Source organism: Peromyscus maniculatus, chromosome 1, assembly GCF_049852395.1.
Source record: "Peromyscus maniculatus bairdii isolate BWxNUB_F1_BW_parent chromosome 1, HU_Pman_BW_mat_3.1, whole genome shotgun sequence".
Classification (NCBI taxonomy): Eukaryota; Metazoa; Chordata; class Mammalia; order Rodentia; family Cricetidae; genus Peromyscus; species Peromyscus maniculatus.
In genome coordinates, this window is record NC_134852.1 from 34,460,803 (window position 1) to 34,531,623 (window position 70,821).

General features: G+C 43.1%; 3 protein-coding genes and 1 long non-coding RNA gene across 7 annotated transcripts in view; 3 read left to right on the top strand and 1 right to left on the bottom strand.

Moving 5' to 3' along the window:
- Positions 1-10,901: 10,901 nt before the first annotated feature.
- LOC143273894 (uncharacterized) lies at positions 10,902-20,038 on the bottom strand. Its single transcript, XR_013052162.1, has 3 exons — positions 19,904-20,038; positions 12,470-12,571; positions 10,902-11,649 (listed from the first exon to the last, which is right to left on the bottom strand). It is a non-coding gene; the product is annotated as an uncharacterized LOC143273894 (long non-coding RNA).
- Positions 20,039-20,084: 46 nt separating this feature from the next.
- On the top strand, positions 20,085-39,448 carry LOC102926033 (cytochrome P450 2B1-like). 4 transcript variants are annotated; one of them, XM_006988029.4, is made up of 9 exons: positions 20,085-20,331; positions 21,968-22,130; positions 22,246-22,395; positions 25,477-25,637; positions 28,217-28,393; positions 28,831-28,972; positions 31,205-31,392; positions 31,563-31,704; positions 34,575-35,115. In XM_006988029.4, the coding sequence occupies exons 1-9, from the start codon at positions 20,161-20,163 to the stop codon at positions 34,754-34,756; spliced, it is 1,476 nt and encodes a 491-aa protein (XP_006988091.3). In that variant the 5' UTR covers positions 20,085-20,160; the 3' UTR covers positions 34,757-35,115. The 4 variants fall into 4 exon arrangements, with proteins under 4 accessions (XP_006988091.3, XP_042128919.2, XP_042128923.2 ...); XM_042272985.2 differs by lacking the exon at positions 34,575-35,115 and adding an exon at positions 39,330-39,448 and having other exon boundaries at positions 20,133-20,331; XM_042272989.2 differs by having other exon boundaries at positions 20,134-20,331; positions 34,646-35,115.
- Positions 39,449-46,223: 6,775 nt separating this feature from the next.
- On the top strand, positions 46,224-50,351 carry LOC102920651 (cytochrome P450 2B1-like). Its single transcript, XM_076563187.1, has 6 exons — positions 46,224-46,247; positions 46,423-46,585; positions 46,735-46,884; positions 48,679-48,839; positions 49,535-49,711; positions 50,160-50,351. Exons 1-6 carry the CDS (start codon positions 46,224-46,226, stop codon positions 50,334-50,336), a joined length of 852 nt encoding a protein of 283 aa, XP_076419302.1. The 3' UTR covers positions 50,337-50,351.
- Positions 50,352-55,548: 5,197 nt separating this feature from the next.
- LOC102925715 (cytochrome P450 2B1-like) overlaps positions 55,549-70,821 on the top strand; it is an 18,046-nt gene continuing 2,773 nt past the window's right edge. Inside the window, exons 1-8 of the mRNA XM_042272963.2 lie at positions 55,549-55,754; positions 56,849-57,011; positions 57,133-57,282; positions 65,580-65,740; positions 66,813-66,989; positions 67,437-67,578; positions 69,603-69,790; positions 69,955-70,096. Of these exons, the coding sequence (XP_042128897.1) occupies positions 55,578-55,754; positions 56,849-57,011; positions 57,133-57,282; positions 65,580-65,740; positions 66,813-66,989; positions 67,437-67,578; positions 69,603-69,790; positions 69,955-70,096 (1,300 nt within the window). The 5' untranslated portion in view covers positions 55,549-55,577. The remainder of the gene's footprint in view (positions 55,755-56,848; positions 57,012-57,132; positions 57,283-65,579; positions 65,741-66,812; positions 66,990-67,436; positions 67,579-69,602; positions 69,791-69,954; positions 70,097-70,821) is intronic.

Consider the following 70,821-nt stretch of genomic DNA (forward strand, 5'->3'; position numbering starts at 1 on the left):
TGAAGTCACCAGGTCATTGGTATTAAAAAAAAGTTCCCATTTTATTGACAAGAGGTTAATTTTTATTTTATTTTTTCTTTTCCTTTTCTTTTAAAACATTTTCTACTCACTCTACATACCACCCACAGATCCCTCCTCTTCCCTCCTCCCAACCTCCAACCCTCCCTCCCAAGCCACCCCAAATCCCCACATCTCCCAAATCAATGTCTCCCATGGGGAGTCAGCAGAGTCAGGCACAATGAGCCTAGGCAGGTCCAAGTCCCTCCCCACTGCACCAAGGCTTCACAAGGCATCACACCACAGGCACTGGGCTCCCCAAAGCCTGCCCATGCACCAGGGATGGATCCTCATCCCCCTGCCTGGTTGCCCCCCAAACAGTTTGAGCCAAACAACCATCTTCCATATCCAGAGGGCCTAGTCTAGTCCGATGGGGGTTCCTCGGCCACTAGTCTACAGCTCAAGGGCTTCCACTAGTGTGGCCAGTCATCTTTGCCTGTCTACCCATCATGATCTCAATGTCCTCCACCTGCAGAATCCCTCCTCTCTCTCATTGATTGCATTCCTAGAGCTCAGCCTGGTGCCTCACCATGGATCTCTGTATCTGCCTTTATCAGTCACTGGACAAAGGCTCTATGATGATGGTAAGGTATTCACTAGACTGGTCACCAGAGTACACCAGTCCAAGGACCCTATAGACCACTGCCAGCACTTATGGTGATACTTTATTTGTACTAAAATGTGATTTTATTTGTATGTTAATAAATAAAGGTGCCTGGGGGTCAGAGCTAATAGCAAGCCATAGCAGAAGCTGGGCAGAGGTGGTGCACGCCTTTAATCCCAGCTCTTGGGAGGCAGAGCTAGGTGGATTTCTGTGTGTTCAAGGATACAGCCAGCATGGAGTCACATGCCTTTAATCTCAATACCAACCATAGAAGACCTGACAGTGATGAGGAGGTCATGTGGTTGGGTGTACAACCAATGAGAAGGCAGAACAGAAAGTCTATATAAAGACAAACACACAGGAAGTAGGTCTTTTGGCTGAAGAGCATAGATGCAGCAGTGAAAGGTAAGGCTCTTAGCTCTGACCTCTTGGGCTCTCATCTCTGCATTGGCTCTGTGTTTCTTATTTAATAAGATGGTTACTTCTACAGCATTCCAAGGTGGGGTCATCCTTGTGGATTCCTGAGAGTCTCCCTGGCACCCTGCCTCTTCCTAGTCCCATGATGTCCTCATCTATCATGGTATCTCCCTCACTGTAGTCCCACTTGGTCCCTGTTCCAACTCAACTCTCCCATTTCCCTATATTCTCATGCCCCACTCCATTCCCTCCACCATTCTCTCACTCCCAGTCCACTCATGTAGATCTCCTCCACTTCTCCTTTGCTGGGTCACCCATGTGTCCCTCCTAGAGTCTTTCCCTGCTAGCTAGCCTCTCTGGAGCTGTGGGTTGCAGTCTGGCCAACCCTTCCCTCACATTTAGTATCCACTTTTGAGTGAGTACATACTATGTTTGTCCTTCTGAATCTGGGTTACCTCCCTCAGGATGATATTTTATAGTTCCATCCATTTGCCTCTAAATTTTATGATGTCATTGTTTTTTGCTGCTGAGTACTACTCCATTGTGCATATGTACCACATTTTCTTTATCCATTCTTCAGTTCAGGGGCATCTAGGTTGTTTCAATGTTCTTGATATTAGAATAATGCTGATATGAACATAGTTGAGCATGTGTCCTTGTGGCAAGATTGAGAATTCATTGGATATATGCCCAAAATGGTATAGCTGGGTCTTGAGGAAGACTTATTCCCAATTTTCTGAGAAACCGCCATACTGATTTCCAGAGTGGCTGTACAAGTTTGCATTCCCACCAACAGTGGAGGAGCGTTCCCCTTACTCCACATCCTCTCCAACATAAGCTGTCTTCAGTGTTTTTGGTCTTAGCCATTCTGACAGGTGTAAGATGGTATCACAGAGTTGTTTTGATTTGCATTTCCCTGATGACTAAGGATGTTGAGCAGTTCCTTAAATGTCTTTCAGCCACTTCAGGTTCTTCTATTGAGAATTCTCTGTTAAGCTCTGTAGCCCATTTTTTAATTGGATTGTTCAGTATTTTGAAGTCTAGCTTTTTGAGTTCTTTTTATATTTTGGAGATCAACCCTTTGTCAGATGTAGGGTGGGTAAAGATTTTTTCTCATTCTGTAGACTGTCATTTTGTTGTATTGACTGTGTCCTTTGCTCTACAAAAGCTTCTCAGTTTCAGGAGGTCCCACTTATTAATTGTTGCTCTCAGTGTCTATGTTACTGGTATTATATTTATATATAGGAAGTGGTCTCCTGTGCCAATGTATTCCAGAATACTTCCTACTTTCTCTTCTGTCAAGTTCAGTGTAACTGGATTTATGTTGAGGTCTTTGATCTATTTGGACTTGAGTTTTGTGTATGGCAACAGATAAGGATCTATTTGCAATCTTCTGCATGTTGACATCCAGTTGTGCCAGCACCATTTGTTGAAGATGCTTTCTTTTTTCCATGGTACTGTTTTGGATTCTTTGTCAAAAATCCTATGTTCATAGGTATGTAGATTAATGTCAGGGTCTTCAATTCGATTCCATTAGTCCATGTGTCGGTTTTTATGCCAATACCAAGCTGTTTTTATTGCTATAGCTCTATTGTAGATCTTGAGGTTAGGTATCATGATGCCTTCAGAGGTTCCTTTATTATACAGCATTCTTTTAGCTCTCCTAGATTTTTTTATTTTTCCATATAAAGTTAAGTATTGTTCTTTCTAGGTCTGTGAATAATTGCATTGGGATTTTGATGGGGATTGCATTGAATCTGTAGATTGCTTTTGGTAAGATTGCCATTTTTACTATGTTAATCCTACCTATCCATGAGCATGGGAGATCTTTCCATTTTCTGATGTCTTCTTTGATTTCTTTCTTCAGAGACATAAAGTTCTTATTATACAGGTCTTTTACTTGCTTAGAGTTACCCCAAGGTATTTTATATTATTTATGGCTATTGTAAAGGGTGATGTTTCTCTGATTTCTTACTCAACCCATTTATCATTTGTATATAGGAGGGCTACTGATTTTTTTAGTCCATCTTGTATCCTGCCACATTACTGAACATGTTTATCAGTTGTAGAAGCTACCTCATGGAATTTTGGGGGGCACTTATGTATACTATCATATGATCTGCAAATAGTGCAAGTTTGACTTCTTCCTTTCCAATTTGTATCCCCTTGATCTCCTTTTGCTGTCTTATTGCTCTAGCTAGAACTTCAAGTACTATATTGAATAAATATGGGGAAAGTGGACAGCCTTGTCTTGTTTCTGATTTTAGTGGGATCATTTTGAGTTTCTCTTCATTTACTTTGATGTTGGCTGTTGGCTTGCTGTAAATTACCTTTATTATGTTTAGGTATGTTCCTTCTATTCCTGATCTCTCTAGAACCTTTATCATGAAGGGCTGTTGGATTTTGTCAAAGGCTTTTTCAGCATCTAATGAGGTGATCATGTGGTTTTTTCTTTCAGTTTGTTTATATGGTGCATTATTACATTGACAGATTTTCATATGTTGAACCATCCTTGCATCCCTGAAAGGAAGCCTGCTTGTTCATGGTAGATAATTTTTTTTTTGGTGTGTTCCTGGAGTCTGTTAGCCAGAATTTTACCGAGTATTTTTGTATCAATGTTCTGAGGCTGATTGTTCTGTAATTCTCTTTCTTTGTTGTATCTTTGTGTGGTTTAGGTATCAGGGTAACTGTCGCCTCATAAAAAGAGTTTGCTAATGTTCCTTCTGTTTCTATTGTGTGGAACAATTTGAAGAGTATTGGTATTAGCTCTTCTTTGAAAATCTGTTAGAATTCTGTGCTGAAACCATCTGGTTTGGGCTTTTTTTGGTTGGGAGATTTTTAATGACTGTTTCTATTTCCTTTGGGGTCTATTTAAATAGTTTATCTGGTCTTGATTTAACTTTGGTATGTGGTACCTATCCAGAAAATCATCCACTTCTTTTAGATTTTCTAATTTTGTGGAGTAGAGGTTTTTGAAGTATGACCTGATGATTCTCTGGATTTCCTCATTTTCTGTTGTTATCTCTCCCTTTTCATTTCTGATTTTGTTAATTTGGTTGCTCTTTCTCTGCTTTTTGGTTAATTTGGATAAAGGCTTAGAAAATCTTGTTGATTTTCTCAAAGAACCAATTCTTTGTTTCATTGAATCTTTGTATTGTTCTCTTTGTTTTTATTTTATTGATTTCAGCCCTCAATTTGATTATTCCCTGGCATCTATTCCTTCTGGGTAACTTTGCTTTTTCTTGTTCTAAAGCTTTCAGGTGTGCTGTTAAGTCACTAGTATGAGATTTCTCCAACTTCTTTATGTGGGCATTTTGTGCCATGAATTTTTCCTCTTAGCACTGCTTTCATAGTGTCCCATAAATTTAGGTATGTTGTACATTCATTTTCATTGAATTCTAGGAAATTTTTAATTTCTTTCTTTATTTTTTCCTTGACCCATTGGTGATTCAATTGGGTATTATTCAATTTCCATGAGATTGTAGGCTTTCTGTAACTTTTGTTGTTGTTGAAATCTAACTTTAAGCCGTGGTCATCCAAAAAGATACAGGAGGTTATTTCAATTTTTTTTGTATCTGTTGAGACTTTGTGACCAAGCATGTGGTCAATTTTGGAGAAGGTTCCATGGGGTGCTGAGAAGAAGGTATATTCTTTTATGTTAGGGTGGAATATTCTGTAGATATCTAATAAGATCTTTTGAGTCATAGTGTCTGTTAGTTCTCTTATTTCTCTGTTAAGTTCCTGTCTGGCAGACCTGTCCACTGGTGAGAGTGGGGTGTTGAAGTCTCCCACCTAGTAGTGTATGGAGTTTGATGTGTGATTTAATCTTTAGTAATGTTTTTTTTTACAAATGTAGGTGCCCTTGTATTTGGGGTATAAACATTCAGAATTGAGACTTCATCTTGTCAAATTTTTTATGTGCTAAGTATGTAATGTCCTTCCCAATCTCTTTCACTTGATTTTAGTTTAAAATCTATTTTATTAGGCATTAGTATTGTTACACCAGCTTGCTTCTTAAATCCATTTGATTTGGAAGTCTTTTCCCAGTCTTTTATTCTGAGGTAGTGTCTGTTTTTGAAGTTGAGGTGTGTTTCTTGTGTGCAGCAGAAGGATGGATCTTGTTTTTATATCCATTCTGTTAGCGTGTGTCTTTTTATAGGTGAATTGAGACCATTGATATTTGTGGATATTAATGACCAGTGATTGTTAATTCCTATTATTTTTTTGGTGGTAGTATTCTATGTTTCCCTTCTTTGGTATTTGTTGGTATGGAACTGTCTATTGCCTGTATTTTCATGGATGTATCTAACTTCCTTAGGTTGTATTTTTCCCTCTAGTGCTTTCTCTAGGGCTGGATTTGTGGAAAGATATTGTTTAAATCTGGTTTTATCATGGAATATTTTGCTTACTCTGTCTATGTTGATGGAGAGTTTTGCTGGGTATAATAGTCTGGCTTGGCATCCATGGTCTCTTAGTGTTTGCATAATGTCTGTCCAGGACCTTCTGGCTTTTAGATTCTCCATTGAGATATCAGGTGTCATTCTTATAGGTCTGCCTTTTCATGTTACTTGGCCTTTTTCCTTTGTAGCTCTTAATATTTTTTTTCCATATTTTGTAGTTTTAGTGGTTTGATTATTATGTGGTGAGGGGACTTTTTTTTGGATCCAGTCTACTTGGTGTTCTGGAATCTTCTTGTATCTTTATCGGCATTTCCTTCTTTTGGTTGGGAAAGTTTTCTTCTATAATTTTGTTGAATATATTTTCTGTGCCTTTCAGTTGGTATTCTTCTCATTCTTCTATCCCTATTATTCTTTGGTTTAGTCTTTTCATGGTGTCCCAAATTTCCTGGACACATTGGGTCATGACTTTGTTGACTTTAGTGTTTTCTTTAACTGATGATTCTATTTCCTCTTATCATATCTTCAACACCAGAGATTAGCTCTTCCATCTCTTGTATTCTGTTGGTTATGCTTGCATCTGTAGTTCCTGTTCGTTTACTTAGACTTTCCACTTCCTGTATTCCTTTCAGTTTGTGTCTTCTTTATTGTCTCGATTTAAATGTTCAAATGTTGAACTGTTTAACTCACCTGTTTAATTGCTTTCTCTTGGCTTTCTTTAAGGTATTTACTGGTTTCTTCCAATTTTTTTTTTTTTACTTTTTCTCGAATTAAGAAAATTTTTCATTTCCTCTTTAAAGATCTCTATCATCTTCTTAAGGTCATTTTTAAGGTTGACTTCTTCTTTTTCTTTTAGTTGGGATGTTCAGGTCTTGCTGATGTAGGTTCTGATGGAGCCATTTTGGTTTTTATGCTGTTGTCTCTATTTCTGCTCTGGCATCTACCCATCTCTTTCTCTACTTGGTGCAAGCGTTATCTGTGTCTGAGGGAGCCTCTCTTGGTCTGATAGATACTCTTGGTCCAGTGGGAGCTCTTGGTCTAATTGGTGCTGATGGCTCTTTGTCTTATGGAACAGCTCTTTGTCAAATCTGGCCCTGGCAGGCTCTGTCTTAGGGAACACTTGCAATCTCAGAGGGTGGGTGATATTTGGGGGAGATAGGGCTTGTGGGTTACAGGGTGTGATGGGGCATGGTGGTAGTCTGACACGCTTGCACGAGGCCTGCCGATTGACTTGAGACTGGGACAGCAATGGGTGGTGGTGTGGCGGCACAGGGTTGTGCCCCTGGGCCCCATCTAGACAAAGACTCACCTCTTAGTCCAATCAGGCACTGGCAGGCTCTGTCTCAGGGAGCAGTTACAGTCTCAGATGGTGGGTTGGATTTGGGGGAGGTGTGATTTGGTTACAGGGTCTGATGGGGGGTGGGGGTAGTCTGACCTGTGTGTAGGAGGTCTGCCTGCCAACTGGTCTGAAACTAGAACTGCAATGTGTGGTGGTGTAGGGGCACAGGGTTGTGCCCCTGGGCCCAAATCCTAGGGCTTGGGGTGTTCAGGTATGAGGACAAAGACTCACCTCTTAGTCCAATCGGATGCTGGCAGGCTCTGTCTCAGGAAAAAGTTGCAGTCTCCTGGAGTTTTTCTTCCAGCACTTTGTTTAGGGCTATACTTTTAGACAAATATTGTTTAAATTTGACTTTATCTTTGAATATCTTAATTTCTCTATCCATGGTGATTGAAGGTTTTGCTGGTTATATGGTCTGGGCTGGCATCTGTGGTCCCTTTGAGTCTGCAGCACATCTGTTTCAGCCCTTCTGGCTTTTAGTGTCTCCATTGAGAAGTCAGGTGCAATTCTAATAGGTCTGCCTTTATATGTTCCTTGGTCTTTTTCCCTTGCGACTTTTAATATTCTTTCTCTGTTCTCTACCTTTAATGTTTTGATCATTATGTTCTGAAAGGACTTTCTTTTGTGGTCCAATCTGTTTGATGTTCTCTATGCTTCTACCTTTATAGATATCTCTTTTATGTTAGGAAAATTTTCTTCTATGTTTTTGCTGAAACTATTTTCTGGTCCTTTGAGCAGGGATTCTTCCCCTTCTTCTATTCTTATTATTCTTAGTCTTTTCATAGTATTCCAGATTTCCTGGATGTTTTGTGTAAAGAGTTTTCTATATTGAACATTTACTTTGACCAATGTATCCATTTCTTCTATCATATCTTCAATGCCTGAGCTTCTTTTGTCAATGTCTTGTATTTTGGTGGTGAAGCTAGCCTGTTTAGTTCCTGTTCGATTTCCTAAATTTTTCATTTCCAGAATTCTCCCACTTTGCATTTTCTTTATTGATTCTATTTCTATTTTCTGTCCTTGAATAGTTTATTTCCTTCTACTGTTTGTGTTTTCCTATAAGTGAGCTATCCATCTCCTCCCACTGTTTATATTTCCCTAGATTTCTTATTTATTCATTTCCTCTTTAAGGATCTCTATCATCTTCATAAGGCTCTTTTAAATCTTGAGCATGAACTATGTTGGAATGTTCAGGGCCAGCTGTGGTAGGGTTGCTGGGCTCTAGTGGAGACATACTGTCCTGGCTGTTCCTGATTGTGTTTTTGTGCTGGCATCCAGGACTCTGGGATTGGGGTGATTATAGGTCTAGGTGCAGGTTTCTGGGTTTGTCTGTGTTGGGTGGGTGTCTTGTTTCTTGGTCTCTGTTTCTTCTCTGGTTTTTAGGTGATTCTAATGGCTGTGTGTTGTTACCTAGTGGGAAATTTTCTTTGTCCTTTTTTCCCTGGTCTGCCCAGCTGGTGTGTTCCCAGGGAATGCCTGCTGGCTTTGGAAGCAGGAATAATGGGATGAGTTGGGGGAGGGTAGGGTGGAGGAGAGGATCTTTGTGATTCATTAGATATGGGTTCAGGGAGGACAGGGAGTGCACAGCAGGCATTCTGTTATAGAGCTGGGGATGAGACTGGGACTTGGGTGGATCTGGAGGAGCAGAAGGAGAGGTGGGGATTCTTTGTCAGTCTACCTGCTTCCTTGACAGGAATGGTCTTTGGGTTAATAAGGGGTAACTTCTAGGGAAGATCGGGGGAATCCACAGGAGATGGGGGAAGAGGAGCAGAGAAGGATGCAGCATGTGTTCCATTGTAGAGTTGGGAAGAAGGCTAGTGATTGGATATTGAAAACTGAGGAAGAGGTGAAGTCTGCAGGCAGCCTACTTGTTTTCCTGGCAGGAGTTGCTTGTAGGTTAGCAGAGAGTGCAAATTCATTTTCTTAAGAAAGAAGCAAGAGTAAATGACACCATCTATGAGCCTGGTAGAGTCTTTGGTCCAGGGAGGTATTTATCTGTGAGCACTAGGGAGATGGGGTATGTGCTGGTGCAGTTGTCTGTTTGCATTAAATACTCTTTGTCTTGTTAAATTATAAGAGAAATGAAAATTACTAGCATGTATTTAAGCAAAAAAACAAAAACAACAACAAACAAACAAACAAAAAAACAAACATCCATGATGGATAATATCCGGAACCAGAGAAAGCTCAGAGTTACAGCTCCCATCAGAGTCATTCCACGGTTTCTACAGATAATAGGGAGCTGGGCATGGACACACAGCTTGATTGGTGCCAGCTCTGCTTTTGCTTTACTTGGCCATGTTGGAGTAGTTGGCAGCCTGGGGTGGGTCAACTGTTATGAATGACTGAGACTTCTACTTCATTGGAAGATATAATCTCAAGTTATTGAGTAGTTGTGTTGGCTGTTGTGTTTGTTTAATTTGTTAGGGCCTCCAGCCAAATTTAAATCAGTTTTATAGACTCTATGGGTTGTAAACATGGAAAATTTGTGTTCAGGTTTATATCCTTTGGAGAAAGGGAGGCTCTAGAAAGAATTCCTTAGCTTTTAATTGTACATGTTTCATTCTTTTTTTTTTTTTTTTTTTTTTTTGGTTTTTTGAGACAGAGTTTCTTTGTAGCTTTGGAGCCTGTCCTAGACTAGCTCTGTAAACCAGGCTGGTCTCGAACTCACCGAGATCCACCTGCCTCTGCCTCTCGAGTGCTGGGATTACAGGCGTGCGCCACCACCGCCCAGCTGTTTCATTCTTTTATACATCTCAAATCACTTTCTTTTCATTCTCATCCCTTCATAACTTGCTTTTCCATATCCCAATAACCTGCATTTCACATGCCTTAAGTTTTTTTTCCTTCTTCCCAAAACATTTTGTTTGTATATCTATACCTAAAACCTTTCCATCTTAGACCCAACATATACTTTACTTATACTCAAACCTCATGACTTACTTAAACTTTAAAGTTTCACATTTTTGTACCTCAAACTACTTCCTCGGACCCAAGACAGCACTTATCCATACCCTGATGACATACATAAGGCTTCATATTTTTATATCTTAAACTGCTTACTGAAATCAAAACATCAAACTTTGATCCTCATATCTCAAACCTTGATATTCTTTTAAAAACATTATGGCAAGCCATATCTAGATGGAATGGCAGAAATCATAAAGCCAGCACAGCTGCTTGACAAAAGATCCAGCAAAGCTGAGCCCCATGATGGCTGCCATGCCACCTTTGATTTTCATCTCCACATGTTGCATACTTGAGAGATTTTTATCATTTGTACAATTTGAGGATATTAGACTGATGAAATATTTCTTATGAACCATTTTATACCTTCGCCCAGGAATCCTGCTTCTAAGCTTCCCCAGGAGAGTCCTGAACATATTATTCCCCCTGCTTTTAGGGAAGTATCCTTATCTACTTGAGGGTCTTCCTTATGCCTTGAAGGTTATGACATATAAAGAAGCCAGAGGTCTCTTCATGGGGCTCTGATACATTCATGAGACATCTGTTCCTTTTCTTATATGGTAATAAGATATTCAGAACAAAGTAAACTCAAAAAGGTCAACAAGATTTGGTGGGCTAGAGGAGTTTGACACAGTTCAGATTACAAGCCTCTTTCCACTATACACTCAGCCCATTATGTGGCGTAGAACTCTGCCCTACATAGAGGCATATTGATGAGCAAAGTATGGAGTGGAAAGATGATCAAAAATATGAGGTGTCAGGACTTCACTCTCTTAGAAAAGTTAGCTCATGCAGAGCCACTATAATGCCATATGACTAAGGAACAACAGAATGCTAGGATTAGACATATAGACAGATTGTATAAAGATATAAATATGAACATTGTATTATGGCAGAATTTGAATAATAAAAGCTTTGCAGCAGCTTTGGCCTGAGGATTTCTCCTGGGCACTCTGACCACTAACAGTTAATGATACACTGCTTGGGACATGGCAAAATGGCCAGGATGGTTGAAGATTTTGTTTTGGTCTAATGCCCTTGAAGCAGTCAAAGCTACCAGCCTGAGAACAGGCTGTCATATGCCTCAAATTCTCAAACACTGCCTTATGGTGTTAATGAGTAAGACAGATAACTCTGTTTATTAATGATGTCAAAACCTGAGGGAAAATGATTGGAAATGATAACTCTGTTCTGTCATAGTTTATTAATGATGACTAAAAGACAAGCAAAAGGAAGTGAAACACATGTCCAAAACAAAAAAATGATGTGATCTGTGTTTTGGAACATCATGAATGTATCCTTGCTTACTAATTTCTGTATAAAGAAAGAAACACTGTGGCCACTAGTTAGTCAGGCTAAGATTCTCCCAGCCACCATGGCCTGGCTCACTTCCTTCCCATGCTGACTCATTAAATCCTCTGCAGGGTCTATACAACCTGGAGGAAGGCTCCTGGCAACATTACATCCGAAAACATATTTTTTTTTGTACTTAATTCATGGTGCTATCCTCTACTTGAAATGTAATGCCTTTTTTTTTCTTTGAAACAATAATAATTTGTAACCAATTGTCTTAAATGATGGCAAATGTTTGTAACCCATTGAACTCAAATGACCAAAATCCATGTAAATTTTTCTTTTCCTGTGGAAACAAAAGCATAAATCTTCCCAAATAAATTGTAACTATGACTTTCATACTGAAGTCAATTTTTTACAACATTTACCGAGCATTATCAAGACAGAGAAGGGTTAAGGTGGGAAGCTGCTAGCCAGAACAAGAGACCTTGATATTTCCACAGTGAGGAAGAACTTGGCTTAGGAAGAAAGGGAGGGGATGTGGTTCCAGGGTGTGTCCTTGGCTGCCAGTGTTCCTGGAAAAAAATGTTTTTGTTAATTCTCTAATAATTAACAATTAAGATCAGGTTGTCAGTTCAGCATTCAAACAGTTTGTCAGTTGCAGCCAGTTCCCATCACTTGGCCATAGCTCCTGTCTCTGCCCACATGGACTGAGAGCTCGCACCCTACCCTCTGTGAGAGCCACTGGCTGGGTATGGCCTCTCCTGCAGACCAAGACCAGCCCTGCCTGTGCTGCAGGCCTGATAGCAAGAGAACTATGGAGGAGGTGGCCCTTGCTGGGCATCTCTCTCCTCTCCCAGGAACATAAGGGTGGTTAGGAGACAGAAATTAGTAACACTGACGTAGACATAAGTACCGTTACATCAGCACTGAGGTGACAGCCTCACTGGCGCTTAGCAAGCCCCATCTAACAGATGGCCTCTCTTGTAGTACACAAGCCCCACCTGGCAGAAGCTACGTGCTTATCTCAGTTCAGTCAGGCGACCCAGTCCCTTTAAACACATGGAACAGAACAGTAACATAGTAGCAGTCAGAACATAGACCAAACAAGGACAAAGACATCAGTTTGTGGGCACAACCCGCTCTGGGATGCACTCCTCCTCTCCAGAGGAACCAGGGGAATCCAATCCCCAGAGAACGGTTTCCTGACCCACCAGAAGAGCCCTGGTACATCACCTAGGACCCCAACCTATGATCCACCAGTACCTCACCATGGATCTTATGTGGGCTTCACAGACACATCTCCCACTGCCATAAATGGCCAGAAACAGAAACAAGAAAACCAAAAATGCTCGCCAGGCAAATCTGATGTCACCTGATGTTATCTGTTGTTACCTGATAATGGGCTCCAAAGGACTCAACAGAGGGTGGTTCTTGTGGGATTGGGAATCATGGTGGGTCTTCCAAATGTTGTACCCAGAGTCCCCAAGACACCACCTGGAGAACACATACAATGCAAAAGCAAAGAATCTTGGTATTGTTATGAGATGACTCAGAACTCTGCATCTATCTGACCCATCAGCATAGCAGGAAAGACCTTGAGCATCAATGGGGCAGGGTTTTCAAAGCAAGGGGGATTGGGGTCTACAGATTGTATAGGAACAGACTATGGATTGGTTTATGCAAGTGGCAAACATGTTAGTAACCTTATTTATTTATTTATTTATTATTGATTCATTGATTGAGGTTTTTTGAGACAGGGTTTCTCTGTGTAGTTTTGATTCCTGTTCTAGAACTTGCACTGTAGACCAGGCTGGCCTCTAAATCACAGAGATCTGCCTTGCTCTGCCTCCCAAGCGCTGGCATTAAAGGTGTGTACCACCACTGCCTGGCAATATTAGTAACTTTTAATTGGCTAAGTTCAGTTGGGGGTTCCAGTTGGGAGTTATCCATTTTTAGGCAGGCCTGGACAAGTCCTAGGCTTTGTCCTTGAGCTGCCATGGAGGCTGGCTCGCCTAGCATGGACTCATTGTGGTTGCTGTATCAGTGGCCCAGGTTTCACAATGATGCATGCACATAGCTCTAAGTTGGTGAGGGCTCCCAAAGAGTAAACACCGGGCTCAACCTTGAGTGGACAGAGTTCATGCAGAAAGGGAGTTATTGAAAGGACTGTGTGTTTTGTTCATGGCCTTCCCAGAATGGCTTGCTCAATTCTCGGGACCTGAAATTGTGGTCTGGTCTCTGAGAGAAGACTCAGCAGCCTCTTATGCCTTCTGCTGGGTCTTCTCATTCCCCCCTCGAATAGTGTATCATCTCCAATCTTGGAGATGTTTATTTTTGTTAAAAGACTTTATTATAAGGGTAGTAGATTGTTTTGAAGACTAATCAGAGCAGGACAGAAGAGGTTTTCCATTATCAACAGCAAAGTGAGCCTCTCCTTATTCAGTTGTTGCCATCTGCAAGAGTGTCATGGGTTTGGTTCTGGGACTGTGTGATATCACTGGGTGATACTGTGATTCTAGCATCCTCAGTTTAGTGGTACTCAGACAGGAATTATTATTCAGTTTAGGCATCAGTGACATAAGAGCCAACAGTAATTAGTAGAAGCAGAAGGGCCCAAAGCACTGTAATGGCTGACAGAGTTCCTTATCCTAAAGGAAGTTGTAAATGAGAATGGGGACCAGTCATTATTTTATCTCAGATTCCCTTTGACAAGAAATTCCCTTTTGATCTAACATTGGGCGGCGGGGGGGGGGGGGGGGACAACAAGGGAGACATTTTTGCCTCTGTAATTTCTTCCTGCTAACATTGGGATTATGTTGTCAGGGTCCTGGGAAGCCAGAATGTTAGTCAACAGCAAGGAGGGAATAAAGAAGCATCTGGTTTATTGACCAGCTGAAGAGATGGCGTTTATATAGGCTGGACTGGTTCGTATTAGATTTCAGAAAGTTCAGGTATCATAGTCATTTGGAGTAGGTTGTTGTCAGCAAATGATGCTTGGGTATGTCTGTCAGCCAAGTGGTTACCTGTTGAGACAGATATAAACTAGGAACAGGCATTGAAATTGATGAACTTCACTTATTCAAACCCCGATGACATACTCAAGCCCTCATATTTTTATATCTTAAACTGTTATCTCAAACCAAAAGACCATTTATTCAAACTTTGATCCTCATATCTTAAGATTTCATATTCTTATAAAACATTACATTCTAAATATCTTTTTTTCTACTTAATTCATGGAGCTATCCTGTACTGGAAATTTGATACAGTTTCTCTTCTTCTTTGAAACAATAATAATTTGTAACCAATTGTCTTAAATGATGGCAAATGTTTGTAACCCATTGAACTCAAATGACCAAAATCCATGTAAATTTTTCTTTTCCTGTGGAAACAAAAGCATAAATCTTCCCAAATAAATTGTAACTATGACTTTCATACTGAAGTCAAATTTTTTCAAAGTATGCAGGCTGGTAATTCAACATTTACCGAGCATTATCAAGACAGAGAAGGGTTAAGGTGGGAAGCTGCTAGCCAGCACAAGAGACCTTGATATTTCCACAGTGAGGAAGAACTTGGCTTAGGAAGAAAGGGAGGGCATGTGGTTCCAGAGTGTGTCCTTAGCTGCCAGTGTTCCTGAAAAAAATTGTTCATGTTAACTTTTCTGACTCTATTAATTAACAATAAAGATCAGGTTGTCAGTTCAGCATTCAAACAGTTTGTCAGTTGCAAGCAGTCTCCATTGCCCTGCCCATAGCTCCTCTCTGCCCACATGGACTGAGAGCATGCACCCTACCCTCTGTGAGAGCCACTGGCTGGGTATGGCCTCTCCTGCAGACCAAGACCAGCCCTGCCTGTGCTGCAGGCCTGATAGCAAGAGAACTATGGAGGGAGGTGGCCGTTGCTTGGCCTCTCTCCTTCTCTCCCAGGAACATAAGGGTGGTTAGGAGACAGAAATTAGTAACACTGACGTAGACATAAGTACCGTTACATCAGCACTGAGGTGACAGCCTCACTGGCGCTTAGCAAGCCCCATCTAACAGATGGCCTCTCTTGTAGTACACAAGCCCCACCTGGCAGAAGCTACGTGCTTATCTCAGTTCAGTCAGGCGACCCAGTCCCTTTAAACACATGGAACAGAACAGTAACACAGTAGCAGTCAGAACATAGACCAAACAAGGACAAAGACATCAGTTTGTGGGCACAACCCGCTCTGGGACGCACTCCTCCTCTCCAGAGGAACCAGGGGAATCCAATCCCCAGAGCACGGTTTCCTGACCCACCAGAAGAGCCCTGGTACATCACCTAGGACCCCAACCTATGATCCACCAGTACCTCACCATAGATCTTATGTGGGCTTCACAGACACATCTCCCACTGCCATAAATGGCCAGAAACAGAAACAAGAAACCAAAAATGCTTGCCAGGCAAATCTGATATCACCTGATGTTAGTGCTGGACCTCAGCAGTTTTCTGGAAGTTTGATGTAAGCCTCTGGGATACCATCAGTCTTGTATCGTTCATGTCTGCCAAACCAGTTCCACATGGATGCTGCTGCCAAGTTCTAATGCTAGATCAGCCATTACCTTGCTCCATGGATCACATTGTTCTATAGCCTGAAGAACCTTTGGCCACTGGTTTCTGACGCTGGGATAACACTTTCTAGGTGACAATTTTTTAGAAAGGAACCATGCAATTTACAAAACGAAGCCTCCAGTGGGTGAATTCTTGCCCTCAGGGCAGCTATCCCATTGTCCCAGTGCAGAGCTGTTACTCCCAAAGATGGGAGAAGAAACAACTGACCCATATCATCATGACCAAATGAATTAAAGCAAGCGTTTCTTTTCATGTACACAGGCTGCAGCCCCCAAAAGCAAGGTTCAAGATGCCAGCATTGGACCTGAGGAAGACAAGGCTTTTTTAGAGCTTAGGGATAGATAGCATCCAAATAGGGGAAAACAGGCAGGATTACAGGCACAGAACATAACAGGTGGTCATAACAAGGCAATCACAATTGGTGTTCTTAATAAGGTAGTTACGCCGGGCGGTGGTGGCGCACGCCTTTAATCCCAGCGCTCGGGAGGCAGAGCCAGGCTGATCTCTGTGAGTTCGAGGCCAGCCTGGGCTACCAAGTGAGTTCCAGGAAAGGCACAAAGCTAAACAGAGAAACCCTGTCTCGAAAAACCAAAAAAAAAAAAAAAAAAAAAGGTAGTTACATGTGGTCATATAACCTTTTGAAACAAAGGTAGGGTCACAAATGGCTATGAAAAACACTGAGGTGGCTGAAGAGATAGCTCAGAGGTTAAGAGCACTAGCTGCTTTTCTAGAGGTCCTGAGTTCAATTCTCAGCAACCTCATGGTGGCTCACAACCATCTATGATATATGTAATAAATAAATGAATCTTTAAATAAAACCATTTTGAAACAAATAAATGTTTGCCATTCATGGAACAGGCAGTACAGAACTACTGGTAATTAAGGTTACAGTTGGGGCATGGCCAAATCCTTGCGAAACAGAGGTTTAATCATAAACAGGAATGAACCTAGTCTGTCTTTACTATAAGTTGGCTTTTAAGCTTAAGATGGAGGCAGGCTGGTTTTTCACACAAATTTGTCCTCAATGCTGCTGAATACTCTAACAATTACAGCTGCTTCCTCTGAACCCACACTGTCTGCAAATTTAAACTCTCTGATGTTCCTTTTTTCTTTCTTTTTTTCCTTTCCCTTTTTTTTCAAAATTGCATCGTTCCCCTCTCTTCCTGCTCTACTTTTGGGTCCTTGTCCCCATGGACTTGAGTCAGAGCCGTGAGCAGTAACCCTGCCACTGTCCTACTGCTCTCTTGTCATTAAATGTCCTTCACCAAATAAATGACTCCTTCAATTTTTCTTTATTAATATAATTCTCTCCATTGACTCCTTCAGAATGTCACACCATGTACCCCAATCCCCCTCATTTCCCAATCTTCCTGTGTCTGCCCTCCATCAGTCTCCCCCTTTCTCTTCCTGCATATGACTAATCACGTCTTTCCAGTTCTTCATCTGTCATCATCTCCTTTGTCAAAATGTCAAGATAAGACACAATCTCCTGCCATAGAAGATGAAGGTTCTCTTCCAAGACACAGACATGGATGCAGGTTGACCCCGGTGTGTAGATGTTAGCTCTCCACATTTATGCTAGTTTGTGGTTTACAACTGAATGATGAGTAACAAAGATGGTAAAAATAATGTTGGACCATGGGATAAGCTTTAATTTACTTTAAATTTTGTGGTATTAGGATAGAATGAATGCCCTTTGAGAGAGCAGGATTGGTTATTTTTAAGGATGGAGGAGAGTGTTAATTGTTGAACATTCCCTGTAAAGTTGAAGTTGAAATTTAAATGCCATTATCCCTGCATTAAGAAATGAGATGTGGATGGATCCCAATCCCTCCGCCTGGGTGTCCCCCAAACAGTTCGGGCTAAACAACTGTCTCCATTATCCAGAGGGCCTTGCTGTGGCATGGAGGGGCTTGAACCTGCCTGTGCTCAGTGTGCTGGGCTCTGCTGACTCCCCATAGGAGACCTTGATTTGGAGGATGTGGGGATGGGTTGTGGCTTGGGAGGGAGAGCCGGGGTGTGGGAGGAGGAAGGAGGTGGGATCTGTGGGTGGTATGTAGGGTAAGTAGAAAATTTCTTAATAAAAAAATGAAAAAAAAAAAGGAATGAGATGTGAACTGGGAGGTGGTTCATCAGTGAAGAGCACTTGCTGTTCTTGCAGAGGACCTGGGTTCAGTTCCCAGCACCTCCATGGTGGCTCACAGTCATCTACATCTCTAATTTGAGAGCATATACTGTTCTCTTCCACCTTTTGAGCACCAGACATGCATGTAGTAAACATATGTATGTTCAGATGAAATACTCATACACACAAAATCAAAATTAAAAAAGAATAAAATGACAGTGTGAAACTCTGCAGCTTCCTAGTGTCTATTCTAAGTGAATAGATGTTCACTGAGTTGTATAGACGATGGGTCTTGTCAATTTCTTTGTGTTATGTCTTATAAAACAGTTAATTAAATAAAGCAGCAAAAGATGAAATGATATGTTTAAAATGTGGTTCAGGCTTTGCCTTTATGTTGTTTGGTTGTGGAATGTTCCTTACCAGCTTACTTATTTGATCGATTGATCTTTAGTTGATAGTCATATTTTGGGAGTTGTAGAGAATTTAAAGGGTTGTGAGTGGTGGTAGCAAGTTATTTAGATTGGGTGACATTCATAGCCTCTCTCTCTCTCTCTCTCTCTCTCTCTCTCTCTCTCTCTCTCTCTCTCTCTCTCTCTCCCTCTCTCTCTCTCTCCCTCTCTCTTTCTCTCTCTTCCCCCGCCCCATGACTTGCATTTCTTTTTTGATACTGATCTATGATCCTTCCCATGTCAAAGCTGGGGCCCAAACTACCTAGAATTCAAACAGGGAACTAAATGGCGAGAGCAATCACAACAATCCCACTGCTGCACCAGTCCTTTGTCACTGTGGTAAATACCTGCTCAGAAGCCAGTGTGAGGAAGGATTTGCTTAGGGTCAGTTTCAAGGCAGGAAGGCAGGGCAGCTGGGCCTCTAGGTTTGCTGTGGGAATATGAGGCAGCTGGGAAGGAGAGAGAGGAGGGTCCTCTCGGGAACCTACATCTTTCTGCCATGTCTGTGAACGTCCTAAAAATACGACTAGTTAGAGATCAAGCATTCAAACATGTGGAGTCCTGGGAGAAATCTCACATTCTAACCATGGCACTCTGTGAATGGATTGTGTCACTGTCATAGAGTGTGTCCTCTGTGGGAGGGTTCGGTCTCCTTTTTAGCTCTGTCAGTCTTAGGCATGCTTGATTGCCCCATGTCATGTTATAATGCAGCAGCAAATGCCTCACCAGACACCAGTGCAGTGTTCTTGGAAATAACTGCTTCTAGAAGCACAACTTTAAAATGCCTACTAATTATCACTTCCCAGTCTCTGTCATTCTGCCTTGTTAGAAAACAGAGTAAGACATTCTCAGCATACTGAGGTCAGAGTCTACAGGGGACAGTGATGCTACTAGAAAGAGATGGGTCAGTGGGAAGGTCGGAGGGCTCTACTTCCCATGAGACAACCAGGAGGAGGAGGTGATCGCCAGTCACACTGATCAGAAACCCAGGGGGCTCCAACTGCTCCTCGGCCAGGCTGAAGCCTCTCTCTCCACGTGACTGCCGAGCCTGACCACTACTGTGTCTCTTGTCTCCCTACTTTTGCATTTTCTGCCATCTGTGACTGTCACAGGCCAGAGATTGAAAGGGGACCCTGGAGAAATCACATTGGCACTGGGGTTGGTGTATGTACAAACACACAGAGATTCACACAGTAACACGCACCTCTACTCCTGTCACTGAAGTCAAACCTGAAAGTAAGAGCATACAGAGGAGCCCCACAGTGCAAGAATGTAATGTGAGCCACATATGTTGGCTCACACCTTTAATCTCAGTATTCAGGAGGCAGAGATAGGAGGTTCTCTGTGAGTTCGAGGCCAGCCTGGTTTACAGAGTGAGTTCTAGGACAGCCAGGACTACACAGAGAAACCCTGTCTTGAAAAATCAACCCATACACATATTCACGGACACACACAGACATACAGATACACACACACCACCACCACCAACCCCACTGCAACAGACACAACACACACACACACACACACATCTAGGGTAACACACAAAAGCACACACATGTACGTTTACATAAGAAATATCCCTTCACATATGTAGCACACACACAGGTCCATGCCCAAATCAATAAACAGACAAAACTGAGCTGAGAAATGCACACTCACCCCAAGAAATCAAGATGTGTTACTCCCAATGTTCTTTTGTCCTGTGTATCTGTTTCAAGTCCTTGACAACATCTGTGGAACAGGGAGTGAGAAGGTCACTGGCAGCCCAAGTAGGAAGCATGGTTGCTCACACTCCTGGACAATGATGAAATAGGAGGTGGGAATAGCTGAAGTTACATAACTGGGTGGAAAGACAGGCTCAGCATAAAAGTCCTGCTGGAGTATGCAGTGAAGTGGATGCTGATTTGACCAGAACCATGGAGGCCAGTGTCCTGTACTTTCTCACTATCATTGTGGGCTTCTTACTGCTTCTGGTCAGGAGACACCCAAAAGCCCATGGCCACCTACCACCAGGACCATGTCCCCTGCCCCTCTTGGGAAACCTTCTACAGTTGGACAGAAGAGGCCTCCTCAACTCCTTCATGCTGGTGAGACATACACAGTGTCTGTGCCCTATGGGTTTAGCCCTGTGTTTGCTCCTGGAGATCACTCAGCAGGACGAGAAAGGGATTCCATCCAAGCTCTAGCCTCAGGTGGGAAGGGGGCTAAGGGAAAGTTGAAAGGCTGATTGGTGATGGATGGTGCCCAGATCCACAGGCATGTCCTCTCAATGTTGAAATCATGTGGGGGACTGTGTTTGGACTGTGAAAGATGACAGGGGTGTCCAGGTGTGTGTCAAGGTTTTACAATTTTCCTCTTTGGTGCTTCTTTGTTCCAGAAGAGAAAGAAAGATGCCAGAGACATTAACAGATAAGGTTTGCTTCTGCCAGCACAAGGGATTAATTAGCCTGCCTTGTTCAGGAGCAAAGAGGAGGAGAGGCAGGTCAGGAGGTGGGGTAGGTAGGGAGTGCTTAGCAGTTATGAACACCATGGACCATCCAAGCAGCTGACCATGGTACCATCATACCAGTCTTCACAGGGGAGATTTCATGTTTAATTACCATTTTTTTTGTTAATAATCAATTAGCATTCTTGGCCCCACTCCATTTAGAGAGCCGATACAGTGGCAACAATCCCAACTTCCTGCTACCCCTTGATTGTTAACAGATCACCCATCTGTACCATTGGTGTAGTCATTTGTTTTTATCTAGCTTTTGAGACAAGGTCATCCTACTTTTCCCAGGTTAACCTCAAACTCATGATCCTCCTTCAAGTTTCATATAACATCTTTAATCTGATCTGTGTATTGATAGTTCATTGTTGCTTAAGTTTCGAAGTTGTGACCCTTCCTAAAAACATAAGTATGTCAATATCAAATTTGTCTAGAGGTTTTCCTTAGCATTGTCCCCTAAACTACACTGGACACTGACCATTTTCATAGCCTTTCATTTCTATTAGCTACATTGCAGTCTAGAGTGAGGTAAAGGTTGTGAGAGGATGAGGTGGGTTATATGCAAACACTGCACCATTCTCTCCAAGGGCTTTCAGCACTTGAGGGTTGTGACATTCCTGGGATCAATTCCCTGAAGATGCCCAGATGGTTGCATTGTCAGATATTTTTCAACTGTGTATGCTGTAGTCATGACTCACATTCAGGTCCATCACCAGATGACTATCACTTTTCCTTCCCATGTAACTCAGTGGGTGAATCAGGACCATCCTCTGGATGTTGTCAGAAGGCACTGGACAGGTTGTCACTGGGTCACAGGAAGAATGGTCCAGCTGGCCAGACTGAAGATGTGGGCATGGAGCTACATAGATAGCTGAATCCATATCTATATCTATTTCTTTGATACATAATTGTATGAAGCTGAGGCTAGCTTCCAAATGGATGTCTATCCAAGGATGACTTGCGATTCTCTGGCCTCTGCCTCCACATTGCTTGATTATAAATGTGTGTTGCCCTTCCTCCCTACACTACAGTACTGCTGTACTGATCAGGAAGCCCAACCAATCAATGCAGACCCTGACTATGTATGGAATTAAGCCTTCAATCTTAGGTTCCTAGAAGGGAAAGGGTGGCCATATGAGAGGTTCCTATCTTCCATTCTGTATGTGTTTTCATAGTGTAACATCATCATCTGCACTGACTAACAACAACCGTGGTCCCCTTTTGTTTGGCAGTTTCGAGAAAAATATGGAGATGTGTTCACAGTGCACCTGGGACCGAGGCCTGTGGTCATGTTGTGTGGGACAGAGGCCATAAGGGAGGCTCTGGTGGACCAAGCTGAGGCTTTCTCTGGCCGGGGGACAGTTGCTGTGGTTGAGCCAATTGTACAGGGATATGGTAAGACATGGGACAGGATGGCGTAGAGGATGTGGTCCAGGAAGGTGGAGCCAGAGCTGTGTTGAAAGACTCAGGTTCCCCGACCTTTCAGTGTAACCTACCCCTACTTTTTAAGGTGTGATCTTTGCCAATGGGGAATGCTGGAAAGTCCTTAGGCGATTCTCTGTGGCCACCATGAAGGACTTTGGGATGGGGAAGCGGAGTGTGGAGGAGCGGATAAAGGAGGAGGCCCGATATCTGGTGGAGGAGCTGCAGAAATTCCAGGGTGAGTCTCTGAGAATGGGCATAAAGGAAGATGGTGATACAGGGATCTGAGTGTACAACCAAAGAAAGAGAAAGAGACATATAGGGGTAGATGAAAAGGCAGACAAACTGACAGACCAACACATACACACACACACACACACACACACAGTATGGGGAGGATGAGATATGGACAGAGGTGGAAAGAGAGAAAAAATGCAAGGGCAGGGAAGAAACATGAGGTATATTGTGTCCAAAATAACTCAGAAACATGTACTGATAATAGCTGCAGAGTTTCTTCAGAAAATCAGTCTGTGAATTTACTTTGTTTGCCTGTTGGGTATGACTGGTGCACTTGTCCTCTCAGAATTCAGAAAGTGAGGCAAGATGCTCAGGAGTTCAAGGCTGGTTCCCATCTATATTTCGAGGCTCTCTTTTTGATAGGATTGTGGCTGAGTGAAGGTTGCTTCCAGCACCACATACATGGGGCACGGTCCTACACGTTTATAATCCCAGCACTCTAGGGCTGGAGGCAGGAGGCTGAGATTTCCAAGGTCACCTTCTGCTACATATGGAGTTCAAAGCCACTTTAGGTTAATGTTTGTTGTTGCCCCACACCATGTTCTTATCAAAGACAAACACAGACCCTAGGTAACTGAGAGGGAAGGGGGCAGGAGGAACTGCAGACATGTTCTAAGCAGGGAACTGTGTTTTCTTCCTTGTACTTGTGCTGGTGAGCAGCAGTGAGCACAGAGGCTGATGGGAGTTTGACTCTGGGTGAACTCAGAGGCACTTCTGGGGACTTGAGGGGTCTTTACATCAAGGGCGTATTGGTGACATGACTGTTGTTTGCACCTCCATTTCTGTACATGGGACATTTGCCGTCTCTATTCACCTTTCTCAGGAGATCTGGAGAAAGCAGTCAGAGATGGAGGGACCCAAAGGAAAAGAAGTGAGCTCTAAGGCTGAGAGTGAAGGTGATGAGCCCCAGGGAAGGATCTATACCAGGCTCCAGGCAACTTCAGACTCAAATGGAAATCTACACTGTCAGCACACTGTACTTTTTTGATCTGAGGAGACAAGGGAAAAAGACACTCACACACTTTCTTGATGGTTTCCTTTCCTCTTCCTCTTCTTCTCCTCCTCCTCTTCTTCCTCCTCCTCCTTCTTCTTCTGCTCTCCTCCTTCTCTTTCTCCTCCTTTTCCTCCTCCTTCTGCTCCTCCTCCTTCTTTTTGCCTCTACAACTTATATTCCCCAACAAAGTCTTTGAAGCCATACAGGCTTCACAATGTGGTTACATTCAAATTTTCAAGTGAATGATTATAATGGATATAGGTAAAACCATATTTTCAACTAACTCCCTTACATGATTAAAAAGAGTCACCCTAATAACTCACATACATTATAACATCTAAGCAACTTGTTAAGACTAATAGAATATGAGAAAACAAGGACCATTTCATCTCTTCCAACTCTTTTGTTGGAAGGCTGCATATTGCTGTTACAAAAAAAGAATCAACCACTTTATTATCTATCTTGAAAGGTAATCTTATAAGGAATTTTAAAGAAGTCGTAAACCCAAACTTTTATACATAAAAACCAGTCAGTCAGCTGATCTCTGAATCCTCAGAGTACATACTGATTTATCAATAATATCTAATATCAGAAAATTAAGGTCAGGAGTGGGTGAAAGGAATTAATCATCACCTTTGATCACCAACCAGACCTAGCATGGAAAGTACTTCAGCTAACAACAGTCAGGCTGCTCTGTATTTTTGACCCTATCCTAATGAATCTATAACTCAACTGTGTGTCCTTGTAAACTTCAGATTGTTTTCTGCGGTTCTTTGTCTTAAAGCTATTCTCGGAGCATATGGTCTAACAAAAATTATTTTGAAGCTTTGTTTGAGATAATGGTGCAAACAGAAAACTGTGACAGCATCTTTCAGCATTAAGAGAATTAGAGCCTGCCTGGACCGGGGGACTCAATCGTTTCCCTTAATCATTATCCTGAACTGTGATCTAAAGCAGCTCCTCGGGTGAAACTGATAGGCATTAGCTGTAAAACTCATAGGCCCTAACTGTGTAACATTTCCTTGTATTTACTTTTATTCATCAAAACTCTGTATAAACTATCATTATTATCATCAACTTGGCAGGACAATTTAGGTAGGAATCATTTTCATGACAATTCACAGATAAAAATGCCCATGAGAATGGTTCCCATGAAATAAACATACCACATCACAGGCAGGGATGTCTCCCCCCATCCATTAACCCCATGTGAGATCCCAGAGGAAGATGGCCGTAGAAACATGTAGAGGCAGAGCAGAATCAAAAGACATTCTGGGGTCCTGGGACTTGTGGTCTTGTCGAACCAAGATTGACTCAACAGAGTGTTTCCTCCTGGTGGGCTGACACCTTGGACTCCAATTGCCACCTGTTGCTCCTCTGACACAGCCACCAGCAGATCTACATGGGATCAGAGACCACAGACAAGCCAGCCTCAGGGTGAGGGGCAATGGTAGCCCTCTAACCACCAGGGTCCATGACTGAACCTGACATAGGAAGGTGGCAGGGAGCAGGTGCTGATGGCTTCAGGAAAACCACAGAGCCCAGAAGTCAGAGAAGGGATGGCAGATTGGCATGAAGACTGCAGGGCCTGTAAATTCACACAGGCAATCCCTGAATCCTTCTCTGCACCATTGCAGCCAGTGGGAGATAGCTATCAGCTCAGAGTCAGAATGTTGTCCTGGGATGAGGTGCAGGTTGGAGGCTGAATATATACACTCTTCTCTCCACCCTAGTATCCTAGTCCCAACCATAGTTAGCTGAGTTGCCTTAGTGAAGGTAGCCTCCCTTTTTGTGTATATGAATAGTATCCCATTTTCTGTGCAGTATTGAGGGAAGTTGAATAAAAGGATGCATGCAATTCTAAGTGAAGGGCCTAGACTCATATGTGCATCATATGCAAATGTGGTAGCCTCTGTTGTTGTACTTTGCTTAGTGAGTGGTGGGGGCAGCCTCACAGGATGGGGATGAAGCCAAGTATTCCATGGTTTTTTTATCCACTGCCTCTTGTCCTGCATCCTCATTCTCCAGGAGCCCCCATGGAACCCACCTTCCTCTTCCAGAGCATCACAGCCAACATCATCTGCTCCATTGTCTTTGGAGAGCGCTTTGACTACAAAGACCGCCATTTCCTGCACCTCCTGGACCTGATCTATCAGACCTTCTTGCTCTACAGCTCATTCTCCAGCCAGGTCAGTGATGGGAAGAGAAGAGTATCTAGGGCAAAGGAAAGAAGACACTGCTCTGTTGGGCAAAGAAGTGAGTGTCTTCGGGCTGGAAGAAAAGCAGAGACAACATGGAGAGGCGAGGAGTTTGAGAGCAGGACAAAGAGAAGGATGGGGAGCAGGGCAGAGACCTGAATGTAGAAATACAGAGCCATACACACATGCAGAAAATGGTGATGTTGGTGATGCAGCTGTAGCTCAGAGGACAGAGGACTTGGTTTTCATGCCTGAGGCCCAGGCTGTATATCCTGGGTGTCGTGGTACAGAACTCAGGCAATTCCTGCACGTGAAGGCGGGGGGTTGGGGGGTGGGTGAGAAATTCAGGGTGTTCCTTAGCTACACAATGAGATTAAGTCCAGTATGGCATGCCTGAGACCTTGTGTTCATAAAGCAAAACTCCCAAATTAAAAGAAACAATGACAATTCAGCACAGGGTATTTGGAGAGAGAGCAGAGGAGAGGAAAAGGGAGACACAGAGAAGGGAAAGGTTTATTGTAGCTAGGAGAACAAGCTCCAAGGCTGGACACAGGGCTTGCAAGGAATTTAAGGTGTTGTGAAGCTAAGACGTTTTTATTTGAGGAATTTTTCAGGATAGGGAAAAAATTCACACTATGTTAAAGGTTACTTTCTTTATTCTCTTCCAATGAATCTCTCTTTCTTTTTTTTTTCTACATAGCGATATATACCCAACATAAATCCTTCAGGCAATGTAAAAGTTACATTTGAAGGTCACATTTCACTTGATAAGAAACAGAATCATCCCTACAGCAACACACTTGTAATACATCTTAGATTTCTAATTGGTGTGGTTATAATCTGCAGCTGCAGTGTAAAGAAAGAACTGGTCCTTGTTATCTATTTAGAGAGATAGACTTATAAAAGATTTTAGAACAGTTATAAACCTAAACTATTGAGGAGTCTAAGAAAAATAAAATCATCAGCTATCCTATATTTCTGAGTGTAATAAACATTTTAAACTAACGTTTTGTGATTGGGTGGCTTTCTTGAATTCTCTATAGTAAATGCTTTGGTGGGAACTCAGGTTTACCTTAAATCTCCTACTTGATATTTTCCAAGGCACAGTGACAATAAATACATTTTAGTTCTTGAAATATATTTTTCTGTCCTGCTTGTAACTTTAGATCATAAAAAATGGAAACTTGTAACTCTTTTTCACCTGTGCAATTTTAGGACTCAACATAAGAACAGTTAGTTGGCTGAACTTTGAGTTTTCAGGTGTATGCCTGTATCATACAACTGAGGTTAGGAATTTGTGCAGAGAGTTAATCACTGGCCTATGTTATCAGCCAGACTTAGCAAGAGAGACTGGTATAGTAATTAGGTTGCTATGTACCTGTAACCTTGGTTCAACAAATCAGACAGCTGCTATTTTGTCCTTGAGAATTAGACTGCTTTCTCTGGGAAATGTTTATCTTAAAACCCATTAGCAAGGCAAATGGTCTAATTTGAAGTTACTTTGAAGTAACAGCTGATAGTATACAGCTGTCTTAGTAGCTAGAAATACAACAGTTTTCCTTTGTCAGCCTGAGCTATGGTATAAAACAGGTCCTAAGTATATGACAGTCCTCATGGAACAGTAGACCTAGTTATGAAAAATATCCTAGTATTATTTCTATTCACCAAAATTATACAGCTTAAGAAGAAATCTTCTTCCTGACAATCCACAGATATAAATGTGCCCAGTAGGGACAATATATTCATGAGATGAGCATATTACAATATAGGCAGTGGATGATTTCCAGCACCATATACACAGCAGCAGCAAGCATGCAGGGACACAACAGAAGCAAAATACATTATGGAGTCTGTTTTCTTTCAAGCCTTGCTTGAGTGAGACAATCCCATCAGAGAGTTGAACTTCTGATGGGCTGACACCTTGAATATTAATTGCCACCTGCCATTGCTCTGACATGTCTATAGGAAAGGTTAGAGACAGATTTAGAGACAAAGTGCAAAACTATGAATGTGTATAGTGTACTCTATGAGGTGTGTGTGTATGTGTGTGTGTGTGTGTGTGTGTGTGTGTGTGTGTGTGTGTGTGTGTGTGTGTGTGTTTTGCATGTTTCTTCATGAAATTTGGGGACCAAGAAGAAAGTGGTGGTTTGAATGAGATTGGCCCACATAGGCTAGTGTCTTTGCATACCTGAGATCTAGTTGAAGAGTTTTTTGGAAGGATTAGGATCTGGGACCTCTTTGGAGGAGATGTGTTGCTTGAGGTGAACTTTGAGGATTCCAAATCCCATGCAAGGCCCAGTGTTCCCTCTAGTTCTGCCTACCTGCTTGTATATCATGATGTCAGCTCTCAGGCACATGCCTGTCTGCATGCTGCCATGCTTGCTGCCATGATGATAATAGACTAAGCTTCTGAAATGGTAGACAAGCCCTCAAAAATACCTTTTTTTTGTAAGAAATACCTTAGTTGTGATGTCTCTTCATAGCAATAGAAGAGTGACTAAGTTAGAGCACTGTTCACTTCTTGTGACCAGATAGCTCCAGGTGACCTCCTGGGTCCTTCTTTCTTGCAGGTGTTTGAGCTCTTCTCTGGCTTCCTGAAGTACTTTCCTGGTGCCCACAAGCAAATCTTCAAAAATCTGCAGGAAATCCTCCACTACATTGGCCAGAGTGTGGAGAAGCACAGGGCAACCTTGGACCCCAGCAATCCAAGGGACTTCATTGATGCCTACCTTCTACGCATGGAGAAGGTAAGTCCTGCATGAATGAGAGAAGTGATGGGTGAGAGTGAAGGCTGGGGATGTGAGCAGAGGAAAAGGGGGGCAGAGGATGGGGAGGAGAGATAGGAAATGGAGTGGAGAAGATGCAGAAGAATCTAGAATTGAAGACTAGAGAAGGGGAGGAGAAAATGAAATAGGGAGAAAGAAGGTTGTGGAAGAAACACAGGGCAAGGGACAAAAAGCAGAAAAGACATCAGAGGAAGAGAGAGCCTGGGAGACAAAAACTACCAGAGAGCAAAGTTGAGAGAAAATACAGAACAGGGAGCAAGGGACATTATCAAGAACAGAGAAATGCCGTGTGGTTCATACAGTGTGAGACAGAAGGACAGTTCCCAGCATGTGTGAGCATCTCCCTGTAAGAACCCAGTCACCCCTGACCCTCCCTTCTCTCTCCCATCTGGAACCAGGAGAAGTCCAACCAACACACGGAGTTCCATCACCAGAACCTCATGATCTCTGTGCTGTCTCTCTTCTTTGCTGGCACCGAGACCAGCAGCACCACGCTCCGCTATGGCTTCCTGCTCATGCTCAAATACCCTCATATTACAGGTGTGCCATAGGCTGTCAGTTGGGCGATCTTCTATATCCCTTTTGGCTGTGGAGATTAGTGTGAATGAGTGAGACATGGGTCTCTTACATCAGGAGTTCTGAAGGCTTTTATTTACTTCTAAACTAGGGCACTGTTTTGAGTGAGTGAACACTGAGCTGGCCCATTTTCTGTTATCACTTAAAGGTTGATCCATCCATCCATCCATCCATCCATCCTTCCCTCCTTCCCTTCTGTCTTTACTTCCATCCATTCATTCATCTTTCTGTCCACCCACCTCTTCACCCATTTACCCATCCATTATCCACTCATCCATTTATCCATTTTCTATCCATCCAGCTATATACCTATTCATGCCTATCTGTCATTGAGTCATTTGTTTATTCATATACAAATCTTTTCATTCCTTAATTTTTCCAGCTGGCCTTTGAATTTATCCTTCATGTGTCCGTTATTTCCTCCATGTATCTTTTTAATGATTCACTTATTTACCTGTGGTTTATTTATCATTCAATACCTGTGGTGATATATTGTATACCCTAATAAACTTATCTGGGGAATCACAGGACAGAGTTAGCCATTAGATTAGACATAGAAGCCAGACAGTGGTGACACATACCCTTAATCCTATCACTTGGGAGGCAGAGATCTTTCTGGATCTCTGTGGGATCAAGGCCACACAGGGAAAAGAGTCAGGCAGTGGTGGCACATGCCTTTAATCTCAGCACTTGAGATCTCATGCCTTTGCTTGGAAAGCACACAGGCCTTTCATCCCAGGAAGTGACATGTTTGGGTGGAGAATGGTATATAAGGCATAAGGAGATAGGAACTAAGCAGCAGTTCAACTGAGACCCTCAGGGGTGAGGACTCAGAGGCTTTCAGTCTGAGGATTAGTGGAAACAGGATCAGCTGAGGAGTTGACAAGGTGAGGTTGACTGTGGCTTGTTCTGTTTCTCTGATCTTTCAGCTTTTATCCCAATATCTGGTTCTGTTTTTTTTAAATTAATAATACCATTTAGCAATTCATGTTAGACCTATGTGTTTATTCCGATATTTACTCATTCATTCATTCATTTATTCATTCTTTCATTCATTCACATATTCCTCTGTTGAATCTACATTTGCTTGATTATTGTCTGGTTGTGTGCATTGATTTATTTATGTAGGTACTATTTATTGATTCATTAATTGTTTAATTTAACAAGTAAAAGTAGTAGAATACATATATCCAGGTTTTAGTTTGCTCATTTCATTTGCTCAGCAGCCTTTACTTCTATTAACTGACTCATTCATTGCTTTGTTGATGCACACACTAGTATTCTAAAATTTTAAAATTATTTACTGTTACTTTGAGTATGCTTGCTGCAGCTCGTATATGGAGGTGGAAGGACAACTCTGTGTAGCTGGGCCTCTCCTACACCTTCATGTGGGTTCTGGATGTCAAAGTCAGGCTGTCAGGATGCAAACCAAGTACACTTTCTGGTTGAGTCATTTTATCGGCCAACATACTCACCAACATACCCATATTTTGTATTCAAGTATGCATAGATTAATGTACTTCCTTTATTTCTGAGGATATAGCCTTAGATTCTTAGCCTGGATTTTTAAATTTATTTTACTAATGAACATTATTGTTTTGCCTGCATATATGTCTATGATGGTGGACCAGGAGTCAGAGACAGTGTGAGTCATCATGTGGGTGATGGAAATTGAACCTGGAACCTCTGCAAGAGTAGTAGTCAGTACTATTAACCACTGAACCATCTCTCCAGCCCACTGGATACTTAAAAATAAATTCCATGCAAAGACATCTGTCTGTCTGTCACTCTTGGTGTGTTTGTATATTTGTGTGTGTATGTATGATTGATATACAGAAATACAAATTATAACATTATATTTCAAAAGGAGAAAATTCTTACCAATTCCTCTCCAGTTATTACTCCAGATTGATAGGTTAAAAATATTCATGTGCTGTAGATTTTTCACTTTTTGTATTTACAAGCAAGTTTGGAGCTTTTCAGAGAGACTCTACTATAGATCTAAGTGTGGCTGGAGAGACAGGTGCCTGAGGGAAGCACAGGTGTGCATGCCCAAGAGTTCACTGTGTCTTTCTCAGCAGAGTCTCCTTGCTCTGCACTGTTCCTAGGCTATTAGCTGGCAGAAAACAGGGTCACACTGCATTGCCTCCATGAAAGGAGGGAGGGCACTGTCTGTTGTCTCCCTTTTCTGTGCAGAGAAAGTCCAAAAGGAGATCGATCAGGTGATTGGCTCACACCGCCTACCAACCCTTGATGACCGCACCAAAATGCCTTACACTGAGGCTGTCATCCACGAGATTCAGAGATTTTCAGATCTCTCCCCGATTGGTGTCCCACACAAAGTCACCAAAGACACTTTGTTCCGAGGGTATCTGCTACCCAAGGTGAGATCAGCTGCCATTCCACATCTCTACTCCATGATCATCCTCCATTTTCTGATTGCCAGCCTCAGACTGTTGTGGTTACCTAGCAATTCTGTATTTCTTAGGAACTGACTGTCTGAAGCTGGGAGTCAGGGTATGCTAATATCTTTGTGTCTCATAATGTCTCCTAGAATACTGAGGTGTACCCCATCCTGAGTTCAGCTCTCCATGACCCATGGTACTTTGCACAACCAGACACCTTCAACCCTGACCACTTCCTGGATGCCAATGGGGCACTGAAGAAAAATGAAGCTTTCATGCCCTTCTCTATAGGTGAGACCCACTTGTGCTTCCTTTCCCAGACACTAGAGGGCAGGCTCATCCTCCTGGACACAGACAGGTCTAGGTCTCTGTTTACTGATTTATTTCAGCTGCTTTGCCTGAACCATTTCATTCACCCTGGCTATAGTGCCATAAGAGGACTCTTGAACTAAAGGAGCATTCTGGCCCTCATGACTTTGGGGAATTATTTAAAAGCTTCTAAACCTGAGCAAATGCATTTTCTTAAGAAACAGCAGCAAGAACAACTGACGTCTTCTATGAACACTGCTGTGAACTGTGCAGGGTCTTGATGGCCAGGGAGGCATTGAGTTTAGCTGTGAGCACTGGGGAGATGGGGCATGTCTTGACATGCTTGTCTCTGCTTGCAGTAAATACTCTTGCTTGGCAAATTGTAAGAGAAATCAAAATTACTACCATTTATTTCAGAAAAAAAAAATCCATGACGGATAATATCCTGAACCAGAGAAGTTCAGGGTTACAGCAGCCATCAGAGTCAGCCCTCGGTCTCTACAGACAACGGGGAGCTGGGCATGGACACACAGCTTAATTGGTGCCAGCTCTGCTTTTGCCTTACTTGGCCATGCTGGAGTAGTTGGCAGCCTGGGGTGGGTCAACTACTATGAGAGACCAAGACTTGTTCTTCACTAGAAGATATAATCTCAAGTTGTTATTAGTTCAGTTGCCTCTTGTGTTTGGTTAGTTTGTTACATACAGAAGCTGCCTCCAGCCAAATTTAATTCAGTTTTTTTTTCCCCCTACGGGATATAAACATGGAAAATTTGTGTTCAGGTTTTTGTCTTTTGGAGAAAGGGTCATTCTAGAAACAATTCCTTAGCTTTTAGTTGTGTCCACCATCATGTCTTCATGATAGGGATAGAACCCAGGGCTGAGTGTGTGTCAAGCAAGTTCTCATCAAATGAGCCCATACTCCAGCCTCTCCATGGTTAATTCTAGAAGATGTTCTCCTGCTATTCCTCCTCTCTGTTCTCATCCCTCACTGAGGGATTTCAGGCAAGTGTTCTCTTACTGAGCCATTTCTCAGCTAAGAATTTTCTAGTGTTGAGTGTCCAAGTGCCTTCAAGACCCTGGCCTCAGCCTTGCACCTGGCTCTGTCCAGGATAAGGGCTTCCTTTCATTTTCATCTTCAGAGCTGTAGACATGTAGGGTGTGAGGTAAAAGTGAATTGTCTGTATAAGTGTCCCATGTTTAGAAAGGCAGGGTTGTCGGGAAAGGGGATGTGAAAAGACAAGGAAGAAATACATGACCAGATGTGGTTGGACAGAGATGGTGGAGGGGTTAGGATGTTGGCTAGGAAGTTTAGAAAAAGCAAGCATAAGAGAATAAATAATAAGATACGTGGTGATGGGCGGCACAGACACAGGTTCACGAAGACTGCTGTGGGATGCAAGCAAGCAACCAAACAACTAAGCAACCAAGCCAGCAAGCTAGAGAGTGAGCAAGCAAGCAAGCCAAAAGGATATTAGAACCAAAGAGACATGAACGGTGTCTGATTCGCCAGCTCCAGGCATGGGGACATTGTGTGAGAGTGAGATCAGCCATTAAAAGCTGCTCTGGAAAATTTTGGGTCATAAAATGAGTTCTAGGAGAACTGTCTCAGACAGACACTCCACAAATTTCTAAGCTCATGATACTTAAGTTCAGGAAATGGAACACTCAAGGGGATAGAGTGCTTTCCCTAGACAGCCCTACACAGGCACATTTTCCCAACAACTGGAGGGCACAGGGGTTGCTGGGAAATCCCTCTTTTATCTGGAGGCCTGAGCTGGTCAGGTGCAGATTAAGAATCTCTGAGGTACAGGGCAGGAGGTGGAGCCTCTGCCTGGGCTTTCAGGGTCCCATTGCTATGTGGTGCTCCATGACCACGTGACAAATCAACAAGGCTCCTTATGTCTCTGAGAATCCTGTGGGTGCCATAGGCCCTTTTCATGTGCCCCTGCCCATTCTCAACTGTGTGAACAACTGTGTTCAGGAACTTGTTGAAGTTCATTGATCACAAGCAGGAGAAACAAAGGAGTCAGAGAGAAAGAGAGAAAGGTGTAGGAGAGGATGAGTGACAGAGGGGACAGAGAAAGGGGAGAGACAGAGAGGCCATGCTCTGTAATCTATCAACTTCCTGCCTCAGTCTCCCAAGCGCTGCACTTGCAGACATGTGCCTCCATGACTGGCTCATATACGACCCTTAACACCATCCAGTTGTTAATCTAAGAGTCTTTGTAAACAGTATCTTCACCCTCAGGGCAGCCAATGAGATGGGTACCAATCCCTCATATGAGAAAGGAGAGAACACTAAAGATGTTGCATTAAACATGTGTACACATACACACTTGGTTCCTATTCTAGTACCTTCTTACAGTTCTGGAACAAAGGACTCTGATAATCCATTCTTACAGTTCCGGAACAAAGGACTCTGATAATCCAACAAAAGATAGAAATCTGTCAGAAGTGACCATGAGACACCCACCAACAGTCTGTCCTGAATTTTATAACTAATTTATTGTGTATATGTTTGCATGCATATACATGTGTGCCATGGTGGGTGTATATGTGTTTATATCAAAGGACAGACTTGGGGGTCTGTTCTCTCCTTGTAACATGTGGCTCTAGGGTGTGAACTTTTGTCTTCAGGGTTGACAACAGGCTCCTTTCCGAGCTAAGAAGTCTCACTGGCCTTTGTACCAATTCTTTAAGGTTTGGGGACTCTCTTAACATTTTTGAATTGCAGGTTGAGGGACTCATTCTTATTCTTTGCAATAGCCTGAGTTTTCTGGGCTTAGGGATGGGAAAGTTGGGAGGTTGTATGCTGCCCTGGGGCTCACATTGCTCATCCTCTATGCCCACAGGGAAGCGCATTTGTCTTGGCAAAGGCATTGCCTGCAATGAATTGTTCCTTTTCTTCACCACCGTCCTCCAGAACTTCTCTGTGTCCAGTCCGGTGGCTCCTGAGGACATTGACCTCAGTCCCAAGGAGAGTGGCCTCTCCAAAGTGCCCCCAAAGTACCAGATCTGCTTCTTGGCCCGCTGACTGAGCTGTGGTGGCTAGGTGTCCCCACTCCTGTTGAGAATGACCCCATCTTTCTGCCTCTGAGAGACCTGCTGGTATCCAGGCCCTAGGTCACTGCTCACTTCAGAAGACCTCACTGCAGCTTCTGCAAAGCTGGAGGTGTTTTCTTCTGCCCTGTGAATGGCACTGGAGAAATCAATCAGGTGCCTTTCTTGATATGTGAACAGAGAGACTTCAGGAGGCCACATCTCATGCTGAATCACTCCCAACAGCCACAGATCCATGATCTATCCTGATCGACTCTGTTCATGGTCTGAATTCTGTGTCTGTCAATTGCCTAAGATGCATGGTTCACATAAAGAGAATCACAGAGTGTGTGATCTTTGGTGTCTGGTGTCTTTTACTTCACACAATATTATCTAGGTCCCTGTGCTGCTTTGCAGGCCACAGCCACAAACCTTCATGGACTTTTCTCATCATCTTTCTCAGCCAAAAGCACATTACCTTCTTTCCTGTTTTTTGCCAGCAGAAGGTGTGGTCCAGATTTAGAGTGGGTCTTCCTGCTTCTAAGAATCTGATAAGAAATCCCTCAGAGCATGCCCAGCAGCTTGGGTTTTAGTTGATGCCAGATGTAGTCAAGTCAACACTCAAGAGCAGTCATCACAAGGCACAGTCCCTCGACTTCCTGGTTACTTTTACATGCACCTTCTTGAATGTCTTGTAACTAAGATTCTTTGCAAAGGGCTTCTGGGTGCACACTCCATCACATCTAGGCCACGTTTGTAAAGGGACAATCTGTTGCCTTGTTCCCTGCCACGTTGTGAGAACCTGGAACAGCAGGTGGCTGTTTAATATAGTAGAAGTATTATCAATCAATCAATAAATTTCTCAATAAAGTGACAAAATGAGTCACTCATTATACTTGCCCAATATGCAGCCAGACCTTGTCTTTCTAATCTCTGTCACTTCCTTCAGATAACCAGAGTAAATCCTCGTCCCCAAACTCTCCAGACTGACCCAGTTCTGGGAGTCATCTGCTCTTGCTGTCTTGTCACCTTCTGACAGACGTGTCTGGGAGCCACCCTTTGAGCAGTGTCCCCTGAAACTCAGCCTCTGCACACCACACTGCTGGGACAAGCAGGTGCTTGTGGGAAGTGTCATTTATTTAACATCATCACCTAGGAAGGTGTCTCTGGGCAGCCATTGGCCAGTCAGCAGGCAGCTCTCAACACACTCCTGAGATACTAAATTTCCACCTTAGTTACCAAGCTCCCTGCAGCCTAGGGTGAATTATCAGGAACTTTGCCAAGGTAGATTCCTGGCTCACTCTCTTCCACCAGCCACAGAAACAGGACAACAAACAGAACAGTCTGTCTTCAAGAAAAACAGGAATGTGCAGCATGCCGAGGTAGGACCATGGCACTCTGGCTTCTCCTGAATCTTGCTAGTCTGGATCTGGGGTGGCTCCAGCTCAAGGACTGTCTCTCTCCTGGACAATGGCTTCTGCCTTTGCTGGAGAACATTTTGCAAACAGACCTCGTGAGCTCCTCAAATCTTTCCAAGGCATGAGATGTGGAGGAGGTCAGGGTGAGGAGGCAGGAGGTGGGAGGAAGGAAGTGATGCTCACAGGCAGCAAAGAGTTGCAAGTCCATGGTTCAACAGACATCTCCTGATCAGATTGGGAAATCTCTTCTTCCAGCTGTGCTGTGGCACTAGAGAAGCTTCTAGAATTCTTATGAGAAGGAACAGTTTTAAGGTAGGTAGGTTCTGGTAGACATAGTGTGGTCTCCATCCTGGAGAGCAGCTTTTGCATGTGTGGAGTCTGTGAAACTCATAATGTCCAAAGCTGGGAAGTTTCTCAGAAAAGCTGGGACCAGGGCCCTCAGAGAAGTGTATGATAGAGATAGTCATGTGAAACTACAGAACTCAAGTTTGGTTTCCTCCCTGATGAGACCCAGACAACATCGGAGAGTGTGATCTGGAGAGGAAGGACCCATCACTATGGTCAGCTTGTGAGGTCTGGGTTTTGACTCTGCAGCTGAGGGGGAAATATGGAGATACTGTCATGCTGCAAGCCATAAAAATATATGAGGTAGGATTTCAGCTGATTATGACAAACTAATACATGGAAGAAGCCAAGGGCCTTCAAGAGGTCACACTAAGCCTCAAGGAGTCTTGGTGATATTGGCTTTGGATTGTTAGTCATTTCCTACTATGAATTTCTTATGTGCTATTGTAGCTTTTCCATCATTCATTTGGGCATCATTTCCCCTCTACTAATGGAATATTCAGGTAACCTTCTGCAGTGACAGCTATGCATGGGCAGAACCCCACTTCAAGCCTCCCTGTAATTATCATCTTTGGCAGCATCCGGCAAGAACCATTCCTGGATGGACAAAAGTATCTTATCAGAGATACCTCTGTACTCTCTAAGAACAGACTTAAGCATCCAGACTATCTGTTTGAGAAGGCCTGGCAGATGTGCTAATTAAGATTAACTTTCTCCTTTCCAAAGCCTTATCTCTAGTTTTAGATCAGCCTTTAACAACTAACTCAGAACTAAACGGTTCCTACTTACAGGTACATGTAGCTGTGATGGAAGTTGCTTAGCCAAGATGCCAAGTGATTGAGCACAATTCCTCCCCACCTTGCCAGAAAATGTGGGAACAAAGATAACTTGGAGTGATAAGAGCCAAAGGGATAAAAGGCAGTTTTATTTTCAGAGCAAGTACTAAATGGAGAAGAGAAAAGAGAATGGAAGAACTAGATGGGTAAGAACTGGAGAGGAACTAGCTGAGATGGGGAAGAACTAGATTGAAGGGACAGAAAAGAGTACTAGAGGAACGAGATGGAAGATGAGGAAGAGCAAGATGGGGAAGAATAAGATGAGGAAAAAAACAAGATGGGAAAGGAGATGGGAGAGGAGCTGAGATGGGAAAGAACTAGATGGATGAGAACCTAGATGGGGCAGAACTAAGAACAAAAAATTAAGGTAAAACTTACAGGGGACAGCAGATAAATGTAGAGAGAAATCAGACAAGAAAGGAGCTAGGCATGAGAACAGAACTGAAGCTGTGTAGATAGGATTTTATCCCAGAGGAATAAGATAGATAGACAACAGAGCTCGGGGTTCTTAGTTTCTTTTCCTGAAAATATTTCTTGCCATTTGTAGCCTCTCTTCTGAGACCCTGAGAAGAAGACTATTAAGGCTGGTCTTTAATAATTTTTGAGACTGAAATAGCCTACATGGGCTTCAGCCTATTCTTATCCGGGGTGGACATGAGGCAATATGGGAGGCCACAGAGGATCAGGCTGGGGCTTTCTTTGGCCGAGGGCTCACGGCAATCATTGATCCATCTTCCAGGAAGTGGTGAGTGTGGGATGGTCCTGAGGGCAGTGGGTGGGAAAATCCCACCCACTCCACTCTTAGGTATGCTGGTTTTTATTTTATTCTTTGGCCAAAGAATGACTTGGAGCTTCCTCTAGGGGTTCTGTCTGACCACCATGAAGGACTTTGTAGCAGAAAATGGAGCATGGAGACTGAAATCAAGGTGGAGGCTTAGGGTCTGCTGGTGGAGCTTTGGAAAACCTGTGTTTAGTTGCAGGTGTGTGTGCAGGAGGTCAACATGTTGGAGACACAGAAATGGAGAGTGTGATTGCTAAAGATTCAGAAGAGTGATGAAGAGACAGGTTTTTGGGGTGGGGATGTAGGATGACAAGTTAAAGATCCAAGGATACATTTTGAAATAGAAGTTTCTCAGAAGAAAATTAGAACTAAGATATGTAATACTAGAAATCGTTAACAGAGACACAAAATGTCTGGGTGGGAAGGACAGATGGATGTGAGACAAACCAGGATGTGGCAGTTTGAGTGAGAATAACTCTCATTGGCTCATATATTTGAATACTTGTTCCCTAGTTGGTGGAAATATTTGGAAAGGATGAGGAGGTGTGTCACTGAGGATGGGCTTTGAGGTTTCCAAAGCTCATGCCTTTCCCAGTTAGTGCTCTGTCTTCCTCCTGACATGGATGAGATGTAAACTCTCAGGTACTGCTTCAGCACCATGACATCCACCTGGTTGCATGTTCCTGACATGATGGTTATGGTCTCACCTCTGAAACTGTAAGCCCCAGTAAATTCTTTTTTTCCCCTCTAAGCTGAGCTGGTCATGGAGTCTTAGCAGAGTAATAGAAGAGTAATCAAGACAAAGGGTCTAAAATGAGGCCAGACTCTCAGAGAGTCAGAGATGAGACCAGAGAGACACAGGTGCACAAGGAGTCACACCATGATTAGAGAATAATAGACACAGCAACGTTTCAGGCAAACCTGAAGATGGCACCAGCCATGTGAAAGTCAGCCAGAGGGACAATGTAGGGGAATGAGACCAAGACAGAGGGTACAGTACAAGAAGGTGGATACAATGGAACAGAGAATTAAACCAGAACTCTGTGCATGCTAGGCAAGGATTCTACCAACTGAGAGACATCTCCAGCCAATTTTGTCTTATGGTGGCCTCTGTAATTTGAAAGATTGCTATAGATGCCAGTGTTGTTTACATGGTTCTCTCTGTTTCTCCCACATCTTCCTCTGCAGATGAGTCAACACGATCTTCCAGTTCTTCATTTGTCCTCAATTCTTTTGTAGATATCAGGATAAGGAACAAGTTACCACAGGAAGAAGATAAAATTCTCATTTGAGGTGTAAACATATGTGCAACCTTCCATGATCCTATACATGAACTATACAAGTTTATACCAGTTTGTATTTTCCCATGTAAATGATGAATAATAAAGTCCACAAAGTAAATGGCTGTGTGAAAGATTGTCAGCAAAATAAAACTTATTGGTATGGAATGAATGTTATTTGTGTGTAAAAAGGTATGAGGTGTGTGTGTGTGTGTGTGTATGTGTGTTGGGGTGAATAGGGCTGAAGACTATAGATTGAATGTCATTTCTAAAACCCATGTTGAAATTTAAATGTGATCATAACAATGTTAACAAGTGAGATCTTTAAGATGTGATAAGGTCATAAATCTTTTGCCTTGATGTTATAGGTTGATTGTGAATATTGCCCAAAACATATGCTTGAACACTTGACCCACAACAGGTGGTTCTGTTTTTCAGCAGACCAAATTCCTGCTACAAAGCAACAGGGAGGAGTGGATTTATTTTCTCTTAGTTTCATGGCAGGTTATGTGTGTCACTTGGGGCTTTGGTCTAAATGTGGGTTCTTGTGGTTGTTCTTATATATGGCAGATGGAAGAAGAGGGAGGAGAATGAAGAAGAGGAAGAGGGCGCACACACACACACACACACACGTGCGCGCGCGCGGGGTGTGTGTGTGTGTGTGTGTGTGTGTGTGTGTGTGTGTGTGTGTGTGTGTGTGTGTGTGTGCATGCAGTGGAGGCATGACCCATCAGCTTACCTCCAACAACCTAATTCTTAAACCTAAAACTTGCAAGCTTTAACTCTTAGGTTATCCTGCCACCTCCCCAAATAGTGTTATCAAATTAGGTACAAAGTGTTCACATGTGAACCTATGACAAGGATTTCACATTCAAAACATAACACTTTGTGAATGGATCAAAGTAATCAGTGTGGTAGGCTAGCTAAGAATGTCCAGTTTTCTTTTTAGGTTTCTCCTTCAGTCTTAGGCACATTTGCTGACCCCTGTGTCACGTTATAGAGCAACAGCAAGAGCCTCACCAGATACCAGTGCTGTGTTCTTGGAAATAAGTGCTTCCAGAACCACAAATGAAAAAATTCTGACCATATAATTACGGGGTTTCCAGTATTCTGCTACTGCAGAATACAGATTAAGAAGGTTTCTGCATCTTTCAGCAGAGTCTATGGGAGGTTGTGGGGGTGAACAGAGACACTGTTAGAGAGAGATAGCAAGAGAGAGGGTCGGAGAGCTTCATGACCTATGAAGACAGCCAGGAGGACAAAAGGAACCATTTGTCATTAGTCATAGCAATCAGAGACTATTTAGTTAGTGTTTCTATTTCTGTGACAAAACACTGTGACCAAAAGCAACTTCGGGAGGAAAGGGTTTATTTTGCTTGAATTCCTACTTTATAGTTCATCATCCAGGGAAGTCAGGGTGGGAACACAAGGCAGGAACCTGGAGGCAGGAGCTGATGCAGAGGCCATGGAGGAGTGCTACTAACTGGCTTGTTCCCCATGGCTTGCTCAGCCTGCTTTCTTATAGAACCCAGGACCACCCGCCTAAGGATGGCATCACCTACAGTGGGCTGGGTTCTCCCCATCAATCACTAATAAAGAAAATGCCTTACAGGCTTGCCTGCACTGTGATTTTAGGGATGCATTTTCTAAACTGAAGTTCCTTCCTCTCAAATGACCCTAACTTGCATCAAGTTGACATAAAATCTAGCCAGTCCAGACACCCAGAGGCCCCAACTGCTCCTCTGCCAGGTTTCAACCTCTCTCTCCTCCTAGCTCCTGAGCCTTCCCACTCCTGAATCTCTTGCCTCTCCTTTCTTCTCCTTTTTTTTCTCCCAACTGTGGCTGTCATGGGCCAGAGAGTGCAATAGGGACTCTGGAGAAATTACATCTGCAGCCCCCAAGGACTCGGGGTGGGGAATGCATTGACGCACAGAGATGCGCACAGGTCCATGCGACACTGTTCTTGTCACTTAAATGTAATCACATTCATATATGAAGCTAAGAACATAGAGAAAGGCCCACAATTTAAGATTATGCATGCAAACACACCCCAGACACACACGAGTAGAGTAGCAAACACGTCTAGACTCAAACACAGAAACACACATCTGCACACTCGTATTAGAATGACCTTTCACATATAAAAAGCACACAGTGCACACTCACAGGTCTATGCCTAAATAAACAAACAGACAAAATTGGGCTGATTATGTGTGTACTCACCCCTAGAAATGGAGGCACATTACTCTCTATGCCTTTTTCCCCTGTGTATCTGTTTCATGGTTATTGAGAGCTGCTGGTAGCAAAAGACCATGGGAGTATACAGCAGGTGACTAGAGTTCAGAAGGTCAACCTATCAGAACTAAGGGTTCTGTTAGAGGAAACCACCATCTGGGGTAATAGAAAACTGTCCCCAGCTGCATTTATTTTTCATTAACATAAATCTGGCTAGGGCCATTCTCCAGACAAAAGTATTTCAACTAAGATACTTTTTTATCCTAGGACAAAAGCAGGTAGATAAACATTAGCTCATCTCATCCACAGATAGAGGAAAATAACCACTAGCAATTAGATACTCAACTCCTTACCTTCACACCCGGTTATTTACACAAGATCCCAGCTTAAGAGATTTACTGCTCACATTGCTAGGATGATGTTTTAACCAGTGGCTAATTACTAAGTTAAGGTAATTATGTCCCACTGACCTAAGGAGATTTCTGACAAGGCCAAGCTGGCAATAGGTGCTAAATTTTGTTTGTTGTGCAAATTAAGTTTTAATCCTCCTTAGCAACCAAATGCTACATGCTAAGAAGTAGGTTGCCTAGCAACCGAGCGTAAGTCCCCCCCCCTTCCAGAAAGCAGCAGCAACTGGCATGAGCAGGGAAAAAAGCAGCACTAAAGACAGTTTCACCTTTCTAGTGACTTATTGATGTTTATAGACCCCTAACAGTCTACCCAGCCACTTCTAGATTTGAGCACAGAAATTTGGGTTGTAATTGGAAGCTGACAATTACTGCTTTGTGTGTGGATCCCTATCACCTCTCTCTGCAACCCTGAAACTTCAAGCCTCTAGTTGCTCAAGGGCAATCTTATCAGAGTTTGAGATTAAAAACATCAGGGCAGGCAAGTGGTACATCTTGGCAGCTGCTGGAAGAGGAAGGTGGGTGAGAGAAATAGAGGAATCTGTGCCATTTGTCAGCACCCATGTGGTAAAAAAAATGAGTGGGCAAGCTTCAGAGAAAGAGAGGGACAGCTCAGAGTGTAGGGAAAGCACACCCAGCCTTTGGTTGGTATCTGAAAAAACAAGAGATAGAAAGGAAGTTTTGGAAGAGTCATGATTTTCTGAGTCAGGACTCAGAATAGGAGGTGGGTCTCATGGTACAGGTACTACAGTGCTTCCTGATGGAATTTCTGCAAGTGGCTGCCTAGAATTTGGAAAGAAATGCAATTAATTATTGTTATTATTATTATTATTATCATCACTATTATTGTTGTTATTATTATTATTATTATTATTATTGTGTGTCTGTTTGAGTGTATGTTTACTTTGTGTGTGGATGCACACACCTTTACATAGAGGCCAGATCGGGGCACTGATTGTCCTCTATCATTCTCTGTCTATTCTTTTGAGGCAGGGTCTCTCCCTTAATCTGGGCTGGTATTCTCTTAGCTAGGCTGGAAACCAGCAAGCCCCACCCTCCTCCTGTCTCCACCTCTGTTGTGGGATGTCTTTCTGTATGCTGTGAATATGTGTTGCTCAGATTGGCTAATAAATAAAGCCATTTGGCCTATGGCAAGGCAGGTTATAGCTAGGTGTGAAACTGAAGAGAGAGAGGGGAAGAAAGGCAGAGGGGAGAACAGACGCCAGATGCCGCTGAAAGAGAAGCAAGATGTCAGCAGACTGGTAAAGCCATGGAGTAAATTTCAAAACACAGATTAATAGAAATGGATTAATTTAAGATATAAGACCTAGCTAGCAATAAGCCTGTCATAGGCCCTGCAATTGGTAATTAATATTAAGCCTCTGAGTGATTATTTTATAAGCAGCTGTGGGAACATGGGGGCCTGGCAAGACAAGGGGAAACTCAAGGCTATACACCTCCACTTTGGAGATGGGGTTATGGGTGTGCTTAGGATGCCAGGCTTATCATTGGGACTGGGGTGCAAATCCCAGTCATCATGTTTTAGCAGCAAGTGTTCCAGACCACTGAGCTATCTTTCAAGCTTCAGTTATACCTTAAAAATGATTTCTTTTAGATTTATTTTTATTTTGTGTGTAAGAATGTTTTTCCAACACATATCTGTGCATCATGTGTGTGCCTGGTGCCTGCAGAGGTCAAAAGAGGGCATTGGATCCCCCCAGAACTGGAGTTAAAGTTAGCTGTGAGCTGCCATGTGGGTGCTTAGAACCAAACCCAGATCCTCTGCATGAGATTTTTAACCTCTTTTGAGCTATGATATTGTTGACCATCAGCCTTCCTAATGCTGTGGCCCTTTAATACAATTTCTCATGTTGTGGTGACCCCCAACCATGAAATTACTTTCATTGCTACCTCATAACTGTAATTTTGCTACTGTTATGAATCATAATATAAATATCTATGTTTTCTGTTGTTGTTAGGTTACCCTGTGAAAGGATTGGCCAATCCATAGAGGGGTTGAGACCCATAGTTTAAGAACCACTGCTCTAAAAGGCCACAGCTCAGTGAATTTTCAAAGTGAACACATTCTTAACATCGATGTGAAGATCAGCTGCATGGTAACTTTGGCTGTTGACTCTGCCCCCCTTAGCTTCCCAACGTGGGAGAGTTATGTTTACCACCAGCTCTGGGATCCATGCTCACCACTGAGTCTAGGAAGCAGTGGGTAAAGCCTCTATTAAGCAGTGTGTAGCCCAGAATTCCCCGCCCTTTGTTGTCTGTACTAGCAAAAGCTAAATCCACCATGCAGTATGCTGTACAGCTTGGAGATGCCTCTGTGTACCGGGAGAGGAATCCACCATACTGTAGGTCAAGCCCACATGTCACTGTGTCTCTGTATCATGACTTACCTGAGAGACATATCTAATAAGACACACTTGGCTCCATTTTAGAACCCCTTTTTAAAGCTTTCAAAGGTTTTCAGTGGAAATTCTTGTCACAGGTTGGGTGCCAAAACATAGCCATAGGTTTCTCCAGTCATGCCCGGCTCCACGGTCAGGACGAATCTTTCCCACCCACATTCTACAGCTACTCAGTCCCAAGTAAACACACAGAGGCTTATATTACTTACAAACTGTATGGTCAGGCTTCTTGTTAGCTATCTCTTATAACTTAACACAACCCATTTCTATTAATGTATATGTTACCAAGTGACTGTGGCATTACCAGTCTGCAGGCATCTTGTTGCTCCTTGAGCAGCAGGCTGGCACCTCTCCCATTCTGCTTTCTCTTTCCTGTATCTCTTTGGATTTCCTGCCTGCCTCTAAGCTGCCTTGCCATAGGCCAAAGAAGCTTATTTATTAGCCAACCAGAGCAACACAAATTCATAGTGTACAGAATGACACCCCACAGTACATATCAGTGTCTATATCCATATCCGTATCTGAAGCAACATGTTAAGTACCACCCCAACATTTACGCCAAATACTCAGGAAATAAGAATAAAAACTCTTTAATAATGCATATCTGGTTCTGGCCAACATCCTAGAGAAACTAGACTCAAAGAGACATTTTTAACAGCTTCTGTAGGTCTTGGGCACTAGCAATCCATATGTGTTGTCCTCTGTAAATATCTTGTAGGTTCCATCAGACTTTGAGCAGTTACACGTATTTCACAGAGATAGGAACTGCAAGCCTAGCTATTTCAGATAAGTGAAGATTTATAGCAAAGATATTGTCACCATTACTTTTAAAGTAGACCAGTGGTGTTTTGTTTGTTTGTTTGTTTGTTTTTAATCACATTACTTCTGTCTTAGTCATTGTTCTGTTGCTCTGAAGAGACCCCATGACCAAGGCAGCTCTAATAAGAAAGCATTTAGTCTATGATCACCATGGCAGGAACATGACAGCAGGCAGGGCAGGTGCTGGAGCAGCAGCTGAGAGCCACATCCTGATCTGTGGTCAGAGAGAAAAACTCTGGGATGAGCATGGGCTTTTGAAACTTCAGAGCCTACTCCCCCCAGTGACACACTTCCTCCAACACAGCCACACCTGGTGAGCAAGTATTCAAATATATGAACCTGTAGGGGCCATTCTTATTCTAACCAACACACCCAGGGCTATCCTGCCCACTTGGCAGAATTACACTCTTCCTGATAAGAGAACCAGGACTTAATGATCATTGTTAGCCAGTGTTATGCCCTCTGAACTGCCCAGTAGAGCCATGTTGATGTGGGAATGGAGCCTAATTCACAACTAACTTAACAAACAAATATTAAGAGAAATATATTCTCAGAAGCCTAAACTACAATTATGTTCAGAGTACAACTATTTTCCTACATTTTCTAACAAGTCTGGCTGTCTTACTACTGATCAACCAGTCATATGAGAGGCAGCACTGCCTGAGGTAAACCCTACCTTGTGCAGCTTAGTATTTCCTAAGCAAGTTTACTGCTGAATCCTCTGTAGCGTTAACTCATCACTCTCAGTTTTCCTACATCATATCTATATCTTGTTCATTCTTTTGAAACAAGGTCTCATGTAGCCCCAGGCTGGCCTCCAGCTCAACAGTAGCAAGAGATGATCTTGAATTCTTAATCCACCTCATTTACTTCCCCAGTGCTGAGATATAGCATGAGTCCTGCACCTACAGCCATACTGTAATGCAGTACTGCTCAGATCATCCAGTATCAATGCAGACTTCCATGGTGGTGGATTGACCCTGAAATTGCTAGGTCCTCAGAAGGGGAAAGGTGGCCAGGGGAGGTCTTCCTCTGTATCTCTCTCTGTCTAAGTGTTTTCACAGGGTAGCAACAATGTCTCACTGACTAACAACAACCCTGGTGCCCTTGTGCTTGGCAGCTTCGAGAAAAATATGGAAATGTGTTCACAGTGCACCTGGGACCGAGGCCCGTGGTCATGCTGTATGGCACAGAGGCCATAAGGGAGGCACTGGTGGACCAAACTGAGGCTTTCTCTGACAAGGGGACAATTGCTGTGGTTAAACCATTCTTCAAGGACTATGGTAGGAGTCTCAAAGTTTGGTAAGAGGTGTGCTAGAGAATGGGCCCAGAGAGAGGAGAATCTGATGGAAGGGAGGGCATGGGGTGGGGAAGGACCCAGGTTTCTTTGAACTTCCTCTATAACTTCCCCATGCTCCCCCTACTTTCTTAGGTGTGGTCTTTGCCAATGGGGAACGCTGGAAGACCCTTCGACAATTCTTTCTGGCTACTACGAGAGACTTTGGGATGGGGAAGCGGATTATGGAGGAGCAGATTCAGGAAGAGACCCAATGTCTGGTTGAGGAGTTTTGGAAATGCCAGGGTAAATCCTGGAGAATGTCTATAAAGGAGGATGGTGATACAGAGACCTGAGTGCACAGTCAAAGAAGGAGAAGAGACATACATGGGCAGAGAAAGAAACACACACACACACACACACACAGACACACACACACACACACACACACACACACACACACAGACACACACACACACACACACACTGGGGAGAGGATGGAGGATAAGGTAGGGGGAGAGAGAAATACAGAAAGACAGGGAAAGAGATGTGAAGTTCACAGTGTCCAAGAATGGCTCAGAGACATAGATTGAGAGAATTGCATGCAGGCTACTTATATTCAGGGAAATCGATGCCTGGGTTAAGAATATGTGTCATCTGGGGTGATGGTAGAAAGCTGTCATCCCAATACTCAGGGGGCTGAGACAGGAGGGTCATAAATTCAAAGCCAGTTTGCCTACATCATGATATCTTGTCTTAAAAATAAACCGTGGTCGACATGGTGGGTGCAGGTCAGGCTTGCTGGGCTTGCCTGGCACACACACAGTTCCCAGCCTGATCCTAACACCACAACATTGGCATGGTGCCACATGCTGGTCACCATGGTATACCTGAGGTGGAGGCAGGAGCTTAAGGTTGGAGGTCATCCTTGACTTTATACGGTATTCAAGGGCGTCTGTATCACATTAACCAGTCTCAAAACACGATATATGTCCAAGGCAGGTGTTAGAAGCAGGGAACTGTGTTCTTTCCTTGAGGATGTCCTGATGAGTGGGGTGGTGAGCAAAGATGGGGTGTTTTACTTTGTGGCAGTCATAGGCACTTCTGGGTACTTATAGAAACTTCACATCAGGGGCATCCTGGTGACCCCGTCTGTTTTTACCAAATTATTCCTTTTTGCCAGTGTTTGTCATCTCTTTTAAGATTCTCAGGAGACTTTGAGAGGTCCATGCAGAGACTGGAAGGGAACAGAAGAAAATCAAGAGACTAGGAAGGAGAAAGCAGGGTGATGGAGACTGGGAAGCTGAGATGGAGTTTGAAGGACCAAACAGAAGAGAAAATCTGGGGGAGCAGGAATGAGGGGAATAGAGGGGGGAGGAAAATAGGTAGGGAGAGGGAAAAGAGAAAGAAATGCTGAGAGACATTTAGACAAGAAATCAGAGAGACAGATAAAGGCTGACAAGCATCAGGGAAAGATCTGCAGGGGAATCAGAGACAACAGACAGGCGAGACCCAGAGAGAGGGACAACAACAGCCCAATATTGCTGGGCTGACAACATCCCTCCCACCATGAGAGCCCATGGAACTAAAGGCAGCAGGCACTGGGTGTTGATGGTTCTTGGAACACCACAGAGCCTAGAATCAGAAGGAATGGAGGAATATTCAAAGATGAGACTTCTAAATCCACACAGGCAACCCCCACACTGTTCTCTGCACCATTCCTGCCAGTGGGAGTCAGCTATGGGCTCAGAGTCAGAATGTTGTCCTGGGAGGAGGTGCACGGTGGAGACTACTACTTGCTCTGTTTCTCAGCTCCCTGGGTCTGATCCTGGTCCCAGTCATGAGGAGCTGTGTTACCTTGGTGAAGTTAGCACCCATCTCTGTGTATACTAATAGCATTGCATCTTATGTATAATTTTGAGAGGAAATTAAATAAAATGGTGTACGCAATTCTGAGTGCAGGGCCTGGTGCATCTTATGTGCAAATGGGGTAGCAGTTGCTGGTATTGAGTAGTTAGTGGTGGGGACAGGTTTACAGAGATGGGGGCCAACACCAAATGTTCCCCTGGTGCCATGTCTTGATGCATCCTCATTCTCTAGGAGCCCCCTTGGACCCCACCTTCCTCTTCCAGTGCATCACAGCCAACATCATCTGCTCCATTGTCTTTGGAGAGCGCTTTGACTACAAAGACTGCCAGTTCCTGGGCCTGCTGGACCTGTTCTATAGGTCCTTCTCTCTCCTCAGCTTATTCTCAAGCCAGGTCAGTGGATGGAAAGAGAGGAGCATCCAGGGCAGAGGAAAGAAGAGGTTTCTCTGTGGGTGAAGAAGGGAGTGTCTTAGGGCTGGAAGAAAAAGGCAGAGACAACATGGAAAGACAAGGAACCTGAGGCCTGGAGGGCGAGGATAGGGGTCAGATGTTAAGTAGGGTGGAGAAACCCTAATGCAGAAATACCAAGTCATCCAGACATCAGAAAATGATGACATGGGGGGTGTGGCTGTGGCTAAGAGGGTAGAGGACTTGTCTACCGGGTGAATCCTGGGGTTCATCCCTAGCACAAATTAAGCCAGGTTTGGCGGTACATATGTGCAATTCCACTACATGGGAGATCAGAGTTCAAGGCCATCTTTGGATAAATATTGAGTTTGAGGAGAGTCTGAAAGACATGAGACCCTGATTGACAAAAACAAAAACAAAATGATGGCTTAGGAAAGAGTGAGAGAGATACAATAGAAGTGCTGGAGAAAGACTCAGAGAAACAGGCTGAGAGCATGCTGTGTGTGTGTGTGTGCATGAGAGGGGAAATGAAGGAAAGAGAAGATGAGCAAAGGAGTGGGGGAGGGGAGGGGAGAGAATGGAAGGAGAGAGGGCAGATCCTTGTGAAATATGGGGACCTAGGAACACAGGTTCTAGAGTCCTGATAGCTCCAGGTGACCTCCTGACCTTCTTTCCTGCAGGTGTTTGAGCTCTTCTCTGGTTTCCTGAAGTACTTTCCTGGTGTCCACAGACAAATCTCCAAAAACCTGCAGGAAATCCTTGACTTCATTGGCCAGAGTGTGGAGAAGCACAGGGCAAACTTGGACCCCAGCAATCCAAGAGACTTCATCGATACCTACCTTCTACGCATGGAGAAGGTAAGTTCTGCATGAATGAGAGAAGTGATGGGTGAGAGTGAAGGCTGGGGATGTGAGCAGAGGAAAGGGGGGGCAGAGGATGGGGAGGAGAAATAGGAAATGGAGTGGAGAAGATGCAGAAGAATCTAGAAATTGAAGACTAGAGAAGGGGAGGAGAAAATGAAATATGGAGAAAGAAGGCTGTGGAAGAAACACAGGGCAAGGGACAAAAAGCAGAAAAGATCTCAGAGGAAGAAAGAGCCTGGGAGACAAAACACGAAAAACTACCAGAGAGTGAAGTCGAGAAAGAAGGAGACAAAATAAACAGAGAGCCAGTGACATTGTCGAGGACTGAGAAATGTCATTTTGTCCATATAGTGTGAGGCAGGACAGTTCCCAGGATGTGAGCATCTCCCTGTAAGCACACAGTCACCCCTGACCCTCCCTTCTCTCTCCCATCTGGAACCAGGAGAAATTCAACCCACACACAGAGTTCCATCACGAGAACCTCATGTTCTCCGTGCTGTCTCTCTTCTTTGCTGGCACCGAGAACAGCAGCACCACGCTCCGCTATGGCTTCCTGCTCATGCTCAAATACCCCCATGTTGCAGGTGGGACAGAGGTGGCTAATAGGGGAACCTTCTAGGTTGCTTTTGTCTGTGGAGGTTTGTGTGGATGAGAGAAACAGAGGCCTCTTACATCTGGAGCTCTGAAGGCTTTGGTTTCCTTCTAAACTAGGGCAGTGTTGTGAGTAGTATGTGAATGAATACTCAGCTGGCCCATTTTCCCTAGATTTTTCCTATGACTTTAAGTTTGATCCATCTATCCACCCATCTATGCATCTATCCATTCATCCATCCATCCATCCATCCATCCCTCCATCCACCCATCCACCCATCTATCCATCCTTCCATCCATCCATCCATCCATCCATCCATCCATCCATCCATCCATCTATCCCATCCATCTATCCATCCATCCATCCATCCAACCTTCTTTTCTTCCTTCCATTTTTCTATCTTTACATCCATCTATTCGTTCATCTTTCTATCCATACACCTCTTTATCCATCTACTCATTCTGTTCATTTACCCACCTATCTGTCCACCCACCAACCCATCTGTCATCTACCTATCCTTTCATTCATTTTCCCATCCATCTAAGAATCTAGCTATCTAAACACCTATTTACTTAACCATCCTTCTATCTGCCTACCTATGAATACTACACACACACACACACACACACACACACACACACACACACACACTTAGTACCCACCTACTCAACTCATTAATCCACTGTCTATTCTTTAGTGATAACCCAACTGGCCATTTCATTCATTTATTTAATTCATCAACTTAGTTTCTCTTTGTTCAGTAGAACTGAATTAATTATTTGTCATTGATTATGCATAAATTCGTCTGTCCTTGTATCAAAAGATCCATTTCTTAATCCTTTCACTAACTGGCCTTTGAGTTTATCTTTCATCTGTCTATCCATTCTTCCCTTTATCCTCTAATTGAGTCATCTGTTGACTTATGAGTCGAACACATAATCCAGTGTTCTGTCTAATCATTTCATTAACTCATAATTCTGTTCATTTATTAATTGATTTATCCATTTATTTTATTATGTATTCATTATTACATGCATCCATTAATAGATTTTTTTGATAACCTACCTATTTCTCTGTTATATTCCTGAGGATACAGCCTTGAGTTCTTAATATAAAATTCATGTAGAGTTATGGTATGTGTGTGAGTGTGAGCATGTGTTTGTTAGTGCATTGTGTATGTGTATATGTATGTGTGTGTTTGTGTGTGTGTGTGTGTGTGTGTAGAGACAGACGATTCGTTCCCTTGCAAAGGTGAGATTTTTGCTGCTTTTCTCCCTCACACTCTTACACCAACATGATTGCTATGAAGTCTTCCTATGCAATAGCCATTTTTGTATGATTTTCCTCTTCTTTTAAATCCTTGCTGAAATGAGGTTGAAGCTCTCGGAGGAGAGATGTGATATAGTTTTAAGCATGGGCACAGAGAGACAGTCACTTAAGAACAGGAGAGTTGTTTGTACCTGCAAGTGTAGTGAGTTTCTCAGAGAGGGAGATTGAGAGATTTTCAGATCTCATCCCCATTGGTATCCTGCACAAAGTCACCAAAGACACTTTGTTCCGAGGGAACCTGCTCCCCAAGGTGAAACCAGCTGCCATTCCACATTTCTACACCGTGATCATCCTCCACTTTCCTCATTATCAACCTCAGCCTGTTTGTGGTTTCCTACATTCTGTGTTTCTCAGGGACTGACTGCAGATGGGAGTCAGGGTATGCTAATATCTTTGTGTCTCATAATGTCTCCTAAAACACTGAAGTGTACCCCATCCTGAGTGCAGCTCTCCATGACCCACAGTACTTTGAACAACCAGACACCTTCAACCCTGACCACTTCCTGGATGCCAATGGGGCTCTGAAGAAAAATGAAGCTTTCATGCCCTTCTCTATAGGTGAGACTCACTTTTGCTTCTTTTCCCAGACACTAGAGGGCAGGCTCATCCTCCAGGATACAGACAGGTCTAGGTCTCTGTTTACTGATTTATTTCAGCTGCTTTGCCTGAACCATCCCTTTTACCCTGGCCTACAGCTCCATAAGCAGACTCTTGAACTAAAGGAATATTCTGGCCACAAGAAATTTGGGGAATTATTTAACAGGCTCCAAACCTGAGCAAATGTATTTTCTTAGGAAACAGCAGCAAGAAAGACTCTCATCATTTATGAACACAGCTGTGAACTGGGTAGGGTCTTGATGGCTGGGGAGGTATTGACTTTAGCTGTGAGCACCAGGTAGATGGTGCATGTCTTCACATGTTTGTCTCTGTGTGCAATAAATACCCCAGCTTGGTAAAATGTAAGAGAAATCAAAATTACTAGCATTTATTTGAGCAAACAAACCATCCATGATGGATGATAGCCTGAACCAGAAAAAGCTCAGGGTTACAGCACCCATCAGTGCCAGCACTCAGTGTCTACAGACAATGGGGAGCTGGGCATGGACACACAGCTTGATTGGTGCCAGCTCTGCTTTTGCCTTACTTGGCCATGTTGGAGTAGTTGGCAGCCTGGGGTAGGTCAACTGCTATGAGAGACTGAGACTTCTACTTCATTGGAAGATATAATCTCAAGTTGTCGATTAGTTCAGTTGCCTATTGTTTTGGTTAGTTTGTTACATACAGGAGGTGCCTCCAGCCAAATTTAATGTAGTTTTATGGACTCTATGGGATGTAAACATGAAAGATTTGTGTTCAGGCTTTTAATCTTTTGGAGAAAGGGGCATTCTAGAAACAATTCCTTAGCCTTTAATTGCCCCCCCACCAACTCTATGTCCTCATGATGGGGATGGAAACCAGGGCTGAGTGTGTGTTAAGCATCCCTTCAAAAGAGCCCACATCTCCAGCCTCTGCTGGGTGCATTCTAGAAAATGCTCTCCTGCTGAGCCTCTGTGTTCTCATGCCATCACTGAGGCATTTTTGGCAAGTGTTCTCTTACTAAGCCAGGTCTCAGCTAAAAATTGTCTAGTGTTGAGTGTCCAAGTCACTTCAAGACCCTGGACTGATCCTGGCTCCTGGCATTGTACAGTGTAAGGGCCTACTTTCATATTTGAGCTTCAGAGTTGTAGACATGTAGGGTGTGAGATAAAAGTGAATTGTCTGTATAAGAGTCCCAAGTTTAGAAAGGCAGGTTGTGGGGAAAGGGGATGTAAGAAGAAGACATGGAAGGAATGCATGACCAGATGTGATTGGACAGAGAAGGTAGAGGGGTTAGAATGTTGGCTAGGAAGTTTAGAAAAAGCAAGCCGAACAGAATAGATCATAAGACACGTAGTGATGGTTGGTACAGATGCAGGTTCATGGAGACTGCTGTGAGATGCTAGCAACCGAGCTAGCAAGCAAGCCAAAAGGATATTAGTGCCAAAGGGACATGAATGGTTGTGGAATGTTCCTTACCAGCTTACTTATTTAATCAGTTGTTCTTTAGTTGGTGGAGACTTTTTGGGAGTTGTAAAATATTTAAAGGTGGTAACAAGTTATTTAGATTGGGCTAATATTCATAGCCACTTTCTTTCTTCCTCTCTTTCCCTCCCTCCCTCCCTCCCTCTCTCTCTCTCATGAATTTCCTTTTTGCTAGTGATATGTGACCCTTCCTATGTCAAAGATGGGGCCCAAATTACTAAAGAATTTCAAACTGGGAACTCAATGGGGAGTTTTATCACATAACAACTCCACTCCTAGTACTGATTTTCTGCATTAGCTACTTCATCATGTGATTAAATATCTGCTCAGAAGCAAGTGTGAGGAAGGATTTACTTGACGTCAGTTTCAAGAGAGGAATTCAGGGCAGCTGGTCCTCTAGGTTTGCTGTGGGAGCATGTGACAGGTGGGAAGGAGAGAGAGGAGGGTGTGGGGAAGAGGTTCCCTCAAGTAACCTACTTCTTTCTGTCAAGTCTGAGAACGTCCTGAAAACACTGTTAGTTAGAGATCAAGCATTAAAAAAACCATGGATTCTTGTGAGACATTTTACACTCTAACCATGACTCTTTGTAAATAGATTGGTGTCATTATCCCAGGAGCAGGTCCTCTATAGGAGCTCTGTCAGTCTTAGTCAGACTTGATTGCCCCATGACATGTTATAATGCAGCAGCAAATTCCTCACCAGACATCAGCCCAGTGTTCTTGGAAATAATGCTTCTAGAAGCAAAAATTTAAAATGTCCACTAAATGTAAATTCCCAGCATCTGGTATTCTGCCTCAACAGAAAACAGAGTAAGAGAGTCTCAGGATACTGAGGTCAGAGTCTACAGGACACAGAGAAACTTTCAGAGAGAGAGAGAGAGAGAGAGAGAGAGGTGGGTCAGAGGAAAGGCCAGAGAGTTCCATGTGCTAAAAGCTGGAAGGAGGAGGAGGAGGAGGCAATCATCAGTCTCAGTCATCAGAGACTCAGAGGCTCCAACTGCTCTCCTGCAAGACTGACGCCTCCCTCTCCACCTGAGTGCTCAGCCTGATCACTACTGTGTCTCTGGTCTCTGTAGTTCTGCATCTTCTGCCATCTGTGGCTGTCACAAGCCAGAGAGTGAAATGACAACTCTCGAGTGATCCCACCGGCACTGGGGTTGATGTATGTACAAACACAAGAGATTCACACAGTAACACGCACCTCTGCTCCTGTCACTCAAGTCACACCTGAAACTAAGAATATACAGAGGAGCCCCACAATGCAAGAATGTACTTGTGAGTCACATGTGTTGGCTCACACCTTTAATCTCAGTATTCAGGAGGCAGAAGGAGGAGGTTCTCTGAGTTGGGAGCCGCTATAGTCTACAGAATCAGTTCCAGAACAGCCAGAGCTACACAGAGAAATCCTGTCTTGAAAAACCAACCAATACACACACACACACACACACACACACACACACACACACACACACACACACACACATGCACCATCACAGACACAACATATATCTAGAGGAACACACAAAAGCACACACATGCACATTCACATAAGAAATATCCCTTCACATATGCAGTGCACACACTGGTCCATAGCTGAGTAAATAAACAAACAAACTTGAGCTGACAAGTGCACACTCACCCCCAGAAATCAAGATGCATTACTCCCAATGTTCTTTTGTCCTGTGTTCTGTTTCATTGTCCTTGCCAACATCTATGGACTAGAGAGTGAGCAGGCTACCAGCAGTCCGAACAGAAAGTAAGGCTGCTCACACTCCTGGACAATGATGAAAGAGGAGGTGGGAACAGCTCAAGTTGCTCAACAGGTTCAGCATAAAATGCCTTGCTGGAGTGTACAGTGAAGTCCACAGTGGTCAGACTATGACCATGGATCCCAGTGTCCTGCTCATCCTCACTCTTCTCACCAGCTTTTTGCTACTCCTGGTCAAGGGCCACAAAAAGGCTCAGAGTCAACTCCCACCAGGACCACGTCCCCTACCCCTCTTGGGGAACCTCCTACAGATGGATAGAAGAGGCCTCCTCAACTCCTTCATGCAGGTGAGACATGCCCATCGCTTATACCCTATAGACTTAGTCCCATCTTTGCTCCTGGAGATCATTCAGCAGGATGATCAAGGAACTCTTTCCAGGCAAAAGGTTCAGGTGGGAAGGTCGCTGAGTGAAAAGTGAGGTGATGATTGGTGATGGATGGTACCCAGATCAACAGTTGAGTCCTCGCTATCTTAAAATCATGTGGGTTACAGTGCTTGGAGTGTGAAAGGTGTTGGGGTGTTGAAGTATGTGCAAAAGTTTTCAATTTTCCTTTTTGGTGCTTCTTTGTTCCAGAAGAGAAAGAAAAATGTCAGAGGCATCAATAGATAAAGTTTGCTTCTGCCAGCACAAGGAATTAGCCTGCCTTGTTCAGGAGCAAAGGGGAGGAGAGGCAGGTCAGGAGGTGGGGTAGGTAGGGAGTATTTATTAGTTATAAACACCACAGACCATCCAAGCAGCTGAGCCTGGCACCATCTTTACCAGTCTTCACAAGTGAGATTTCATGTTTAATTACCACTTGTTTATTAATAATCAATTAGCATCCTTGGCCCCACTTCCCATTTAGAGAGCTGATTTAGTGGCAACAACCCCAACTTCCGGCTCCCCTTGGTTGTTATCAGATCATCCATCTGCATCATTTGTGTATTCATTTATTTTTATTTAGCTTTTGTGACTCATGATCCTCCAAGTTTCATATAATATCTTTGATCTTATCTGTGTATTGATAGTTCATTGTTGCTTAAGATTAGATGTTGTGACACAGCCTAAAAACATAAGTAGGTCAGGCTGGCTTCCAATTGGATGTGTAGCCAAGGATGACCAGTGATTCTCTGGCCTCTACCTCCACAATGCCAGGATTATAAATAGTGGTTGCCCTTCATCCCTACTCTACAGTACTGCTGTACTGATCAGGAAGTCTAACCAATCAGTGCAGACCCTGGCCATGTGGGGAATTAACCCTTTAATCTTAGGTTCCCAGAAGAGGAAGGGTTGCCAGAAGTTGAGGTGCCTATTGACCAGTTTGTGCCTAAGTGTTTTCACAGTGTAACAACAATACCTGTGTGGACTAACCACAGCCATCATGCCCTTATGCTTGGCAGCTTCGAGAAAAATATGGAGATGTGTTCACAGTGCACCTGGGACCAAGGCCTGTGGTCATGCTGTGTGGGACAGAGGCCATAAGGGAGGCTCTGGTGGACCAAGCTGAGGCTTTCTCTGGTCGCGGGACAGTTGCTGTGGTTGAGCCAATTGTACAGGGATGTGGTGAGATATGGGACAGAGTGGGGTGAAGGATGTGGTCCAGGATGGTGGAATCTGAGCTGTGGGTAAGGATTCAGGTTCTCTGAACTTCCAGTGTATCCTACCCATGCTTCTCCTGTCTTAGGATTGATCTTTGCCAATGGGGAACGCTGGAAGACCCTTCGGAGATTCTCTGTGGCCACCATGAAGGACTTTGGGATGGGGAAGCGGAGTGTGGAGGAGCGGATAAAGGAGGAGGCCCAATGTCTGGTGGAGGAGCTGCAGAAATCCCAGGGTGAGTCTTTGAGAATGGGTATAAAGGAAGATGGTGATACAGAGACCTGAGTGCACAGCCAAAGAAGACAAAGAAACACTAAAGGGTAAAGAAACAGACAGACAGACAACATACACATACACAGAAACTCACACAGAGTATGGGGAGGATGAAATATGGACAGAGGTGTAAAGAGAGAGAAATACAAGAATGGGAAAGAAACATGAGGTATATTGTGTCCACAATGACTCAGAAACATGTACTGACCATGATGATCATGTTTCTTCAGAAAATCAGTCTATGAATTAATTTTCTTTGTCAACTGTTTATGACTGGTACACACTTGTCCTCTCAGAACTTAGAAGGTAAGGCAAGATGGACATGAGTTCAAGGCCATTCCCATCTACATTGTGAGGCCCTACCTTTGATATAGCTATCACTGAGTGTAGGTTGCTTCTACCACCATATACAATGGGCACGGTCATGCATGTTTGTAATCCCAGAACTTCAGAGGTGGATGCAAGAAGCTGAATTTTCCAAGGTCGTCATCTACTGCATAAAGAGTTGAAGGACACTTTGGCTTAACCTTTGTTGTTGCCCCCCTCCGTGGCCTCATGAAAGACAAATGCAGACCTTAGGTATGAAAGAAAAGGGAGCAGGAGGAACTGCAGTTGTGTTCTAAGCAGGGAACTGTGTTTTCTTCCTTGTGATTGTGCTGGTGGGCAGCAGTGAGCACAAAGGCTGATGGGAGTTTGACTTTAGTTGAACACAGAGTCATATCTAGAGACATTAAGGTTCTTTTTTATTAAGAGATTTTCTATTCATTTTATATATCAACCACAGATTCCCCTGTCTCCCCCCCCCCAGGCTTCCCTGCCAATGCAAATACCATTCCCACCTCCTCCTAGGCAAGGTCTCCTATGGGGAGTCAGCAGAGCTGGGTACATTCAGTTGAGCCAGGTCCAATCCCTTCCTTCCTGCACCAAAGCTGGGCAAAGTGTCTCACCATAGGCACTAGGCTCCAGAATGCCTGCTCATGCACTAGGGATGGGTCACAATTCCACTGTCTGGGGGCTAAAACTGTCTCATCTATCCAGAGGGCCTAGTCTAGTACCATGGGGCCTCCTCAGCTATTAGTCTACATTTCATGCATTTCCACTAGTTTGGTTAGTCGTCTCTGTACTTTCCCCATCATGGTCTCAATGCCCCTTGCTCAGAGAATCCCTCCTCTGTCTCATCAATTGGACTCCTGGAGCTCCGCCGGGCACCTGGCCATGGATCTCTGCATTTGCTTCCATCGGTTACTGAATGAGGGCTCTATGATGACAATTAGGGTATTCAGCCCTTTGATCACCAGAGTAGGCCAGTTCAAGCACTCTCTTGACTATCGCCAGTAGTCTAATGTTTGGTCATCCTTATGGATTCCTGGGAACTTCGCTAGCACTCTGTTTCTCCCTATTCCCATGATGTTTTCATTTATCATGGTATCTCTTTCCTTGCTCTCCCACTCTTCCTGTTCCAGCTTGAACCTCCCATTCCCCTATGTTTTCATCCCCCATCCATCTTCCTCCATTTCTCCCCTCACCCCCAGTTGACTCATGTAGATGTCATCCATTTCTCTTTTGCTGGGCAATCCATCCATTGTTCCTAGGATCCTCCCTGCTAGCTAGTCTCCCTGGAGTTGTAGGTTGCAGTCTGATTATCCCTTGTTTTACATCTAGTATCCACTTATGAGTGAGTACATACCATATTTGTCCTTCTGAGTTTGAGTTACCTCACTTAGGGTGATATTTTCTTACTCTATCCATTTGCCTGTAAATTTCATGATGTCATTGTTCTCACTGCTGAGTAGTACTCCATTGTGTATATGTACCACATTTTATTTATCCACTCTTCAGTTGGAGGATATCTAGGTGGTTTCTAGGTTCTGGCAATTATGAATAATGCTGTTATGAACAGAACTGAGCATGTGTCCTTATGGTATGATTGAGCATACCATGGGTATATGCCCAAGTGTGGTATAACTGGATCTTGAGGAAGATTGAGTGCAAATTTTCTGAGAAACCGCCACACTGATTTCCAAAGTGACTGTGTAAGTTTGCACTCCCACCAGCAGTGGAGGAGTGTTCCCCTTGCTCCACATCCTCTCCACATAAGCTGTCTTCAGTGTTTTTGATCTTAGCCATTCTGACAGGTATAAGATGGTATTTCAGAGTTGTTTTGATCTGCATTTCCTTGATGACTAATGATGTTGAGCAATTCCTTAAATGTCTTTTGGCCATTTGAAATTCTTCTGTTGAGAATTGTCTGTTTAGCTCTGTAACATTAAGGTTCTTTATATCAAAGGTGTATTAAGTGACATGACTGTTATATGCACCTCCATTTCTTTTTTTATTTATTTTTACTTTTGTATTAAGAAAATTTTTTATTCATTACACATTTCAATCAAAGATCCCCTCTTCCCTCCTCCTTCCTCTCCAGCCTCTCCTTCCCAAGCCACTCCTCATTCCCTCCTACAAGAATGTAAGGCCTCCCATGGGGAGGTACATTTTGTAGAGGCAGGTCCAAGTCCCTCCCTCTGCCTCAAGGGACAGCTGTGTGAGGTGTGCCATCATAAGTAGTGGGCTCCAAAAAGCCTGCTCATGTACCAGGGATGGATTCTGATCCTACTGTTGGGGGCGGGGGGAGGCGGCGGCTTAAGTAGGTCAAGCCACACAATTGTTTCACTATGCAGAGGGATTAGTCTAGTCCCATGCAGGCTATACAACTGTTGAACTAAATTTCATGAGTTCCCACTAGTTTAGTTTGGTTGTCTCTGTAGGTTTTCCCATCATGATCTTGATGCTTTTGCTCATAGAATCACTCTTCTCTTTTTTCGACTAGACTCTGGAGCTCAGCCTGGTGTTTGGCTATGGATCTCTGCATCTGCCTCCATTAGTTACAGGAAAAGTCTCTATGATAACAGGATATTTACTGATCTTCTTACTGGGGTATTCCAGTTCAGGCACCCTCTCCACTATTGCTAGTGGTCTAAGCTGAGGTCATCCTTGGGAACTCCTGGGAACTTCCCTAGAACCTGGTTTTTCCCTATTCCCATGATGTCTCCCTCTATCATGATATCTCTTTCATTGCTCTCCCGCTCCATTCCATTCTCTTATGTCTCATCCCCCACCCCCTACCCTCCATTGCACATCCATTACCCCCAATTTACTCATGGAGATCTCATCTATTGCCCTTTCCCAGGCAAATCCATGCATCCCTCTTTGGGTCCTCTTTGTTAATTAGATTCTCTGGAGCTGTGGGTTGTAGTCTGATTATCCTTTGCTTTATATCTAGTATCCAATTATGGGTAAGTACATACCATGTTTGTCCCTTTGAGTCTGGGTTACCTTACTCAGGATGACATTTTCTAGTTCCATCTATTTGCCTGCAAATTTCATGATGGCATTGTTCTCACTGCTGAGTAGTACTCCATTGTGTATATGTACCACATTTTATTTATCCATTCTTCAGTTGAGGGGCATGTAGGTTGTTTCCAGGTTTGGCTACCATGAACAATGCTGCTATGAACAGAGTTGAGCATGTGTCTTTGTTGTGTGATTGAGCATTCCTTGGGTATATGCCCAAGAGTGGTATAGCATGGTCTTGAGGAAGATTGATTCCAAATTTTCTGAGAAACCACCATACTGATTTCCAAAGTGACTGCATAAGTTTGCACTCCCACCAGCAGTGGAGGAGTGTTCTCCTTGCTCCACATCTTCTTCACATAAACTGTCTTCAGTGTTTTTTATTTTAGTCATTCTGACAGATGTAAGATGGTATCTCAGAGTTCTTTTGATCTGTATTTTCCTGGTGACTAATGATGTTGAGCAATTCCTTATATGTCTTTCAGCCATTTGAAATTCTTCTGTTGAGAATTCTCTGTTTAGCTCAATAGCCCATTTTTTAATTGAATTGTTCACTATTTTGATGTCTAGTTTCTTGAATTCTTTGTATATTTTGGAGATCAGCCCTCTGTCAGATGTGGGGTTGGTGAAGATATTTTCCCATTCTTTAGTGTGTCCTTTTGTTTTATTTACTATGTCCTTTGCTTTACAGAAGCTTCTCAGTTTCAAGAAGTCCCATTTATTAATTGTTGTTCTCAGTGCCTGTGCTACTGGTGTTATATTTAAAAATTGGTCTCCTGTGCCAATGCATTCAAGACTACTTTCTAATTTTTCTTCTACCAGGTTCAGTGTAACTGGATTTATATTGAATCTTTGATCCACTTGCACTTGACTTTTGTGGGTGGTGATAGATATCGATCTATTTGAAATCTTCTACATGTTAATATCCAGTTATGACAGCACCATTTGTTGAAGATGCTTTCTATTTTCCATGGTACAGTTTTGGATTCTTTGTAAAAAATCAGGTGTTCATAGGTGTATGGGTTAAGGCCAGGGTCTTCAATTCTAGTCCACTGGTCAACACATCAGTTTTCATGCCAATACCAGCTGTTTTTATTTCTATAGCTCTATAGTAGAGTTTGAGGTCAAGGATGGTGATGCCTCCAGAGGTGGCTTTATTGTACAGGATAGTTTTAGCTATCCTGGGGTTTTTTTGTTTTTCCATATGAAGTTAAGGATTGTTCTTTCCGGGTCTATGAAGAACTGTGTTGGGATTTTGATGGGAATTGCATTGGATCTGTAGATTGAGTTGATAAGATTGCCATTTTTACCATGTTAATCCTACCTATCCATGAGCATGGGAGATTTTTCCATTTTCTGCTATCTTCTTCAACTTCTTTCTTCAGAGACTTAAAGTTCTTATCATACAGGTCTTTCACTTGCTTAGTTAGAGTTACCTCAAGGTATTTTATATTATTTGTGGCTATTATAAAGGGTGATGTTTCTCTGATTTCATTCTCAGCCTATTTATCACTTGTATATAGGAGGTCTACAGATATTTCTTTAGTTCATCTTGTATCCTGATTACAATTAATCTTGTACCTGAAGGTGTTTATCAGCTGTAGGAGTTCTCTGGTAGAATATTTTTTTGGTCACTTATGTATACTATTATATCACCTGCAAACAGTGCAAGTTTGACTTCTTCCTTTCCAATTTGTATCCCCTTGTTCTCTTTTTGTTGTCTTATTGCTCTAGCTAGAACTTTAAGTACTATATTGAATAAATATGGGGAGAATAGGTTCCTGATTTTAGTGAAATTGCTTTGAGTTTCTCTTTATTTAATTTGATGTTGGCTGTTGACTTGCTGTAAATCGCCTTTATTATGTTTAGGTATGTTCCTTGTATTACTGATCTCTCTAGAATCTTTATCATGATGGGGTGTTGGATTTTGTCAAAGGTTTTTCTAGCATGTAATGAGATGATCATGTGGGTTTTTTTCAGTTTGTTTATATGGTGTATTACATTGACAGATTTTCATATGTTGAACCATCCTTGCATCCCTGTGATAAAGCCTATTTGGTCATGGTGGATAATTTTTTGATGTGTTCTTCGATTTGGTTTGCCAGTATTTTATTGAGTATTTTTGCATCAGTGTTCATGAGGGAGATTGGTCTGTAATCCTCTTTCTTTGTTGCCTATTTATGTGGCTTGTGTATCAGAGTAACTGTAGCCTCATAAAAGGAGTTTGGTAAAGCTTCTGCTGTTTCTATTGTGAGCAACATTTGCAGAATATTGGTATTAGCTCTTCTTTGAAAATCTGGTAGAATTCTGTACTGAAACCATCTGGTCCTGGGCTTTTTTTTTTTTTTTTTTTTTTTTTGGTTGGGAGACTTTTAATGGCTGTTTCTATTTCCTTAGGGGGTTATTGCTCTATTTAAATTGTTTATCTGGTCCTGATTTAACTTTGGTATGTGGTACCTATCCAGAAAATCATCCATTTCTTTAAGATTTTCCAATTTTGTCAAGGTTTTTGAAGTGTTACCTGATGATCCTCTGGATTTCCTCGTTGTCTGCTGTAGTGTCTCCCTTTTCATTTCTGATTTTGTTAATTTTTAGTTACATTGGATTAGAGCTTGTATATCTTGACTTTCTCAAAGAACCAACTCTTTGTTTCATTGATTCTTGGTATTGTTCTCTTTGTTTCTGTTTTATTGATTTCAGCTCTCAATTTTATTATTGTCTGGTGTCTATTCCTCCTGGGTGAGTTTGTTTCTTTTTGTTCTAGAGCTTTTAGGTGTGCTGTGAAGTCACTAGTGTGAGATTTCTCCAACATCTTTATGTGTGCATTTAGAGCTATGAATTCTCCTCTTAGCACTGCTCTCATAGTGTCCCATAAGTTTGGGTATGTAATACATTCATTTTCACTGAATTCTAGGACGTCTTTAATTTCTTTCTTTATTTCTTCCTTGACCCATTGGTGATTCATTTGGGCATTATTCAGTTTCCATGGGATTGTAGGCTTTCTGGAATTTTTGTTCTTTTGAAATCTAACTCTAAGCCATGGTGGTCCAATAAAATACAGGAGGTTATTCCAATTTTTTTTTTGGATCTGTTGAGATTAGCTATGTGACCAAGCATGTGGTCAGTTTTAGAGAAGGTTATATGGAGTGCTGAGATGTATTCTTTTTTGTTACTGTGGAATGTTCTGTAGATAACTATTAAGTCCTCTTGAGTCATAACATCTCTTATGTTCCTTATTTCTCTGTTTAGTTTCAGTCTGGCAGATCTGTCCATTGGTGAGAGTGTTGTGTTGAAGTCTCCCACTATTAATGTGTCTGGTTTTATGTGTGATAAGCTTTAGTAATGTTTATTTTACATATTGGGTGCCCTTGTATTTGGGGCATAAATGTTCAGAATTGAGACTTCATCTTGGTGGATTTTTCCTATGATGAATATGTAATGTCCTTCCTGATCTCTTTTGATTGATTTTAACTTGAAATCTATTTCATTAGATATTAGGATAGCTACACAAACTTGCTTCTTAAGTCCATTTGATTAGAAAGTCTTTTCCCAGCCTTTTACTCTGAGGTAGTGTCTGTCTTTGAAGTTGAGGAATATTTTTTGTATGCAGCAGAAGGATGGATCCTGCTTTCATTATCCATGCTGTTAGCCTGTGTCTTTTTATAGGTGAATTGAGTCCATTGATATTAAAGGATACTAATGGCCAGTGATCATTAATTCCTGTTATATTTTGGTGGTAGTGTGCGTGTATTTCTCTTCTTTGAGATTTACTGCTGCCAGGTTATCTATTGACTATGTTTTTGCGGGTGCATCTGACTTCCTTAGGTTGGATTTTTCCCTTTAGTGCTTTCTGTAGGGCTGGATTTGTGGATGGGTATTGTTTAAATCTGGTTTTGTCTTACATTGTATTGTTCACTCTATCAATGGTGATTGAAAGTTTTGCTGGGTATATTAGTCTAGGTTGGCATCTGTTGTCTCTTAGTGTCTGCATTACATATGTCCAGGACCTTCTTCAGTCTTAGAGGATGGGTGGGTTTGTGGGATGGGGTGGGGTTTATAGGTTACAGGGTTTGGTGGGGGATGGTGGTAGTCCAGTCTGCCTGTAAACGTCCTGCCTGCTGGTCCGCAACTGGGACTTCAATGTGTGGGGATATGGGGGCCCAGGTTGTGCCATTGGGCCTAAAGCCTAGAGTCTGGGGCGATCAGTTAGGAGAACAAAGACTCCAACAACTTGAACTTCATTGCCACCTGCTGTTCCTCTGACACATCCACTGGCAGATATACATGGGATCAGAGACCACAAACAAGCCAGCCTCAGGGTGAGGGGCAATGGTGGCCCTATATTGTTGGATGGACAACACCCTCCAACCACAAGTGTCCATGACTGAACCTGACATACCAAGGCAGCAGACAGCAGGTGCTGATGGCTTCTGGAACACCACAGAGCCCAGAAGTCAAAGGGGTGAGGAGTGTGCAGGACTTGTAAATTCACACAGGTATTATCTGAATCCTTCTCTGAACCAATGCTGCCAGTAGGAGTTAGCCATCAGCTCAGAGTCACAATGTTGTCCTGGGAGGAGGTACAGGGTGGAGACTGACTACACATAATCTTTTCTCCATCCTTGCATCCTATCCCAGCCATGATTAACTGAATTGCCTCTGTGAAGGTAGCTTCCCTTTCTGTGTACACAAATAACATCCCATATTCTGTACAGTATTGAGGGAAGTTAAATAAAAGGATGCATACACCTCTGAATAAAGAGCCTAGATTCATATGCAAATATGGTAGCTGCTGTTGCCATTCTTTGAGTAGTAAGTGGTGGGGGCAGCCTCACAGAGGTGGGGCTGAAGCCAAATGTACCTTTGTTCTGTATCTCCTGCCTTCTGTCCCTCATGCTCTTCCTCCTCCAGGAGCCCCCATGGACCCCACCTTCCTCTTCCAGTGCATCACAGCCAACATCATCTGCTTCATTGTTTTTGGAGAGCGCTTTGACTACAAAGACCGCCAGTTCCTGCGCCTGCTGGACCTGTTTTTTCAGACCTTCTCTCTCATCAGTACATTCTCCAGCCAGGTCAGTGGATAGAACCAGAGGGGTATCTAGGGCAGAGTATAGAAGAGGCTGGTCTGTGGGCAAAGAAGGAGTGTCTTAAGGCTGTAAGAAAGGCAGAGACAAATGGATAGGCAAGGCGGTTGAGAGCAGGAGGGAGAGAGGTTAAGCAGGGTGGAGACCTAAATGCAGAAGTACAGAGCCATTGATATATGCAGAAAATGGTGATGTGGGTGATGCAGTTGTAGCTCAGAGGGTAGAAGACTTGGTTTTCATGCCTAAGGCCCAGACTGTGTATCCTGGGTATGGTTGTTGACCACCCATGCCATTCCTGCACACGAAGGTATGGAAATGATAAATTCACGATGATTTTTAGCTACTTACTGAGTTTAAGGCTAGTCTGGCATGCATGAGGCCCTGTGTCCATAAAGCAAAACTCCCAAATTAATAGAAACAATGCTAATTCAGCACAAGGTATTGGGACAGAGAGCAGAGGAGAGGAAAAAGGAGAGACAGAGAATGCAGGGAGAAGCATAGAGACAGATTTACAGATAAAGTTCAAAAGCATGCCTGTGTATAGTGTACACATATGAGGTGTGTGTGTGTGTGTGTGTGTGTGTGTGTGTGTGTGTGTGTGTGTTTTGTTTCTCTTCATAAAATATATGGTCATCCTGGGAGCATGTGATGGTTTGAATGAGATTGGCCCACATAGGCTAGTGTCTTTGCATGCTTGAGTCCTAGTTGAAGAGATGTTTGGAAGGATTAGGATCTGGGCCTTGTTGCAGGAGATGTGTTGATAGGGGTGAACTTTGAGGTTCCCAAATGCCCTTGCAAGGTGTTCCCTCTAGTTCTGCCTGTCTGCCTGTATATCATGATGTCAGCTCTCAGGCACATGCCTGTCTGCATGTTGCCAAGGTTCCTGCCATGATGCCAATAGACTAACCTTCTAAAATGGTAGGAAAGCCCTCAAAAATACTTTTTTTTTGTATAATTGCCTTGGTTGTGGTGTCTCTTCATAGCAATAGAACAGTGACTAAGTTAGAGCACTTGTGACCAGATAGCTTAAGGTGACCTCCTGGGTCCTTCTTTCTTGCAGGTGTTTGAACTCTTCTCTGGCTTCCTGAAGTACTTTCCTGGTGCCCACAAGCAAATCTTCAAAAACATGCAGGAAGTCCTCAACTATATTGGCCAGAGTGTGGAGAGGCACAGGGCAACCTTGGACCCCAGCAATCCAAGAGACTTCATTGATGCCTACCTTCTACGCATGGAGAAGGTAAGTCCTGCATGAATGAGAGAAGTGATGGGTGAGAGTGAAGCCTTGGGATGTGTGCAGAGGAAAAGGGGGGCAGAGGATGGGGAGGAGAGATAGGAAATGGAGTGGAGGAGATGCAGAAGAATCTAGAAATTAAGACTAGAGAAAGGGAGGAGAAAATGAAATATGGAGGAAGAAGGCTGTGGAAGAAACACAGGGCAAGGGACAAAAAGCAGGAAAGACCTCAGAGGAAGAGAGAGCCTGGGAGACAAAATGTGATAAATACGAGAGAGCAAAGTCGAGAGATAAGAAGATAGAAGAGAGAGCCAATGACAATGTCGAGGGTTGAGACTGGCAATGTGGCCTGTACAGTGTGAGACAGAAGGACAGTCCCCAGGATGTGTGAGCATCTCCCTGTGAGAACCCATTCACCCCTGACCCTCCCTTCTCTCTCCCATCTGGAACCAGGAGAAGTCGAACCAACACACGGAGTTCCATCACCAGAATCTCATGATCTCCGTGCTGTCTCTCTTCTTTGCTGGCACAGAGACCAGCAGCACCACGCTCCGCTATGGCTTCCTGCTCATGCTCAAATACCCCCATGTTGCAGGTGCGCCACAGGCTGCCCGTTGAGGGATCTTCTAGCTCCTTTTGGATGTGGAGGCTTGTGTGGATGAGTGAGACATGGGCCTCTAACATCTGGAGTTCTGAAGGCTTTGGTCTACCTCTAAAATAGTGCAGTGCTTTGGGTGGTGTGGCCCATTTTCTGTTATCACTTAAAGGTTGATTTATCAATCTGTCCATTCATCCATCCATCCTTCCATCCTTCCTCCCTTCTTTCCCTATGACTTTACATCCATCCATTCACTCATCTTACTGTCCATTCACCTCTGCACCCATTTACCCATTCTATTTATTTACCCATTCATCTAGTATCCACCCATCCATTTATCTATTTTTCTGTCCATCCAGATACATACCTATTCACATACTTATGTAGTCATCTGCCAATCTTTTCTATATCCATAGATTATTAATCTTAGATTCTGCTTCACCCAATGACAAATATTTCATTCATTTATTTTGATTATCAACTCATGAATTTTATGAGTGAGCTGTCTGTCATTGATTCATTGGTCCATTCATATACAAATCTTTTCATTCCTTAATCATTCCAACTGGCCTTTGAATTCACCCTACATATGTCCATCCATTCCTCCATGTATTTGCTTAATAACTCACTCATTTGTCTATGAATTTTTATTCTTCAACACACCTTCTTGTTTATTCTCATATTTACCTATTCATTCATTCATTCATTCATTCACATGTTCCTTTGTTAAATCTAACATTTGCTTGATTATTGGGTAGTTGTGTTTGTTGATTTATTTATGTAGGAATCATTTATTGATTCATTAATTGTTTAATATTATGAGTGAAAAGTAGTACTTATACATAAATTCACTTGATTATTGGCTACTTATGTTCATTGATTTATTTGTGTATGATCACTTATTGAATCACTAATTTATTAATACAGAGTCAAAAGTGGAATACTTATATCCAGTGTTTAGCATGCTCATTTAATTCACTCAGCAATCTTTTGTTTTTATAACTGACTCATCCATTGCTTGGTTGACATACACACTCACATTCTAAAAATTTACAAATGATTTGCTGTTTCTGTGAGTGTGCCTGCTGCAGCTCATGTGTGGAGGTGGAAGGACAATTCTGTGTAGCTGGGCCTCTCCTACACCTTCACATGGGTTCTGTGAGTCAAAATCAGGCTGTCAGGATGCAAGTCAAGGACATTTACTGGTTGAGCCATTTTATCGGCCAATGTGTTCACTCATGTATTCATATTTTCTATTGAGTTTTACACATATTAACTTTCTTCCTTCTATTTCTAAAGATATAGCCTTGGATTCTTAGCCTGAATTTTAAAATTTATTTTATTAATGGAAATTGTTGTTTTGCATATATATATATATATATATATATCTGTGTGAAGGTGTTGTTTTGCATATATATATATCTGTGTGAAGGTGTTGGACCTGGAGTCTTAGACAGTGTGAGTCACCATGTGGGTGCTGGAAATTGAACCTGGGTCCTCAGATATAGTGACCAGTGCTCTTAAACAATGAGCCCCCTGGATTTTTAAACATAAATTCTATGCTAGGATGTCTGTCTGTCTATCTGTCTCTCCTTGTGTGTGTGTGTGTGTGTGTGTGTGTGTGTGTGTGTGTGTGTGTGTGTGTGTGTGTGTTATGCAGGAACACAATTTATAACATTATATATATTTCAAAAGGAGGAAATTCTTACCATCTCCCCATCCAGCCCTCACTCCACATTGATAGATGAAACAGTCCTTTGCTGTAGGTTTTCCCATTTTCTATTTACAAGCAAGGTTGGAGATTTTGAGAGAGACTCTAATACAGCTCTAAGTGTGGCTAGAGAGAGGGGTGCCTGAGAGAAGCACAGGTGTGCATGTCCAAGAGTGTACTGTGTCTTTCTCATAGAGACTTTTGGCTCTGCGCTGTTTCTAGGCTATTAGCTGGCAGAAAACAGGGTCACTGTACATTGCCTGCGTTATAGGGAGGTGGGCATCATCTGTTGTCTCCCTCTTCTGTGCAGAGAAAGTCCAAAAGGAGATCGATCAGGTGATTGGATCACACCGCCTACCAACCCTGGAGGACCGCACGAAAATGCCTTACACTGAGGCTGTCATACATGAGATTCAGAGATTTTCAGATCTAATCCCAATCGGTGTGCCACACAGGGTCACCAAAGACACTTTGTTCCGAGGGTACCTGCTTCCCAAGGTGAGACCAGCTGCCATTTCACATCTCTACTCCATGTCCATCCTCCACTCTCCTCCTCACCAGCCTCAGCCTGTTTGTGGTTTCCTACATTCTGTTTCTCAGGGACTGACTGCAGATGGGAGTCAGGGTATGCTAATATTTTTGTGTCTCATAATGTCTCCTAGAACACTGAAGTGTACCCCATCCTGAGCTCAGCTCTCCATGACCGACAGTACTTTGAACAACCAGACACCTTCAATCCTGACCACTTCTTGGATGCCAATGGGGCACTGAAGAAAAATGAAGCTTTCATGCCCTTCTCTATAGGTGAGACCCACTTGTGCTTCCTTTCCCAGACACATCGAAGATTGTATAGTGCAAACCCACAGAAGGAAAAGACCCCAAGAATAGGTACTAGAATCAGAGACCCACTCATTCACACACCCAGGAATCCCATGCAACACTAAACTGAAAGCTATAATACATGCACAGAGGACCTGGTGCAGAACTGTGCAGGCTCTGTGCATGCTGGCTCAGTCTGTGAATTCATATGAGCTTTGCTCAGTTGATTCAGTAGGCCTTGTTCTTCTGGTGTCCTCCATCCCCTCTGAGGATGAGACTGGGATGTGGGTGGAGCTGGAGGAGCAGAAGGAGAGGTAGGGATCCTTTGTCAGTCTTACCTGCTTCCTTGGCAGGAATGGTCTTTGGGTTAGTAAGGAGTGTCTTCTGAGGAAGATCTGGGGGATCCACAGGAATTGGAAGAAGGGGTACCAGGAAGGATGCAAAGTTGGGATGAAGGCTGGGCATTGGGTTTTGGGGAACTGAAGAAGAGGTGAAGATCTGCAGTCAGCCTACCTCCTACCTGGCAGGAGTTGCCTGTGGGTTAGCAGAGAGTGCAAATTCATTTTCTTAAGAAAGAACAGCAAGAACAAATGACATCATCTATGAATGCCATGAGCTTGGTAGGGTCTTGGGGCTAGGGTGACATTTATCTGTGAGCATTGGGGAGATGGGGCATGTGCTGGCACAGTTGTCTATTTGCATTAAATACT

Coding starts and splice junctions, on each gene's coding strand:
- LOC102920651 (XM_076563187.1), top strand. CDS start 46,224: ATGCAGTACTGCTCAGATCATCCA. Junction 46,248..46,422: donor AGTACTGCTCAGATCATCCA/GTATCAATGCAG, acceptor TGTGCTTGGCAG/CTTCGAGAAAAATATGGAAA. Junction 46,885..48,678: donor GGAGTTTTGGAAATGCCAGG/GTAAATCCTGGA, acceptor CTCATTCTCTAG/GAGCCCCCTTGGACCCCACC.
- LOC102926033 (XM_006988029.4), top strand. CDS start 20,161: ATGGAGGCCAGTGTCCTGTACTTTCTCACTATCATTGTGGGCTTCTTA. Junction 22,131..22,245: donor GCCAATTGTACAGGGATATG/GTAAGACATGGG, acceptor CTACTTTTTAAG/GTGTGATCTTTGCCAATGGG. Junction 25,638..28,216: donor ACAGCTCATTCTCCAGCCAG/GTCAGTGATGGG, acceptor TCTTTCTTGCAG/GTGTTTGAGCTCTTCTCTGG.